The 68,309-nt window shown below is 42.0% G+C and overlaps 1 long non-coding RNA gene across 1 annotated transcript; it reads left to right on the top strand.

The window, feature by feature from the left end:
• Window positions 1-44,488: 44,488 nt before the first annotated feature.
• On the top strand, window positions 44,489-59,608 carry LOC115065527. Its single transcript, XR_003845312.1, has 3 exons — window positions 44,489-44,674; window positions 49,470-49,601; window positions 59,095-59,608. It is a non-coding gene; the product is annotated as an uncharacterized LOC115065527 (long non-coding RNA).
• Window positions 59,609-68,309: the final 8,701 nt, after the last annotated feature.

The following is a 68,309-nucleotide window of genomic DNA, read 5'->3' as shown; positions in this document are numbered from 1 at the left end:
GGAGAGGAGAGGAGAGGAGAGGAGAGGAGAGGAGAGGAGAGGAGAAGCAGCCAGGCCTCCCTTCAACTCATGAATTTGCAGAATCCACAGGATATGATAAAGTAGGCATTATCATATGTAAGAAAGTTTCAGATGGTTAACATACAGGGTACACAGACTGGAGTAAGTGCCAAAGGCCCTGTTGGGAGAAACCAGAAGAGAAGAGGGACAGAAACCCACAAGTTGATGTTGCTGAATTGGTCTTAACTAAGCACAGGAGAGGTAAAGAGGGTTTCGTGGTGTCTAAAATACAGGTAGTGTCAGCGTCCCTGCTTCCAAGTGATATAGCCTGGGATCACAGCAAAGATGGATTCAGGAATCCTGTTTTGGGTCCTGTTCTATGTTGTAGGCTCCAATACCCACCTCATGGGGCACTGACCCCTTGTAGACATCTGTGTCCACTTTTCTCCCACTAAACTAGCACTCTTCCTCAATGATTTTTATCATAACTTATCAGATCATAAACCTTATTTCCAAACACAGTCTCATTCTGAGGTTAGGGCATTGGGATTTCAACACGTAAAGAGACACGATTTAGCCTATAACATAAGCTGGATCACCTTTTTACTAGCATGAAAAATATAATTTCACTATTCCTTCAGTCACGCTGGGAGAGTTACATACCGTGCATACACTGGAGGGTCTGGACACTGAAGGTCAGGGACTAAATCTCCCTGCTTGCACCCTGAGCAACAGAACTTGCAAAATGTGAGTGTGTTGTCCCACCTTCCAGGTGCTTGGACGTGGGATCTGCATAAGGGTGTGCGCTGAAAAGGAGTTTCCTGGCATTTTTGAAAGGTTTTTTTTTTTTTTTTGGCTAGCATTTCTGTGCTGTGTGGGATGGGATGCAATTTTTTTGTTGTTTTCACTTCCTACATTAGCAGAGGCAGGTGCACAATTATGGAGAACTTCATCCTTCCTTCTGTGCCTCGGGTGTTTGTGTGTGGTCAAAGACGCACCAAAGGAAAGCAAGTCCCTGAACACAAGGGGGCACAAAGTGTCAAAGAATGCAGCCCAGGCCTCTCCCTCGCTGTGTGCAGCAAGCTGGGGTCTGCCGTGTCTTCCTTCGCCTTAGGCTGTCCAAACAAGGATCTCGTACACCTAGCAAGACTGACGACTGCTGAAATCCATCACCTGAAGCCCTCTCACACTCAACAGACATTCGATCCTTTGTTCCCAATGTCCCCAAAGCAGCCCCACACAGCAGCAATACCATCACTAGTGCCAGGAAAGGGTGCCTAGGGAAGCCCCTTGGAGGAGCCCGAGCTGACGGGGCGGGTCCTGTTTCCTAGGAAATGGAGACGGGCCATTACTTATTCATCGGTCAAGGCCAAGTGGATTCTGAATCACGGCCACTAATAGTCTAAACAGGGGTCAGGCCTGTGTCGAAAATCTGGGCATATTTTCCTTAGATCATTCAGATGTAAAGTGTCTAAGAGCTAAGTATGAGTCTAGAGATAAAAATCAGCCTATTGAGAGCCCTTGAGTGTCCTGTGGATGGGAGTATTATGGAACGTCCCACTGGCTTCTCCGCTACAAGCTAAAGCTGTGGTGTCTGGGACCGAAGCTCGGAGAGACTCGGACATTTTGAGAACCATCATGTCACTTAATGGACACTACCACAAAAAGGGGAATAGGAAAATGCCTGCTCAACCAGGTCATCAATCTCATCTGAAGTGCAGACCATGTGGGCGATCCACCTTCTGCCAATCAAACTGACAGAAGCCTTCCCACAGGTAACACACACACACACACACACACACACACACACACACCAAGGCCTCTTTTTCCTCCTCTTTACCCTATTTTCCTCTGATTATTTCCTTGATTCTATTTATGAGGGGGAAAAAAAAAAAAAAAACAACTCCAGCCATAAAAGCCAGGCTTCTCCAAGTGCTTTCTGAGGTCAGCTGAGATCAGAATTACCCTAAGATGGGAGGAAGAGACACCCACAGGAAGAGTTCTCAGCTCTGACTTGAAGATCTGAGAACAGAATTCCTGGAGGTGGGTTAGACTTGAGACTTTGGTAGTCAGGGTGAGACTTAAGAACAAGAAAGGAGTGACACGTGGCAGGTCATTCGAAAGACAGCTGATTTCCCTCCTATTCCCATTGAATCTTCAACTGCATTATAGCAAGAGCCCCCCCCCCCCAGGACAGAGCACATTAGCAGGAAAGATGAGCATGATGCTCCCGAGTCTTTTAATTGGTTAGATTCTCCAGACCCAGATATGATTTTACCAGATATGATTTTGGATCTTAATATGGTGGCAGACTAAAGAGGGTTCCTTGATCTCCATCATAGCTCATCGGTATTAAAAACCCAGACTACAAGAGAGTTCTCTAGACTCCGACTCCTCAGCAGTGAATATCCCCTACCCAGTCTGAGATTGACTTTAGACTTCATATTTCCTGATTTTCAAAGTGTAAACCACCATTGAGAAGAAAAAAAAAAAATAGAACCTTTGCCATGTTTGCCATGGAAGAGTCCCAGGCCCAGCCTCCAGTGTCCACTCATAGACAAGTTCCTCCTGTCGCAGGTGGCTTTCTTAGTGGCTCGGACTAACTTTTCATGAAATAAAGCACGTGTACACATGTAGAATATGTATGCGTCGACAAGGCAGGAAACTGTCGGACAGCTCCACAGACGGCGTGGGTGGCTTTGCCAATGGAGTTGGGTCAGAGGTTTTCCCTGCCTTCCATTTGTCAGCTTTCAGATGTGAGCCTTCACATAGAAAAAGTAACCTTAAAGTAAAAAAAAAAAAAATCCAATTAAAACAAACAAACAAACAAAATACCCCACCTCCCCATCACCCCCTGCCAGCTCCCATCTCTGCCTTGCAGCTTGGAGTACTATCGTCAAATAAACCATCCTTACTGTTAAGAAGTCATTCATTCCTAAAATGCAAGGCCAAATGTAAATTTTGTGTATCAGTTCACAGGTGCACTTTGGGAAGCAACAAGAGAGCGACTTTGAGGGTGACACCGAAGGAAGATGGAAAATAAAAAATAAAAACCCCTCTTCAGAGATTTAAGCTGGAAAACACTAGAAGCTTCTGGAAACCGGAACTTGTGTGGCATGCTCCTCTCCTTGCCTGCAGCCTGTGCTTACTTCCTGTCGAATAGCACTGTGTGACACTAATAGAAGCCAACTCCTTCTAGAGTCGTGAGTCTCAACCTATATGGATCATGACCCCTTCGGGGGTCAAAGGTCCTTTCTACAGGAATCACGTAAGATATCTTGCAAATCAGATATTAATGGTACAATTCAGAACAGTAGTAAAATTACAGTTATGACGTAGCAATAAAAGTAGCTTTATAATTAGGGGTTCACCACAACTCGAGGAGCTGTTAAAGGGTCACAGCATTAGGAAGGTTGGGACTCACCACTGGAGTCACTGAAACCCATGCTTTTCCTTACACCGTTTCCCTAGTTTGGCCCAGATCACGGTTCGGCATTCTGGAATTGACTAAACATGAGACCTAGTTATCATTTTAGAGACATTGAATGATACAGGAGATGTGACAAGAAAAGGGGTAAAAATAAAGTTCCTTTCTGGACCTTCTTGGAAGATGTCCCAAGCCCATGACTTCGTTTGGAAATGGCAGGAGAAACAAACCACGCTGAAGCCGGGCTTTGATGGCAGCCCCAACTTCAGCGATGTGTGGAGAACTGCTGAAGTCTTCAAAACGCTGCCAACTGGTGCTGCATATGCAAATGAGCTATAAATTCAGGGTCCAGATTCTAGGTTACGTGTGCCAGGACAAAGGGGACAAAGAGAGCATGTGTCTGTTTTTAGACTGTACGTTTTTAGCAGCTTATTTCTACATTGTCAGCTTCCCTGAAGCCATTATCTCAGAATTTGAATTAAAAATACACATCTATAATTCCACTGCCTGGGACCCATTCCAGAGAGACCATCCGTGTCTCCGGAGTTAGTGTATGCTATAAAGCACTCTAAGGTTGAACAACACCCTTCTCGTTGACAATGCTTTTTTTTTTTAAGACCACCAAAGTCTAATCTGCTAACAATATGCTGATGCTGAGAGATACGCTGTCAACACGACGCAGGGCTTACCGCAGACATCTAGGCAAGATGTGCTATAGAGTTATTCTCTCCAGGAAAATCTATCGCAGCGTTTCAAAAGGAAGATGTCATCCTGAAAATGTCTTTTTTCCTCTTGGCTTCACATGCAGGAACTAAGCCAGGGCTAACTCACAAGGCACTTCCTGGGGTTTTCATCCCATTTTGCTGCTACTCGGAGTTTTGATGGAATCACACACTTGGCCTGGTTTTGCCTGGCTGAGGACATGACTGACTTCTGTTTTTTTTCTTGAATAGGTGTTCACCTCTGTGATCAAGGTCCTCTCTAATTTCTCTCTCTCTCTCTCTCTGTGTGTGTGTGTGTGTGTGTGTGTGTGTGTCTGTGTGTCTGTGTGTGTATATGTGTGTGTGTGTGTGTAGTATGTCTGTAGTATGTCTGTGTGTCTGTGTATCTATGTGATTCTGTGTCTCTGCGTGTGTGTAAATGTCTGCATGTACATCTGTGTGTCTGTGTGTGCGACTATGTGTCTGTGTGTCTCTGTGTGTGTGTGTTTGACTGTGTGTGTATATGTTCAAAATAAATAATTTTTAGTGGATTTCCAACTTCTCCGGAGATATGAGAGGACTTGCCACTCTGGATCCTCATTCCTTTCTGGCCCTGTGTCGCTCTAGAGTTCTGAACATATTCTTTATGACTCTTCCCGTCTCTGCTTCCTCATCCCTGTCTTTAAATTATCTCCCATAAACATTTTAATTGTTGACATCAATCTAGAAACTGTGGTGATGAAGACCCTGGCTTATGTTTGCACTGAGTGGATATTAGTAATGTTTTGCAAAAAGGGCTGTGTGTGTCAAACCTGTGACATTGTGTTATTGCTTGACCAAAAACCCGATGACCCACTTCTTTTAACTGGCAGTAGGTGCTTTTCTAACATTAATCACTAAGTGAATAACTCTCTCTATTACATTTCATGTTACATTTCATAGGCAGGTCTCCAGTGCCAGAGTTGGACAGGAGTTGGTGCCATAAAAGAAAGGGAGTTTTACTAGCATTTCAAAGTTGGCAACAACAAGATTCTCACATGTGGCATCACGCATGGACAGTGCAGCCTGTCATCAACTTTTACTGAATCGTGATGTGACCTGGATCCTCAGATTGAATGAAAAAGAACAGGAAACATGAAAAATCTATTTCTAACACTCCCCTTCATGGAGCAGAAGAACCACAAGGTCCAGACAAGGAAGTGGCTAACAGTGACGCTATACCCAAGGAAGAACTGAAGCTGTCAGGTGTGATTGCTCCACGGAAGCCCCTGAGAGAGTGACAAGGCTCATGTGCAGCAAACACTCTCTCAGAAACCCATGGGGACATGAGACATTTCTTATCATGGATTTTGTTATTTGACAATTTCATATATGGGTGTGATGATTCTGTTCCCTGGTGCACTATCTCTCCCATTCATATCAAACTTTTATCTCACCCCCATCCTACCAGTCTCTTACCCAGAATCATGTCTTTGGGGTTGTTTTAATGACCTACTTAGTGTGTGTAATCAAGACTATTTGTGTGACCATTGGATTGAATCCTTCTACTGGGGCCTGGCATGGTTACTGGTAGAATCACAACTGAAGACATAATTGCTCCTGTCTCTCAATCCATCAATAACAATCGTCTGCCAAGGAAGGTGAGGTCCCCTGAGCCTCTTGACTCATGCCCATGCTTGACTACTGACAGGCCATTCTTCTGCAAACTCAGTACAGGCATTCACAGCTACTGTGAATACCGCGTTGCTTGGCTGTGCCTTGCCTAGATGACTTCTGTCAGACCTTCTCCCTACCTCCCAACACTTACATCCTTTCTGCTCCTATTCCCCAATAGTCCCTGAGTCTTAGAGGGTATGGTATAAATGCCTTATTTAGGGTTGAGCATACCCACATCCTAATGACCATTTTTTGTTCTAAATAATGATGTCCTCTGTGGCTCTGTAGTCTTGCTTCCTCTGCTTGTGTCCTCCCTAACTCCCAAGGGTAAGGTCACATCTTCTGTGTGTTTATTGGCCAGAAGGACATAAGATTCAGGTTAATAAAAGACAGGCTGCATTTCTGGGAAGAACCGTCTGTCACATTCTTTTCCACCTACTTTCAGTTGATGGTGGATGCCTGCTGGGAATAGATTTGGTAACTTCTAGTTTTTCTTAAACTCAAATTACTTCAGTCAAGTCAAGACTTCAGATAAGTCTTAATCCGGTTTCTCTAGAAGAAAAGAAGTGATTTATAGGTTCATTCTATCTATAATCTATCTCTATAAACATAGATAGATAGATAGATAGATAGATAGATAGATAGATAGATATAGTTACATATAAATTTTTATATAGATGATATAGATACATAGGGTACTTATTAGAATAGTTTGAGTGTGGTCCAGCTAGTTTAACAATGACTATCTTCCAACAAAAAGTCCAAGAATCTAGTAGTTGTTCAGTCCCCAAGGCTGGATGTCTCAGCTGGTTTTCAGTATAAGTTAGAATTCCAAAGACTTGCCATCAAGAGCAAGGGGGAGGGGGAGAGCAAGCTTCCTTCTTCCATGGCCTTTATATAGGTTGCCATCACAAAATGTGGCCCAAATTAAGGTATATCTTCCCACCTCCAAAATTCTGGATTAATGGTGGGTCTTCCCAGATCAAATGATTTAATTAAGAAAACACTCTCTCACAGGTGTACCCAGCCATTGGGTTTTTAGTTAGTTCCAGATGTAGTCAAGTTGACAACGAAGAATAGCCAGCACAGTAATGGTTTAAGCATGACGGCACACACTAATTATTAATTTTTTTTAATTAAATGCCTCTTTGGGTTTTTTGTGTCTAGTTAGTTCTCTCTGTGGTATTCTGGGCTTTGAGACAGACACTAGTAGAAATATACCAGTTTGGGTAAGTCTTCCTAATAACTCCAAGTTTAACTAAATCTCTTAGTATTGGGCCTGGTGAACATGGTGATAGGAATCATGTTGGTGTGAGAAACAGGCCCTGAAGAACTGGAAATGATCAGTGAGGTCCCAAGGGACCACTGGGTTAGAGGAGGTGGCTGTGAATTGTGACTCCCAAGTCCAGGAGATGATCAGAGGGGACAAACTAGACAAGGAACCAGGCCACAAAACCCAATTGCAAAAGCTGGATACAAGCCCCAGTGCTTTGTAAATAGGTATAGCCCCAGAGCTGTGGGTGGTACACGTGGGTGGGCTCAGCACAGGCTGAGTAGGGGACAATGGAGATGAGCTTCATATGAGCAGATACACAAGTATACCTGTATGTGTTGCTGTTTTCAAATGTGGGCAACTACATAAACTTTAAGCCAAATCAAAGTATGTCTGTAAGCCAAGAGGCACCTGCCTCCTCTGACTGTGTGAAGAGCTTCAGGTTTTAAACATTGAGTTTTGAAGAAAGATTTAATAAGTGGATCATACCGTACAAGGCAGAAGACTGTGGGTGTCACAAGTGGCCCTTCCTTGACCACAACCATGCCAAGTCAAGTAGTCATCTAAGACAGGGAGCTCCTGAGAACTACAGTAGGAAGCAAATTAAAGAGGGAGGAGGGGAAAACCAGCAAAGGTCCCTGATAGAAAGTTCTGGAACGTCAAGCCCAAAATGAGGAAGGAAGATTTCCAGGGAAGAAAGACTTCTAGAAACAGCTTGGCTGGTTTGCTTATTTATCTCCTTCACAGGCTCACTTTTATTTTTAGCATAACTGATACGCTTGTAATCCTAATGCATCTTCCCTTAGGGGATTAAAGTCAGCAGCTTCCTCTTCAAGTCTTTGATTACATTTAAAAGGAGCTGGTTGTCACGTCTTGTCTGGGTTGCGTGTGACCTGGTATCTTTGCCGTTGGATCTTTTCCCCCATCCCTCCTGTCCTTCTGGATTCCTCCAGAATGCAGCTAGAGGGGACATTTGACTAAATAAAATAGTTTAGGGCAGTTGGCCATGTCTGTGGAAGAGGTGGGAAATAAGCCAGTCATCCCAGGTCTCCACTTTAACCCCACTGTAGAGGATCTGCTCCCAAGATCTCCTTTCTAATCTGTCAGCCCTCTCTATGGCTCCACCCACTGTACATTTCCTATTAAATAGTGCAGCTTGCTATCTGAGTACTACCAAATCAACAGCTTCAACCACAGAAACTCATTCGTAACATAGTGCTCTGGTTGCTGAAATCTGGGCTCTGGTGTTGGCAGAGCTGAATTCTCTTGGAAACGCTGTAAGAGTCTGTCCCATGTGGTGTGGCCTCTAGCTTCCAGAGTTTGCTAGGCTTGGAGAACTGTCCCCATAAGCTACACCTGATCTCCCTGTGGCTTTCATTTTCCTTGAATGTAACATAGAAATCCCCCTATGTACAAGGGCATCAGTCAGACTGCATTCAGAACCCTCACTAATGAGACTCTCTTGACCAATCACATCTACATTGGTTCTATGTCCACATAAAGTCACCTTCTGAGGACAAGCACTTCAGAATATGAATCTGGGGGACATGCTCAACCCATAACAGAGAAAGATAGGCTTTTTCAGCTGCTGTAGAGACAGATTGAAATGCTAAGAAGAGTGGGAAAGATGGGGTCCTTTTCTGCTCCTTATTTTTCTGGAACCACATTGTGATCTGAGAGTTGGGACAGTTGGGAGCTCCCCAGTATCCAAGGCTGAGCACTATTCAATGGCAGAGTCATCTTTTGACAGACCCTGGTCTCCTTCACTCCATACCTACATCTCTCTAGGTGCTACCCAGTCAGTCCCTGACTCAAGAGAAAATTCATGAAGCGGAGGAGTATTCCACAGACAGGTGATAATACCACCAATCTGCTTCTACGGGGGCGTTAGCTGGAAGGAGAACATCCCAAAATCTGTTTCTCCACCCCCGCCCAAAAGACATTCATATCTCTAACCTCTAGCTGTTCGTCTTAGGAGAAAAAAATGGATAGATTCATCCATGCTAGGCTGTGCATGTTTCTTGTGAGTCATTTTCAAGTCATCTCTTTTCTCTATCTGGCATCCCCTAACCAGTCAGAACCTGTCTAAGGACACCTGCATCCTCTGAGTCCTTTCACTAAAGTTACTTTTGGTTGCTTCTAGACAGAAACAATGGAGTTGCCTGGACAGTAAGGCAAATGGCCCTGCATGGGCTCCAAGGACTCTGGCAGTGCTTCCTAGCCCAACCCTGCTTCCAAGCTGTCTAATACATTCCCCAGATGACCAGCACAAACCCAGCTGACAGTTCACTCTTCTGAGCACAGCATCAATGCCAGCTTCACCAAGTTCATGGTATCTCATGGAACCCACAAAGACCTAAAGGGGTCTGTATCTACATTTCCCTTGGACAATGGGCCCATGCCATGTACCTAAGATTGCCCTTGGTTCATGAACTTCTACATTCTTACAAGGTCTGTCCAGGCTCTAGAAATTGGACATTTCCAAAGCAGACTCTCTTAATTTTGAATTTGAGAATATTCAATTGGGAGAGGAGGCCAGACTTTACACTGGGTTAGCAGTGCAAACTCGTAAGGTTTTTCCCCATGTATACCCCTTCCTAAGGATGTTAAAACAAAGACCACAAATAGGGTGGCTTAACACAATTCCCTCTTAGCTGTGGAGGACGAGTCAGAACTCACTGTGATGACAAGAACATGCCTCCCCAAAGCTGCAGAGGAGACGCCCTCCAGGTCTCTTCCTATCGCCTACAGGTGGCAAGGAATTCCCGGTGTCCTTGGCTGCACTCTACTATCTTGTTCATGCTTTAATTTTAACTTTTTTGTGTTATTTTTTCCACCTACGTTTGTGTCTGCACTTCAATGTCCCTCTTTACAGGAGGACATCCCTCATACTAGATGAGGTCCCATCCTAACGATATCATCACAACCCGTCTCAACTTCGAAGACCCTGTTCTAAGATAGCTGCACTGGTTACTTTTCTGTTACTCTCACACTACCAAAGCACCTTGTGAAGTAAAAGATTTATGTCATCGCAGAGTTCAGGGGAGTGCTAGAAGTCAGAGTAGGAGCTCAAGGTAGAAAGCTGGAGGCAGAAAATGGAGCAGAGGGCATGGGGAAACACTACTTACAGGCTTGCTTGCCCCAGCTTCTCTGCTACCTTTCTTATATATCCCAGACCAGCCTTCCTGAAGATGCTGCTACCCACAGTGGCCTGGGTCCTTTTATATCAATTAGCAATAAAGAAAATGTCTCACAGATATACCCATAGGCCAATTTGATGAAAATAATTCTTGAAGTAAGATGTGTCAAGTTGACAATCGTGATTAGCCATCGCAGTCACATTCACAAACACTAGGTGCTAAGACACAACTTTGGGAGAGACACGGCCCAACTTACAGCCCTCCTTAGCAATAGAAAAATATTCATGTATGCATTTAAGTGCTGATGAAATCAGACTACAGAAACCTTGGCTCCAAGAACCTCAGTAGCAGTATTATTCAAGTCTACTGAAACATCAGAATCTATGGAATAGACCAACCCTGTTTCCAACCTCATCCCCTCACCTCCATAAGGTCTCGTCTAGTTTATGAGCTCCTTTGAGACTCAGCTGCCTCTGAGTCACATTTCTTAGTATGCCTTTCCTACACACAGATATCTCTCATTTTTATTTAAATATGCTTCTGTGAAATCTTATCTGATTGCTCCCTTGTTAGCTCATAAATATTTATTGAATTATACTATGCGCCAAGCAAATGGAAGTAAGCAAAAAGCGCACACCCTGCCTTCCAGGTGCTCCTAGTTAGTGACATGCACAGAAAACAATCCTGTTCTAAGAAGCTAGAGTATGGGGACAGAGCTGAGTCCCTGTGTATGTGAGGTCTTTCTGACATTCAAGAGATGCTGATGGGGATGTCATATTCAGTGGCTGGCCTCATGCTTATGAAAACATGGTGGATGACCCCATTAACCCCATTTTGCAGATGGAAAAATAAAACAAAAAGTCCCAAATTAAAGGTTAGTAATTTGGTCAAGGTCACGCAGCCAGAACTGGGATTCGATCTTACATATGTCTCACTTGAAAATCTTGGCTGTTGACTTTAAAAACTGTGAATCCCATTTATGGCTGCATGAGATTCCCTTAGACCCAAATTTCTAATAGTGTACATGCCTGAAATTTTCCAAACCAAAAATATCTTTAAATGGAGAATAGTAACTATTGACTGCTCCCTGCAGACATGGGCCAAACAAAGAGAGCTTAAGGTAAAGTCAAAAACTGTGTGCTGGGCTGCTGAGTTCTTATTATTCTTGTTGGGTGAACTGAGACCGCGCTTTATACACTTATGTGTGTCGATTTCCTTCCAACATTAACATCCAATGCACACATGTGCGCAGGTTCACACACAGGCAAATACAAAAAGAGGGGCTGACATATTTATTGTGAAAACCCCTATTCGCCATGGTGGTTTTGCATAAGTGATCTGGGAATTAATATTCATTAAACAAATAAAAGTTTTAAATGTCTAAGAACTGCTTGGAATGAATCGCCATGTACATCCTTGAAAGCATCAGAACCTCGTTTTTAAGGATTGTATGATTTCAACCATTACCACATTATCATCGGAGTGACCTCATTATGATCTTATATAGAAAACACTCATCACCACAAATAGATATCAAAAGCAAAATAAAGTTACAGTAAAATGCTCCTTAATTCCATTTGAATGAGTAAAATTAATAAATGCAGACGGCACAAAGTGATGTTAAGGAAGCAAAGCTTCAGGATGCTTCCATTGTGAGTGGGGATAGAGAATTGGAATGACGTCCAGGAAAACAGGCAGCTCCTCAAAACCCGATACAGAGAAAGAGATGGCAGATAATAGGTATGTAGGGAGATAGATAGATAGATAGATAGATAGATAGATAGATAGATAGATAGATGATAGATTGATGGATAGATGTTGTATATATGATAGATGGATAGATAGATAGATAGATAGATAGATAGATAGATAGATAGATAGATAGATGATAGACTGATGGATAGATTGATGGATAGATGTTGTATATATGATAGATGATGGATAGATAGATAGATAGATAGATAGATAGATAGATAGATAGATAGATAGATAGATAGATAGATGTATATATGATAAATTGATGGATAGATGTTGTATATATGATAGATGGATAGAAAGATAGATAGATAGATAGATAGATAGATAGATAGATAGATAGATAGACAGATAGATGGATGATAGATTGATAACTAGATATTGTATATATGATGGATGGATAGATAGATGATAGATGATAGGCAGACAGATGTAGATAGTTGATAGATGTATAAAAAGATGGTAAATAGATAGATAGATAGATAGATAGATGATAGACAAACAGATATATAATAGATAAGAGGGAGGGAGGGAGGGAGGGAGGGAGGGAGGGAGGGAGAGAGAGAGAGAGAGAGAGAGAGAGAGAGAGAGAGAGAGGATCATCCTGTGAGCCAATAATCTCACTCCTGGGTATTACCATAAGGAATTACTTAACATTAAAAACCCTTAACCAAATAGTTCACCTGTCTTTAATTTTCACCCTGTAGTTACTTTTCTCATTGCTACGGCAAAATAGCTGGCAGTTTGTGGGGCTGTGGTCTAGCACAGGAGAGCTATGGCATCAGGAGTAAGAGATGGCAGGATGCTATCACACTTGCAGTAAGGAAGCAAAGAGAGACAAATGCTCCTGTTCAGCTTTCTACATTCTTCCTTTATATTCATCCCAGGGCCCTGGGATGGTGCTGTCTACATTCAGGGTAGATCTTTCTGACAGAGTTAAACATCTCTGAAAATGGTCTCAAAGGCATTCTCAGTGGTGTGTCTCCTAGGGAATTATAAATTCAGCCAAATAGACAATGATGTTTAAGAATCACAGGCTTATGCTTGTAACTTTAATTTCTTCAAATCTTATTTTTAACCTCCCTTTTAGCCTAACACCTACCAGAAGTAGTAGAAAAGAAAGGATATGAGGGAGGTGAACCTGTTTAGAAATAGTTCTTTAGAACAACTCCCATCTATATTGTCTGAAAAAAAAAGTAGCAATTCAGTTTACAGGTTAACAGCTGGATCCACTCACATACACTTCACGTATATCGATGGTCCAGTTCAATAGAGTCAGGATAGTAAGCACAAATAGACAATGGTGACATGACCTAATAGGAACAGCTAGGCCTCAACCAATAGGTTCATAGCAAAAACATAGCAAGGCCAGAATTCTGCAGGACAAACACCAATTTCTGTAGCTCTGTATCTGACTTCTGGAGGTAAGGTTGGAATTATCTGGGATACTGGAATTATCCAATCTCCTTGCACGCCCCTGACCCTTTACCTCCACCACCTGTAGCACACGTGGATTTGCTCTTAGGCTGCCTTGATTCTGCCTTTCCTCAAAGGATGCCTGTAGTTCCTAACATCTCCACAACCCTGCAGAGAACTCGATGCTCCTTCACATTCAGTGGCTTTCTGCACCCTTGGTGCAAGCCCCCACCACTTTGCAACTCTTTCCTCTTTCATCCCCAATACCAAGTAAACCATGGCACCATGTTCTATAACCAGCTGCTAGTACACTCCAGCCCCCTTTACTACCTCTGAGCGGTATCTGTGTGACTTGCTTGGAAGTGACTGTTTTGATGGAGGAACTCCTCTGGTGAAATTCTGTCCCCAGAGAATCTCTCCTCAGATAAAGTTCATTTTCACGAGTTGAAATATTTGATACATGGAATCGTCTGGATTCTCTTCCTATTGCCCCAGTTAAAAATGGGGTTCTTCTTTAGTGACGCTAATCTCTTTAGTATCTATAGCAAACTTCTCTGCGCTGCCCTGGTCTGTGTATGTAACTTATGTGTGCTTCTTTCTCCACCACAAAGGACATTTTCCATGTCATCTGTGTACCTTCACTCAGAATGAAGGGCTGCAGTCTGTAACCATACCATAGTCTGGATGTTATGCAGTGATGAAAAGAACTTTACCGAACATCGTAGCCCATTGCTATTGGATTCGGCTTTACTCGGATTTTCAGGAGATGAGCAGAGTGTAATCAGAGAACAAGTTCTACCTAGTTCCTGAGAGCCCCTGTTCACTTCTGAAACCCACAAGCATAGTCTACTCTCCACAACTTTATCAGCATGCTAGTTTTTCATCCTCCCACCAGAATAACCAGAATCTCTGCTTACAGTACTGTAGGGCTTCCTTGGCCCACACCCAAATTTGTCTTCATTCTTCCCCTAGTCCAGTTCCAGTGACCTAAAGGCCACATAGTAAGAAGCCACACAAGAGCCCCACCGCCAGACCAGTCTTCTATATTAGCTACTTTTCTCCCTGGTGTGACAAAGGCTTTGCAAAGACAGGTTAATAAAAGCAGGATTTATTTGTTCCTCCGTTTGAGACTATACGTCCCGTCATGGCAGCAATGCCTGACAGCAAAAGTAGGCAGGAGACAGGAGGCAGGAGAGATAAGGACTGTTGCTCAACTCCCCTATTTCATTTTTGCTCAGTTCAGAGCCTCAGTCCATGGGATGATGGTCTTCACATTCCGGGTGGGTCCTCCCTTCCTGCAACTGCAAACGCCTTCAGAGATAGTCTCAGAACTCCATGTCTATAGTAATTCTAAATGAAGTTTATTTGACATGAAGGTTAAATGCTCATGCACCCGAAACTGGAAATTCAATGGAAAGAATTCAATCCCTTTGGTGGGAGAATGAATACATAAACTCGTGTATATTCCTGAAATGGGACACTCCACAGCAACTGAAATAAATGATCTCTTAATCTGTGCAGTGAATATTACAGGTCACAAGGGGATTGTTGTATGAGTCAATCTGAAAAGCTGACTACCATGTGATTCCACTGATCAGCTGTGAGGTTGGATTCTCAAAGGAATACAAAACTCTAGTGGTAAAGAACAAACGCATACCTGCCAGAGCTCAAAGGGAAAGGAGGGTGAATACAGAGGGATGGTCCAAGTGCTGCTTTTGTTTTGTTGCAGTAGTAGAACTGGTCAGAATCCTGATTGTTGGTGGATAAGCAAGCCTAAATACATATTAAAATGTATAGAATTATACTTCCAAAAGCCTACTTAATGTATGTTATTTTAAATGAAAATTTAGGGAAAGACACGGAGCAGCTACACATATTCTTTACTAGTGGCTGTTAATTGCTAGTAGGTTTAAGGGAGACGAGGAAAAGATACCTCAGTGGGGCTGGATGGAGTAACAAACAACTGAACATATCTCTACACATATGTAATCAGCCCTGTGCCCTGACATGACAAGCAACTGATGAACATGTTAATTCAATAGCAATAGAAACACATCATTCTCAGCATGGAAGTTTCATTTTCTCAAATATATTATATTCCTATGTGTGTACCCATGTGTATATTTGGGATGACACTGATTGATCTTTGGGCCTCTAAAGCTAGAATTCTAAGAGAAAATTCATAACAATGATCCTTTGATCAATAAGTACATCATGGTACCAAGTTAGTTGTGACCAGTGTCGCAGACCCAAGAGAGAAGAGGCTATGAGACAAGAGTTCCATTTCAGAGGCAGGGAACCTGAGTGACCCAAAGCATGAAGACATAGCACCAGGACACAGCAGTGAAATCTGCAAGAGCCTTTGAAGAAAGAGGGTTTCCCCCGGAGGAATCACATAGAGACTGGCGTACAAAGCCAAGACCAGGATCAGCTCCTGAGAATCCCTTTCCTCTGTTTCCGAGCCACCTACTCTAACCTCACCAGTCTGAAAATGAGATTTCTAAAGCAGCAATTTGCTGCCAGACTGGCTTGCAAGTGCACAGTGAGATGTTTTTATTAGCCAAATGATTAATATTAATATGATAATTCATAGTAGGATCCAATTCATTTCTCCACAATAGCACTGACAAAGCATTGCTCAGTTACTCAGCAACCCAGACAAATATGATGTTCTTATCTCTGTCCTGTGATTTCTGTAATAGCAGAATAACGAAGTATTATTTCACTTAACATAGCTGCTGAAGTTTCTCTCTGGTCTTGGAAGGAAGAGACACACAAGCTAGACTCCGTTTAAATGTATAATCAGTTTTTCATTCATGACATTATATAAATAAAAAGTGAATTAATTTAAAGGACAAGTTATCCAGTATATATCTTCATTATGTGCTAAGATTAGTGGTCCTATGGAAATCCATCAGCCAAGAATATTTTGTTATTATAGAGACGGTAAGAATCTAGCATAGATTTATACACAATAACCACTTAAATAAGATTAGAGCTAAAATGCATTATGAAATTTTATGTTTCATAAGACAGCAAAACTCAGTTAAGTGGGAGAAGAAAATAAAAATAAGTAATACTTAATGGGACACAAATACTAAGAGGAGACTTTTCATTGACTCAAATGAGGTCTCTGTTTCAAATCCACCATCTGGCATTTTGCATTTGTCTGTCTGCAACATAATTTCTAAAGGAGATGACTGATTTTTAACCAAATTCAATACCCGCTCTAACAATGGGTAATAAGATACAACTTAAGTCCCTTCTGCAGCTCTGTGCTTCTCATGCAACAGCTGAAGAGCCCTGTAAAACAATCTTATAAAGAAACCGTACCCATGTGTTTGGGAAGTAAGCTCTCGATATTAACAAAAGCATGTGTGTGAAAATGTACAGGACTGTGGCTTTTTATGCAAACCACTTTATGCTTGGACTTGTGTACCATGCTCACATTCGTGGTAAATACACTCTCCAAGTAGGCCTTTCCATGTGACTGGGGGTACAGTAAATCTATTGTGCTAAAAGACATGAAAGCTTGGTAATTTACAATAGGAATGGAGAAATGGAGATTTGGGCTATGAAAATTGAGTCCTGAATAATTAGAGATTATTGGGAAAATTAGGGTTTGGTTTTTTTTAAGCTGAAAAGATGAACTGTATGTATTGAAAAGTTCAAGACTCTGAAATATCAATGAATGAGAGTATGGTTGATTAATCTACACCAACTACAATGAAGCTATTGAAAAACAAAAACAAAAACAAAAACAAAAAACTTTGGACTCCTTAACCAAGCTACCAAATCATTACGTAGGAGTTCTGGGAAACAAGTGGATTTTGTAATCTTCCTGGAAAATATAAATGTTTTCATCTTCAAGGGTAGGGTGTATTAGCAAAAGAAATAGACATGCATTATATACATCTTCAAGATTGATATAACTTCAGGGTGTGTAAATTGTAAGTTGTAGTCTTTGATAGCAAGACAAAGAAAATATTAAAATGAGAGGAGAAAGAAATCCATTGTTGGACTACCCTTAAGTGTATTCTTGATAACCAAGGGTTCCCACTAAATATTCTGAGCTAGCTTGAAAGTTTGAAAATGTATCACAATGTAGCCTTTAGTCTTTTAAACTGAATTCTAGAGTTAAATATTGTTTATGCAGTCCACACAGCATAACACTCAAATGAACAGCTGGGTTTATTGAGTAGGTTGGAAGCCAAGTGCAGAGGAGGTGGAAAGTTGTTCAGTGGTGAAATGTGACCCACCATCAAGGAAGAAGTGGGAACAAGAAGAGGAGTGAGGACCGTTTACATCAAAATGTCCATTAGTAGCTTCAGAATGCTCTGTATGTATACATAAGCAAAGTAATTAGTCCTAGAATGCAATGCAGAAATGGAAGGCTGAGGTTTTTTTAGAGGTAGCAATAAATTCATACATTTATTTCTAAAATGGACTGTGGCAGAGAAGCAAAGTCTGTCTGTCCATCAGTTTAGCCCGTCCTTAGCCATTACAGCCTAGTTTTGCATTCTCAGGAGGCCTCTGTTCTCCTGTCTCATTCCAGTTTGAACCTTCCTGGGTTACATTAAATATTATAGCATCCTACGTGTTAACAGCTTTCAGGCCAAGATGGCACTGTGATGTAAGGATGATTATACTTAAATGGGCAGGAAAGAGACATCAAGGTATGGGTCGTCAAGGACACAGAGCAGGCTCCTCCCGATACTTAGCAGCCGGTCTTCAGAGCCCAAGATCCGCACCAGAAACTTCTCCGTATTTAGTGGTCTTTTCTACATATCATGCCTGCAATATTTTTCTACTTAGATCACAGTAAAACTTTAATTTACTTTTTCTTTGTTCTCTTTTGTGTTGGACAAACCACAGACATTCCAAAGGTACCCCTGCATGAACTAGCAGTCCCCCGGGGCCAAAAAGCAATGTATTCTCTTATGAGAATATAGGGGAACTTCCTGCTCCTAAGTACACTGCTGGAGGAGGAAGTGGGCTGGGGAAGACATAATGTTCTCCTAAGCACTGCTGGACTGTTTTCTGAGGAGCAAATACCTTCCAGGGATATTGAAAATCCTGTGGGGCTGAAGGGCCAGAAGAGCAGAGAAGGAGGGCAGAGCTTAAAAGAGCCTTTGGAACAAGCATCTACTCTTCCATAAAATCAACAGGACATAAATTGGGTCTTTGGATCAAACTTCAAAATGGAGCATTCAGCGACGTCTCTGATCTTTGTAACGTGTTTTAGCTTCCAGCTGTCACTCTAGGTTCAGCTGCTGAGGTCTCCAAATGCGATTGGTTCTTTGCCAGGAGATAATCATGAAGGTCCATTCTTAGATCCTTTCTAAGTGAGCTTTGTATTCGCAGAGGGGTGTGTTGCTTCTAAATAAAGCCGTTATCTTATTACATTATTAAGCCTGTGATCATTTTTTTGTTTGTTTCAAGAGTTCTTTTCCTAGAAAAAGCCCACCCCACCCCACCCCCAGCACCTGTTATGACTGAATATGGTTCTGCCCCGGGTGTTTTCTGGTTTAGACAAGGATGGGAAGATGGAAGCCCCCACACTAGTCTGTGATCTGTAACAACCTTCCCCCCACAGCCCTTGGTGCCCTCTGGAAGCAGCTCTAATCACCTCTGTGAGGATGGACTTGATGTAGCCCCAGAGTTAAGGAACATGTTATTTTACCCCATTTAAACATGACTCCCGTAAAGGCCAATACAGCATCGAGTTCTTCAAAGGGTTTGCTGACCTCAGTAACCTTGAGGTTGTCTACTTGCTCCGGGAGGTAATTACCTTCTGGGTAGAGTGTTCCAGTGACGTGATTAAAGGGATAATGGGGATGTCTTTATTTTACAAGCCAGATCCAAACTGTGGCAGCAGAAGCTTAGCTTCCTTTCCTAGGACAAGTTTTAAAAGGTGTAACCCCTCCTAAGAAGAATAAAGTCATTCTAGTCACTAATAACTTAAGATCTGAATTAGTGGAGGCCAATGAATGAAAGTGGGCATGGGAAAGAAAAAGAGAATAGAACATTCATGGATGGGGAGTAGGCTGGGATCTCTTGGGTTTAAGTGGTGTGCAGGATGGGAAGTAGTGGATGCCTCCATAGATGGAAAATACAGACATACCTCTGAAGAGGAAGGAAGCTGGAGAGATGGCTTAGTAGTTAGGAGCACTGGTGGCTCATCTAAAGGACCCAGGTTCAAATCCCAGCACCCACACAGCAGTTCATACCTGTCTGTAATTCTAGTTAGTTCCAAAGGATCTGACACCATTACACAAATGTACGTGGAGGCAGAACACCAATGTAAATAAGAGAAGGAGGGAGAGGGAGAGACACGATGTAGCCAACTCTTCAGGGTTACATAACTCCTGAACAATACCATTAGCTTCTATTTCTTAACCACCAAGACACCTATGTGAGGCCACAGTGGCAGTCATTGTAACTTCAGCCTTTGGAAGGGACTAAAGAACACAGACTATAATTTGTATTCTATTTTTAAATTTCTTGAACATCTAACACCACCACTAATTGTAAATGTAAGTCACCAAGGCCATCAAAAACCATTCCTTGCCTTTTGCCTATTCAGCACTAGGCAAGAATTTCTCCCTAAGCAGGGAGGCTGAACCGGAACAGAATACACCAATGTTAACCAAAACTGGATAGAACTTTATCACCCTGTTTGCCCCATGGGGGAAAAGTTAGAGAATTCATGGAGAGCATACAGAAGTGATATCTTTTCTTTTTCAGAAATCCGCCATTAGTCTCCAGTTCTACCTTCTTTGGTACGGAGTTCCTTGGTCAAGGGTAATTGAGTGAATTAAAGAAGGATTTCCAGGTGCATCTTGGGGATTCTAAAGAATCGTGTGTTGGTCATGCATTTTCTAGTTCATTCTTTCCCACATCTCTTCCTCCCAGTTCCCTCTGTCACTTTAGAGTGGTTATCAAAAGCAGAGTTTGTAGGATTCAAGCTTGGCCAAAGCAAACAGACCAAAAATTTGGGAAATGACTTATCTTAATCCAAGGGTAGTAATCCAATTTATTGGACTGGAATGCTTAGAATTTCATCAGCTCACCCAGCAGTGTTTGGGTTTGGCAAACGATGTCTAGAGAAAGCAAACCCTGCAGTGTCAGCCACTTATGAATGGAATGATTTTCATCTTAAAAATACACACGTTGATCTACTTTGTCATGTTTCTGCTAGAGAACACAGTTGGTGCTAAGAGGTTTGGGCCACCTGGGTGCGTTTTCTTTCTCTGTGATAGTCTGCAGACTGAGTCGGACCAGCCTTTAACATTTGCAGTCACCAATGGTAAGGGTATAAGGGGTGGAGATTAATTAGTGTACATCTACCTTGACAAGCGCTAAACTCCTAGGACAGCATCCAGTCCACATTTCATGAAGAGAGTATTGAATTGAAGCAATGAATTAATCTGTCCTATTCTCTTTACACAGTACAGAAGGAATGGAGATTATATCCCAGATCTTAAGGGGTCATTAACATTTGCTCTCATTTAAGGCTACTTTGATGGCTTTGAAAAGGAGCATCACAAATTAAGTAGTAACCTTGGGAACTGGAAAGGCAGTTTAGTTCACGGAATGCTCACATAGCATGCAGAAAGGTCTACGATACCAGCACCCTATAAAATTGGAAGCGGTAGTGCATGCCTGTAACCTCAGCACTCCAAGGCCAGAAGGAAGAGGATCAGAAACTGAAGGTCTGGGGATGGTGAGTTGGCTCAGAAGTTAAGAACATGTACCAGTCTTCCAGAAGACCCCAGTTTGGTTCCCAGTACCCACATCAGATAGCTTACAACTGCCTGTAACTCCAATTCCAGCAGATCCCAAATCTTCTAGCTTCTGCACTAATATGCACACAGCCACACACCGAGATACACGCATACACACAATTTAAAGTAATCAAAATAAATCAGTTTTAAAAGAGAAAGTTGGGGTTTCCGTGTAATCAGGAATCTGTCACAATCTCCTTTCTTAGAGGACTTCATAAGAGTTTTTTTTTCTACTTCTATAATGTTTAATGTTCCAAACAGATTTTTAAAACTGGTTTTAAAAAATCCTAAGTATAATAATTTCTTAAGAATTAAAAAATAATAATGTAGTATTTCACTTAGTAAATGTTCAATATTTCTTTGTTTACAAGTATTGGATTTCCTTTAAAAAATGAAGAAAACTTTTATGTCCAGAGAGAGAGAGAGAGAGAGAGAGAGAGAGAGAGAGAGAGAGAGAGAGAGAAAGTTGAAGGTCACCTTTGACTACATACTTAATTCTAGGCTAACCTGGGCTACATAGACTTTGTGTGTGTGTGTGTGTGTGTGTGTGTGTATACATGTGTGTGTCTCTGTGTATATATGCATATATAACTAATATGCTATAATTATATACAATTATATATTATAATATGTATGTATATAATAGCATCACCTGGGGCAAAAAATTCTAATTAGGGAATCTACTAATATGGATTCCATTCCTAATTGTATATGATTTCCATGATTAAAGCCCTTGCATCCTCAAGCTTGAGCTATGAAATAAAGATTCCTAACGTCTTTATAATAACAGGATTAAAGTAACTTCAGTGTCATATACCTGGATTTCTGTTACTACCATGCTCAGTCAGTCATTACCAATTTTGTTTAAACCAATACCTATGGAGGTCACAAGCAGATTCAGATGTGACCTGGCCTATGATGGCCTGCACGATGGTGCGAGGACAGTGGTGAAGTGATTTGATTGGGTTATTTGCTCTCTGTTCACCTACAGTTCATTTCCTCTGTTAGTCAATAAAGTTTTATTGGTACACAGCCATGCATATGCTTTATGGATTATCTGTGGCTACATTCCCACAACAGCAGAGTTATGTGACTACAACAGGAATGGTATGGGCCCCGCAAAGCCAAAAATATTTACCATCTGGTCCTTTGCAAAAAAACTTTGCTGGCCCTATTCTGTACTTTATGTTCAGAGTCTTTTCACTGCAGTGCCAGCTGCCTTCTCTTGTTTTGCCTTGGACTTTAGCCCCTTCATCAAGCCCAACTCTGACTTTGCTGCATCTCTAACTCTTCCTAACGTGTTCTCCTTGTCTTCTTCATTCTCAAGTCAGGCCTTATATGTTTATAAAATCCTTTTTTCCCCACCTAGACTAATTTGCTAACTTAATACCAGTGAAAACATCTCTTTTTCAAAACTTTTAAAGCCTTTTGGGGAACTGGTTCTGATAAATTATTTTATAACAATAACCAGCCTATGATGCACTGTTCTGAGTTCTCGGGGCTCTGAATGGGGTGGAGGGAACATTTGGAGTGGTAGATTGAAGCTTTTTCGGGATAATAGACCAAGTCTTATTTGCTACATGACACATAACGGACAGCCTAAAGTCACCCAGTATTTATAAGACTGTGTAAACTAGCTTCAGTTCATGTAGTGAACATTTAGCTTCATGTCACAAATTAGCTTACTGCCATCCAAATTCAGCTAGTATAAAAACATTTCTTTTATTGTTTTCTTTCAAACAAGGTCTCACTGGGTTTACTCTCTCCTCTCTCTGTCTTCTCAAACAGTCTTAACAAATGATTGTATTTCAGGTCTCAAAAATTTGCTCATTGTTTTTTGTTGTTGTTGTTGTTTTGTTTTGTTTTGTTTTTGTTTTCATTTTGCTTCCTTTCTGCAACCTAAAAAAATAATGGTTGTACTGCAGTATATTAAGAGTTTATTTCCAGTTGATGAAGTCAAATGATCAATCCTGTTTTGTTGGTGGTGATTTTGGTTGGTTGGTTTTTTGTAGTTGTTAGGTGTTTAACGGCAGGCTTTCTTCATGTAGCCCTAGCTGTCCTGGAACTAGCTTTGTAAACTAGGCTGGCCTTGAACTTGAGATCTGAGTGTCTCTGCATCCTGAGTGCTGGGGGAAAAAAAGAGGGGGCATGTGCCATCACCATATAGCCTTTATGTTGTAATTTAGTCATTTCTCCTTTTACATGCCATTTCATAATAAAGCAATACTCACCCCAGGCTAAAACTTGGGGGAAAGAAGATGAAGTTTGCTTAGGCCATAGTTCTCAATCTTCCTAATGCTGGCACCCTATAATACATTTCCTCATGGGGTGACCCCAAGCATAAAATTATTCCATTACTACTTCCTAACTGTCATTTTGCTAGTGTTATGAATTGTAATGTAAATATCTGATATGTAGGATATCAGATATGCTACCTCCATAGAGGTCACAACCCATAAGTTGAGCTTAAACCATTGTGGGACACAAACAGAGCAGGGAAAGTCACCTGAGCTCACAGTGCTCCGCCTTCCACAACACACTGTACAGAGGAAACAAGGCATCACTCATCCATCATTGTTGGTTTTCTTTTTCCTTCCACAATTAGCTTTAGATTTGGAGAGACACTTGAAACCTGACAGGTAACTGTAGCAATACTTAGACACACACTTGTCTTGCTGTGTTGGAACTGGATTCAGCCACAGACACTTCATTCAAAGCACCGTATCATAGAATGTCCTTCTGCCTTTCACTTCAGGTAACCATCATCTTTGGGAGCTGTTCTAGCTAGGGGTTGATCCTATAACTGTGGCAGCTATGAGCAGAGCTATGTGGATGCTGTCACTGATTAGAGCTCTGCCTTCAGTGGCCAAGAATAAGATATTCCCTGCTATATTCCCCTTCTTACTAAAGTTCTGAGGCATGCAGGAGGGTAGCAGCCACTGTGTAGAATATACGATCCATGTAAAGAATGCCAGTTGAGTTGGGGAGTAATTGGAGAGAGAGAAAGGAAGGGGGCCTTTGCTACAGCAGTAACGCCTGGGCTTCCCTAATCACGAGATGGTTTTGCTATACATTACCCATCAGAGAAATGCAGGCTTATGTCAGCGGCATTTTGGAAGGACCAATCCTAAGGTAGTTCTCTCCTCTCTGGTTAGCAAACAATCACTCAGTGTCCAGATAAACTATGGGAATTTTATTAGATTTGAAGCTTTCATTTATTTTTTTTTCCTTGATCCAAGTTCTGTCATTTATGAGACTCACAAAAGAAACGTCTCCATCTTTAGCTAACCCCTTTTTCATTGCTGGTAAACCCTTGGCTTTGCGATTGGGGTTCACATACAAGTCTTTCATTTCTTCCCTGTGCCAGGCACGGTGGGAAGTTCTGAGGCTGTGAGGAAGAGTAGAGTACAATGCTGACTTTTGAGACTTCACAGCTAGTCTTCCAGAAGGAGAACGGATGAGCAAGGTCAATAGGAATGTGTGCAAGGTGTTATGGGCACAGAGAGTAGAATCAGTTTCCATGGTCATGTAGCAGGGAGCTGTGTATGGAAAGGCAGTTGGGAGTTTGGTGGGTAGAGAACACAGAAGGGTTTCTGAGCACAGGGATGATCTGGGCAAAGGCTTCTGAATACAAGGAAACAGCCAAGGTACGGTCAGCAAGGGTGGCCTTGTGGCTTAAGATAGATTTGAATCAGAAGAAAAATGAAAATCCTTGTGCTTTTCCAAAGAAGTTTTTAAGGTATTCCACTAGACGATATAGGTCCTTAAACAGGATATGAGCAAGTTTAAACCTTAACAGTATTCTTCAGATAAATATGGATGATAAGAGGGTGGTAGGGAATCTGGAAACTGAATTTAGTGAGAAAAATAGATGAGGAAAGACAGACTGATAGACTCGAAACTAGGAAGTTCAAAGGAAGGGATAGACCTAAGAAGTATTTCCGTCATGAGATCAACTGGACTGGGTAGGCAGCAGAGGCTGGAAGGTGAAATAACGGGAAGGTGAAGATCAGCATAGAGAACCAAAAAGAGTAAGAAGCTTAGGGAATTTAAGACAAACAGCCTGGATGCCCCCAGGTGACATCCTGGAAACCGGTTCTGAATCAGGAATTCAAGGACCAAAAAACATTACTAAAAGGAAGAGCAGTAGGAACTGAGCAAAAAGGAAAGGAATACCTAATCTAGACTTGGTCTATAGAGTGAGAACACTGGGGTGGCTGCTCCTGTATTATTATGTGACTTTTGAAAAGCATCATGAATATGGGACCTATCATACCAGAACCCAAACTTGGTTACTATTTGGCTGTCAATCACCAACTTGAAAATATTAGAGTTTGGGGGTGTTTGTTTGTTGTTTTTGTTTGGTTTGGTTTGGTTTTATGAGGTAGGATCTTGAGTAGACCAAGCTGTCTTTTAACTGTCTGTGTAGCCAAGGATGAACTTGAATTTCTGACCCTTCTGCTTCCACCTCCTGAGTGATAGGGATTTTTATGTTTTGGGCGGATAAACCAAACAGCAGACCACACCAAGGTGATTCCATGTGCGAGAGGTTTATTAAGCAGGGATGGGGTAGGGCAGCAAAGCGAGTAGAAGAGCAGAGAAGAGGAGAGAGAGGAGAAAGAGAAAGAGAAGAGAAGAAAAGGGGGGAAGGGGGAAGAGAGGAAGAGAAGAAGAGAAGAGCTAGGAGGGGTGAAGAGAGGAGGAGAAGAGAGCGAGGAGGGAGTGATCCCCTAATTTATACGGAGAATGACATCACACCAATGAGGGTGGGGACTGAGCCAGGTGAGTTGTGGGATTGAGGGTCGTTGTCCTGGCAACGCAGGTCTNGTGTCACATGGTTGGGCCAGGCCTTGGAGTGTCCTGGTGCTAACAGGGATTGTAGTGCTGAGTGTATAGAGCCTGTGTGTGTGTGTGTGTGTGTGTGTGTGTGTGTGTGTGTGTGTGTGTGTGTATTTGGCCGCCACTCACTAATTGAGTTACACCTTTAGCCTGAAAATTTTTTAATAATTTCAACCAAGCATCCAAATTTCTGCTTTGCATGGAGGCCCACAGGATAGGTACTCAGTCCTGGACTTTTGCGCTCCCATTTGACATAATATAAAATTCACTGGTGTGTAACATATGTGGTTTGCTATTACTTGGTTGTGAGTGTATAGCCTCCCCCAGCCTTGAGCAGGCTGATTCAGACCTTGCTGCCACAGTGAATGAGACCACCTGGGGTGGAGCCTTCTGACCTAGATGGTTCTATTGTTCTGTCACCTGCCCTGCTCTTCTCCAAAACCCGACAAGAGGCTGAACCTGTCTTCCTGAGATATTCCTGAGATAGCTGACAACCTGTGAACTTGGCGACCTAATGCTAACAGCTCTGGCAGACTATTGCTAACAACTTAGCAACAAAGCATCAAGAAGCCTGGCATGGCAGGGGATGGGCATCACCCTTTATAAGCACAGACACTTAGTAAACATTAGGCCATGATCAGAAATCTGTCCTGGTCTCTTTACTTCTCTCACTGTTCCCTCCTTTACAGCTCCAGCCTCCCACTCAGGAACCCAGTTCATGTTGCTGCAGGCGGCTACATGAGTGTGTCAAAAAGTGAATTCATGCTGGGCAGTGGTGGCACACTCCTTTAATCCCAGCACTTGGGAGGCAGAGGCAGGCAGATTTCTGAGTTCAAGGCCAGCCTGGTCTACAGAGTGAGTTCCAGGACAGCCAGGGCTACACAGAGAAACCCTGTCTCGAAAAACCAAATAAATAAATAAATAAATAAATAAATAAATAAATAAATAAATAAATAAAGTTAATTCATTGGCTTTTTTGTGTTATCATAAAAGTAGACTACCTGAAATTTCCAATTAACTTTAATAGCAACATAATAATGGCTGTGTCTTAACCAATTTTTATGTACAAAGCATTATTCTAAGCCAAGCATAATGACACGTGCCTTTAATCCCAGCATCTGGAAAGCAGAGGCAGGTGGACCTTTTTGAGTTTAAGACCAGTTGGTCTACAAAGTAAGTTCAACCAGGACTATATAATAAACCATGTCTCAAGAGAGACAGAGACATAGAAAGGAGAAAAAGACTTTAAGGTAACTTTTTTAAAAGCCATTTTTCTATATTCTTTATACTTGTAAATTATTTTATTGTTTCCAACCATCACATGGGGGGCACTGATACCCACTATGATGCAGACATTAAGGTTATAGTGATTGTTATCATTATGCTTGTGGAACTTCCCCCTGGGCGAGGCAACGGGAGCAGATCACAGTTGAACACTTGGCACAAGGGCACCCACTTGGTAAGGCAGGAAGACAGGGTCAGACTCAGACATCCAGTTGCAGAATTTGCCCGTTCAACCAAACTCGCCTATTTTCTTCACGCCCTGGTTTCATGACGTCTTTCTCTGTAATGCAACGGAAGGGCTGCACAGTTTGCCAAGCCAGCCATCAGGGCATCCTGCATGTGGGTTAGGACCCATGAGCCCACACGTATCCCTTCCACTTGGGGACTATGAATACCACCTTGACTAAGTCATAGAAGGCGAGCTGTCCTCACCCCGTAGTCTGTTATGGCGCTCCCGTCTTCTTTCATACTCAACATCTCATTCAGAGTGTCCTCTGAACTTTTAGTTCTCTTCCAGAAGGGCCGATGTTTGGACTTAGCATATTCCCTGCATATCTGATGGAACTCCCAGTTCATTGAGAGAACTACAAATATCCCGTCTCTGATTCTGCATTCCCTTTGTGGGCTCAAGTAAGGGAAAGCCCAAATGAAGTCTGTGGGAGAGCTGCTAACAGTCTAACAAGACTTTTTGACAGAGACAAAAAGAATGAATCTCAATCTCTTCCCATTGTTGACTGCTCTAAGGAAAATAATTTGGCAAAACCCAAATAGTTAAGTTATAATATTTTAGCGATGCAAAGTCATTACAATGAAGCTATAATACCTGCTCATTAGGATGTCAGTCAAAGGGACAAGGGAGTTCCTAGGACCATCCATCGTTTGTTTTAGGCACTGAAAGTCACCAATGGCAAGATACCGGTCACACTGCATTGCCTTCTCATCTGTTGGATTCCAATGTGTTTCAGCGTTGGAAGCAACACCTCAACAGACTCCCGCGGTCATAAAAGAACTCACTGTGGGGAAGAGAGAGAGAGAGAGAGAGAGAGAGAGAGAGAGAGAGAGAGAGAGAGAGAGAGAGAGAGAGAGAGAGAGAGAGAGAGAGAGAGAGAGAGAGAGAGAGAGAGAGAGAGAGAATGGTTTCAAGCTTGCTATTGTCTTTGTGGCAAAGGTACGGAACCAAGATGTATTGGACTTGACAAAGTGTTAGGTAAACAAAGGCAGGCGTATTAAAGTTTAGGCTCCCGTGATTAGTGGGGAAGTACAGGCTAATAGGCACAGAGGGGTGTCGCTCAAGGTACTTTAGACTCCGACTGTGTTTATTATCCAGTATCAGTATGGAGATATATGCCTGACTACTTTTATGGTGCCATTTAGAACTTGAAAATAAGCTCTTATGCTCAGAAAGGGGTTACTAAATTACTCACCCTGTAAGGTTTTCCTCGATTAGCATAATTCTGCCCATTACACGCCTTATCAAGAGCGTATTTTCATTGTTGGGCCCCGCGTTCTGAAGAGACATTCAGGGATACATTGCCGAGGCATCATGTCAATCCTGAAATAGCACCTTTCGATGACTTTGAAGTTAAATACCCTTGTATCGCTTGCAAAAAAATCTTCTCCAGGTTCCCGCTCCCCATCCCACCCCCATGATGATGAGCCCAGTGAGTGATGTAACTGCTTCCCCTGGCTTGCCACCAAATCGTTTTATTTATTTATTTATTTATTTATTTATTTATTTATTTATTTATTTATTTACTTACTTACTTACTTACTTACTTACTTATTATTACTTTGAATTCAACTTTTCCCTTTTCCAAGAGAGGGTGTGGAAAGGCTCATGATAAGAGCCCTGGTAGAATTAAGGGGGGGGTCTTTTGTGCACGGTCAAAAGACTGCGTCTAAACCAATCGTGAGATTAACTTGAAGTGGAAGAGAGCCCGCAGTGGTCCCTCCACGTAGCCCTGAAGACGAAGCCTCCTCCGGACTTCCGGTGTCTGGATTCAATCTGCATCCCTCACCCGAGCCAGGAAGTTCATGAGCGTACACTAGATGGCAGCATGGTATACTGGCCACCTCAGAGGAGCCAGGCCCAGCAGTCAGAGCCCATAGGGCCAGCCACCAGGTGCCAGCCCTAAGGGTCCCAGTGTTAAGTGTCACGTCACGGGCAACTCGATTTTATGCAGCACTGTGGATCACAATGGAAAATTTCCCGAGGATGGAAATTATCCTTTCTGCAACTTGTTGGGTTTTTTGCTTGTTTTTGTTTTTGTTTTTGTTTTTGTTTGGAGGGGGTGCTTTTCACACACACAGAGAAAGAGGTTTTCTTTGTGCCCCACTGGCCCGCTCATCCTCTGGTTTTGCAAGGTGAGTGAGAACTGTGTGTTTACTCTGAGCACACAGTTCTCACAGAGAACCCGTTTAGTTGGGCTAGCACTCGAACGCCAGTTGCTCTTCTTGCAGAACTGTAATAGTTCATGTAAAAAAAAAAAAAAAAAAGTCCCTCCCAGCAGTACCCTGGTTCCACATCCCCCAAAGGAAGGCCAATTGAGTAGCATAGGCACCCGGAGAGCAAGCATACACACCAAGTTCAAGGGCCCAGCAAGGGAAATCTGTAGCCTTTTAGGTCTGAACAGTAGCTCATAGTTCACTCAAATCAGTCCATGTCATTTGGCAGATAAGGAAACTGAGACCCAGGCACCTAGCCTCTCCCTAAGGCCACACAGCTTGTTTAAAAGGAAAAAAAAAAAAAAAAAAAAAAAAAAAAAAAAAAAAAAAAAAAAAAAAAAAAAAAAAAAAAAAAAAAAGCAAAGAAAAGAAAAAGAAAAAGAAAAAAAGCCAAGACTGAGACATGAGTTACCCTACAGGGCCGGTTTCCGTTGCTCGGCGTGTGATTTATAGAAAGTCATAAATCCGCAGCACAAAAACCCTCTGAGGTCTGCGACTGAGCTGGATCCCCTTGCCCCGACCCCCTGCCCTCCACAGTGCTAGAGTGCAACCCAGCCAGACACCACTGCCACATGACCATGTGTCTCCTCCACCGAGAAGTCCTTCCTTTCCGTGAGTAGCTACGAGGAGGGGCAGTGAATAACTGGGATATTGGACCAAGGAGACAGATTGAAACCCTGTATCCCTTCCCTAGGCAGTTCCTCTGAATCAGAGGAAAAATAAATTCAAGAAATCTCCGAAGTGAACCTATTTGAGCAATTTGTTTTGTTTCTCTCAGTATTCATATGGTCCACTTTTTTCCCCCTTCAGACCTTTGAGTTCTAATTCAAACCCACCAACCCGCCAGCCCCCTCCCCGAGGGTTCACCTATCCCTCTGTATTGTCGATTTGCAAAACACAGATTCTTTCCCTAGCCCTGCACGGCTTTCACCCAGTTCTGCAGAGCCTGAGCCTTTTCCCAATTAAGCCATGGAGCGCTTCTCTTTGGTTAGGATTACAAACACCACCCATCTTAGGTCCCGCTCCAGCAGCCCCTCCCTTCCTCTGACACATGGTTCTTTTGATCTCAACCCCAGACCATCACACAGGCTCCTAATTATTCACGAGCCATAAATCATGGCAGTAATGTGGGCCTTGCTAGGGAAAGGAGTGCTGTTGGGCCCTAGAAGCCTGGAAAACCGGGTGTGTTTAGTGTTTGTGAAGGAGGGCGGTTGAGGGAAGGCAGGCAGGAAGAGGGAGATGTTTTAAATGTTTGTCGAAATAGTTGCTTTGATGTTGAGCCCTCCCCCAGAGGAAGTCGACAGTCTGAAAAGTCCGTCTGTACTTTTTCATATTTACGGAGGTAATGAAATCCACAAGTCCCTTCCAGAGGCAGGTGTAAGCGGGGTCTGCTCCAGTGCACACACAGCCCGCTTCCAAGCTTATGGGCCAGGACCTGTGAACAAGCTTGACGCTATCCATCTCGTCACTTTTGGTAATTTAATTTTAGCGACTCGTTTCCCCGGGCAACCTGAGCTCTTCCGTGACCTTATGGAAAGGCAGTTCGTCTGGTTAGGTTTGGCATTTTCACTAGGGAACACTGGGAACCCTAAATTATTTGTTTCATTCGGCCTGAGCCAAAACATGCTATTGAGTCTGTGAAAATGCAAGTCATTTCACCAAAACTGACCAAAGTTAATCTAATCTACAGACCCAGGGTCAACTTCTAAATGTGTGTTTGTGTGCCTAACTGGATGTGGAATAATTCCTTTGTATCCTGAGTGAGAAATATTGAATGAAGGGCACAAATACACAGACATTCTTATACTAGGAAAGTCTTTCTCAATTACAAACTATGGACAACTTTTTTTTTTCTGTATTTTTTTTTTAATGATAGTCACTCTTATTGGCTATAATTCACAGGGAAGACTAAAGTGGAGAAAAAATTGTAGCCTTCCCTTTTACTTAACAAATATTCACAAAGATCTATTCTGGGCTAACTCTTACAGTTGTGACAGTTGTGAATTCAGGGAAAATGTTTGATGCAATTATTGCTTCAATGATATCTAAGCACTGCAGGCTACAGTCTTTCTCATGATATGCTAACCCAACCCTGTCTCCATAACATGAGACAGCCATAAAAATACATATATAAAAATCAAGCCTCATCGTGATTCAGTAAAACTTTAAAAAAAAAAAAAAAAAAAAAAAAAAAAGGAAGAAAGACAAATTTGGACCTTGGGCTACTCCTTGCTAACTCTCTGTCTTGGGGGGAGGGGGAGGCTGAAGTTCACACTAGCAGAGGAAGAAAGATGATAAAGACTATAAGGTCAAGGAAGGACAATTTAATCATCTGAGAGTGCGTGTGAAGCTGTAACAGCAAGTGACACCTGAGCTAAGACCCATGGGGTTGACAAAAGTCAGTCTGATAGAGGACTTGAAAAAAGGGGGTCTTAAAGAAGGGGAAGGCAGGTGTCCATATTGGAGAACTGAAAGTGCCACATATCATGGGGTGGGTGGGGTCCTGACAGTAGATGTGGTAGAAGAAAACTTAGGACAGAATTTAAGCAAAACAACAAAACAAAAAATAAATAAATAAATAAAAAACTGTCCTAAGACCAGACCCATACGTTATTGGCTATAATTTGAATTATAGCCAATAAGAGTGACTACCATCAAAAAGTACAGAAAAAAAAGTTGTCAATAGTTTGGAATTGAGAGATAACTTTGTCACTGTACAGTAGAGCATTCTTCTGGGAACGCTGTGCCTCTTAAATGACCCACCACTTCCCAATCCCCATAGAGTCAGAGACTAGGGACTAAACCTTCAACACCCCAGCTTTACTGGGGCACTTCAGATCCAATCATATCCTCACATAGAGTCATTTTTTTCCAACAAAGCATGTCATAGTAGTTCTGAGTTTCTCTGTTCCTCATACAGGAAGTTTTCTGAGTAGCTTTTCACTATTGGTGACAGAAATAGATTTTACTTTAACTAAGTGATCAAGATGAATACGACCAATGGCCAATATAAAACACATGATAGCAAGATCTCCTAGACGATGCATCCTTCCTGTGATAGCCTTAAAATAATATGTCACCTCGTTCCAAGAACATGCTATAGGAACCCAAATTGAGGAACTGACTAAAATTAAACCAAATGCCCTGGAAAGTGTAAAAGGTGTCAAAGAACACAGGGATGTCATTAACTGGGGGAGGTGAAAAAGAAGTAATAAACATAATGTGGGATCCTATACTGGCCCTTCAGACAAAAAAAAAAAAGAATGAAAGAAAGAGAGAGAGAAAGAAGGAAGGAAGGAAGGAAGGAAGGCAGGCAGGCAGGCAGGCAGGCAGGCAGGCTGGGGGAGGAGGTAATGTTACAGAATCCAAATCAAATCTACAATCTTATTACTAGTGCTTTACCTGTGTTGACTTGGCTTTAATAGTTATAAAAGATGTTAACACTAGGGAAGCCCTGTGAGAAATATAGGGGAACTCTACTATATCTTTTCTATAAAAAAAAAAAATTAAATTTTGTATTAGAACAATCCTAACATATGATGCAAGTCCAGAAAGTAAATATTAATAAATGTTTCTCTGTTGCCTTGTTAATTTGCCTACTAATAGCTCATGGTGATTGCCAAGTAACTTTTAGATTGTACCATGGCTTAGAGTATTAATAGTCATCCTATAAATAAAACAGAATCATACTTCCCAATCGCCCATTCATCTGGAGTCTGCTCTCGAAGTTGGTGCTGATGACACGTGGTAGACGCTCCTGCATCCACCTCTGAGCTCTGGGCCTGACTCATTTGAAAGTAAGATATACTTTGCTATCTTACAGCATTTGTGGGGCGAGGTATTAAAGAGTACTTTGCATGCTCAGAGGACAACTTAGGGAAGTAAGAGAACCCTAGACAGGGCGTCATACTTCAATTCTAGTTTTCATGGGTTCTGGGTCTTTTGTAAGCCACAGAACATGATTCGTTTTCTGTAAAACTCAAGTGCTTTTGTCCAACACTCAAGCCAGTGAGTCTTATCCTTGAATGGGAAATAGAACATCTTAGAACATGGGTACTTAGTCTCCCCCAGAAATCCTGGTTTTAATTCTTCAGTTCAGATATACAAATATTTTTAATGTTCCTTGGAGCCACGTTGCCAGTCATATTGAGAATCGCTGGTCCAGGTGAATTTTATATTCTACCTTAGTATGAAGTGTTAGTCTCAATAATTTTAACACAGGAAATCAACAAACCCACATCTTAGAAAGTGTTCTCTTAGTTGAAAGGCATTCTGGCTCCAGTATGAAATGCTTTCTTTATTTGTTCAAGACTCTGCTGTCTATGTGTGTCTGATTTATTCTCATCATGACTAATGACTTATATAATGAACCACAGAATTTAGCCTGTGAAATATACTGTAACAATTCCCTCTAATGGTGACTACACCTTACAAGAGAGGTAAGATCTCACCTCCCTGCCCATTCAGATTCTGCCCTTTTTCTATACTAGTCCTTCTTCATTCAGTTCTTTCGCTGTCTGTCAATGCAGATCTAGACCACAAGGAGATTATATTCACAGCAAAGTACCAATAACTAACCTTAGTGTCATCCATCTATTTGGATAGACCAAAGGAAAAATAAGAAGACCATTATACTGTCTCAAAGGTAGCAAGAACTTAAATGACAGCAAATCCACGAGGCTGTGAGAAGACCAATGAGAAGGGCAAATGACAGAGATGTGTGGGCACGGGGGACCTCACAAGCCAATCACTGCCCCCTGTTTTTCTCTAATCCCCAAGTGTTCCAGACATTAGTTTAGCAGAGTCAGAATTTTTTATCTTCAGGAAAATCAAGAAATCTAACATTATCTTGTAAATGCTGGAAGCAAGTTTTTAAAATAAATATAATATACCATGAAGGACAAAGGGAACTCTTCCGTAGGGCAGGTCCTGGCAGTTCGGGATGTCTTCTTTAAAGATTAAAAACCCATGAGTGTAAAACTTACGGATGAATGTGGGTGGGAGTTGGGGTGATAAAAATGGGAATCTGGTGGTTGTATACATTAAGACAGACTGGATTTTTTTCAATAAAGAGTTATAGAGGGAAGATCGTTAATTAGTGCTTGGTGGGGGGCGGGGGAGAGCTCTGCACCAGCCTGGGTTCAGAGGCTCCCCTGGTGGTTGTAAGTGGGAAGTGCAGGCAATGGTGTCCAAGTTCTAGGGTGGCTCACAAATGCTGCCCAGTGACAATTGAGAGCTTGAGAGACAAAAAAACCTAGAGATCGTGAGACAGACATCTAGGAGTTGGGTGACTCAGGGACCATGCCATGTAAAAACTTCTAGCAACTCAGGAAAGGGGAGTGAGAGGGGACAAGAAGAGAAAGGTGTCCTGGTGAGAGTTAAGGAAAGGTACCTGTCCTAGAAGGGAAGATAGACAGTGTCCTACAGATGGAGCGACTCATCAGTCATAACACTCGACAATGCCCAGCAGAACTTCATAGGTTTTTTTCTTCTTGCTTTTATTTGTTTGTTTGTTTGATTGATTGTTTACATCAAAGGCAGCAAGAAAGCTCTGGCCAGCAGAAATCAAATCTGCTTAGGGTCAGTTCTTCATTATAAACCCACCCAGCGGGGAAGGCTCAAACTGCATGTTAACTTTTTATGGTTAAGACCGAGGCCAGATGGAAGTGGCATTTGTATGCATAGCTGTGCAGAACTCAGGCAATGAATCCTAGAACCTAAGAAGACATCTCAGATGGCGAGTGCCTCTTTGGCTTGTGTTTGAAATACTGAGAAAACCTCAGTAGAACATTTTCATTTCAACTGGACCATAGTGTACCTCTGGATCTTAACTGAGGGTGAGCTCAGCTGGATAATACACTAAATCAAGGAGTGGATATCTTTATCTACTTAATCTGCATAGATGACTCAGATAGATATAGGATCTCAACCTTCCTAATGCTGCGAAACTAATAGGGTTCCTCATGTTGTGGCCACCCCAACCGCAAAATTGTGTCTTGGCTACTTTGTAGCTGTGATTTTGCTACTGTTGTGAATTATAATGTAAGTATCTGATGTGCAGGAGATCTAATAGGTGACCCCCACAAAGGGCTAACATCCCCTGGGTTGAGAACCTATGCTCTGGATATACTATTCCAGAAGTACAACATGGAAGTATATAGTTATCTTCGTGGGATACCTGTTACACTATCTAAGTGTGAGAGGAAACACACAAGGGGGTTTTGCTCTTTGAAAGGACCCAACTTACCAGCATTTGAAGAACTTTCCCCGATATCTGAGTAGGAGTCTCATTCTTCAAACACCAGCCCCACGTGTACTCCTGCTGTGGCTGGCTGTACAATATGCCACCATGGTCAGACTGAAGAGGGAAAGAACTCAGACTGCAAAGGAGTTCTGGTTACACTGCTGACTTCCTGGACCATAGGGAAGGGGGAGAAGGGAGGCAAGCTATTCTTGATGAACCTCATTCTTCTTTGCGATCAAATGCATTTACCAGCCTCTTTTCTGCTCTCCAACTTCACAGGGCGAATCTCTCAGACTCTCCAAGTGGGCTAAAGAGCAATTTTGCAGTCAGCAATTATCAGTGCGGAGGAGCTAACTCTCCTGGAAGGAGTATATACAAATTTAGGGGTAGTTGGGGAAAAGAAGGATTGGAGGTACATTTTTATTTGAAAATATTCATTACACCTTCCAGTGTTGACTTCTGGCAACCCTACTATGTAGGAGCTGTGAAAAATAAAATACTTAGTGGTTTTTTGGTTTTTTTTTCCCCCCAAAAGGCACAGTGTTCTTAAAATTTGCACATTTATTTATTTATTTATTTATTTATTTATTTATTTTACTTTCATATGTGCCTGTTCTAACAAAGATGGAGTCCATAAACAGGAAGCAAAGCTGCATACTGTTGCTTTAATCCTGGGATTTATCATTTGTTTGGCTGTGCAGGTTAGTGGTGGTTTAAAGTAACATCCACACTTAAACTTTTGAACTGAACTGGATGGTCTCCTTCAGTGTGCCGGTCTTTCCAGAGATTTCGAAAGAAATGCACGCTCTTGGAGCAGGTAAGCTAAAGAAGAAAGATCAAACAAGAAGTTGTTCTGTTTTGTTTCTGAGGAGGGAGAATTTTTACAAATTCCATCCTCGGTGGTAGAAACAGTTTCCTTGGCTTGACTACAGCTGTGATAAACAGAGCACCCCTTTCTATTTTACATGGAGATGTTTATGCATGGGCAGGGAAGTGCTGAAGCATTCGTCGTTAACTTGAACACCTCCAGCTTTCATAAAATCCAAGGGAAAAACAAGCCCTGCAAAAGGTTCAGGTTCTGAGTCACGCTTCCGCACCTCAAACCGTCGCAGTAGCGAAAATACCTTTTCTCCGGGAACCAAATGTTTTTACTAGGTAAAAAAATAAAAGAAAAAAAAAAACTGCCTTTCTTTCCGTATTAATTTGTTTCTGCACTTAAGGAAGGATGAACTCTGGTAGGAAGCATACTTTTAAAATACTAAATTTGATGTGCTTCTATTGTTTATCGTCTGTAAGGCTGGGCACAGAGTGCCTTTTGCTATTGACTGGAGATAACCTGCGTGTAGCTTTGTGAGGCCAGAGGAAGTGTGCTTGTATGGAGTAGTGAAGCAACATACTGAGAACCCATTTATTTCCCTCTGATGTTCTTCTTCTCTTGTCTCCTAACTCATCCCTGGTGCGGTCTCCATCATTTTGCTTCTTCTCGGTTCTATTTCTCAGGTTTGGGATTAAGAATCATTGTAAAGTAGAAGCAGTCTGTTGCAAACTGGCTTTAAAACCTAAACAGACACTGGCAGCAACCTATAAGAATGGGTTTTCCAAGGACATCCGTGGGTCTCAGAATCCACATGGACTGACTCCTTCATCATTAGCCAACACTTAATAATTAGAAATCATTTTGATCTGAATTATTTTTAAATCGGTGAGTTAAAATAGTTATATAAATATTTGATTTGTGTGTGTGTGTGTGTGTGTGTGTGTGAGAGAGAGAGAGAGAGAGAGAGAGAGAGAGAGAGAGACTGATGAACTGATTTATCCATTCTGGGGATTGAACCTAGCTCTCATGTATACAAAGCAAGTGTTGTACCAAGCAAACCCTGTCCCCAGCCCATCAATATTTGATTTGTTATTACCAATAAAGTATCCTTGACATTAACAGGGGCCTCATTGTGCTAGTTTTAGAGTATATGCCAATGACACTTGTCATAGGTCATTAATAATAGATGCTTTTGCTGCTTGCTAATAAACTGGTTTAGAATATATGGCATGGGTCATCAACCCTTACGAGTACTTCTGGGCTTAGATAGCAGGGGCAGACAAGGGCATCTTGGGGGGGGGGGGCGGTTCTGTATACATGCCTCGCACGTGGAGTAATCCTCTTACTGACTGGACCAGAGAGTGGACGCTTCATGAAAGCCAAGCACAAGCAAGGATCTCGTGAGGAATCCTGAAATCAAAACTTCCCCAGAAGGATGGCAATTACAAAGGCTATTAGAGCGATGGAGAGATGACTCCGTGGTTAAGAGTACTAACTGCTCTTCCAGAGGTTCTGAGTTCAATTTCCAGCAACCCCATTGTCGTCCACAGAATTAGACATATGGATGAGGAGAAATGGACTACTCATTATTAGGTACTAACATACTTCTTAGACTTGGATTTAGGTAACTTCAAGTTTGTCCTAAATCCAAGAGAATTCTATGATAAAAGAGAAAAGTCAACTGTGTTTGATAATACTGATACAAGTAGTCACAGAACATGAAGAATATATTGCTTTGCAATATATTGCCTTTAGATTTAGACTGATGTAGTTCAACAATGTAAGAGAGAGCAGCATCAGAAATATTCAAAAAATATGAACCGTATGAGCCAGGAGCTTTCAAAATAGCTTAGTGGGTATAGGTATCAGCCACCAAGTCTGATGACCTGGTTTTCAAGTCTGAATTTGACTCCCAGGACCCACACGGATGGCCTACCATTGATCTCTTCCATGCATACACACTAAATAAAATGTAATTAAAATGTTAAATGAAATTGTGGACCAGAAGATACTCTTTAACCTTCAAATTTCTAATTTACAAGTGTTATTTATGTGGTGCTCTACGTCATGATTTTTATCAAAGATACCTTTTCTGGAGCCAGAGGTTAGCTCAGAGGTCAAGAACACTCGTTGCTGCTCTTCCAGAGAACCTGAATTCAGTTCCCAGCAAATACATTGTCCGGCCCAAACTTCCAGTAACTCCATCTCTGTCTCCAGGGGATTAGATGTTCTCTTCTATCTTCCACTTGTACTTGGGTATCTTTTCTTTCTAGGAGAAGAAGACTACATCAAAATTACCCCCAAAAGTCTGTAGTATGGTCAGTGACATTATCAGAGTAATTAGGGGACTTGTGACAATATTTTATAATAATGTTCTGGATAGCCTATTTATGAGATGTGGAGAAGTGAAATTCCATAGATAACATGGTTAAGAATGGCAAACAGTTCAGGGTCCAAGGTCAGCAGTGGGTCAATGGCTGACCACAGAAAACCTTTGTCTTCACAGGGATAGGAAAGTTGGAAATTTTCATGATCGTGGCTCAATTTTCCTTTGTAAGTGGCTGGAGAATACCACTTACAATTTGGCAGATGTTTTGAAAGTCATGATTCTTTTAAGCTACTATGCCAAGCAATGCCATTTGTAAATCAATTTGTAATTAAAACTAGAAGCACATGGAAAGATGTCCATCCCAAGATTCCAGATTGTCTCCACATTGGGACGACTTGAACCTTGATGTTTTTGCATGGTCTGTTGACCATTTTGGCTAAAGAAGCGCCTCCCCCAAACCTAGTTGTTCTTGTCCAGAAATGGGATGCCTACAGAAATAAATCTTAATGTACTGGAGAGAAAAACTTTAATATAAGTGGTGGAGAATAGTAATGTTCTAACATTGTATCCCTTAATTGCTTTGTCCTCCAGTTTCTCCATGTGGTATTGTATAGAGATGATCTCAATGCAAAACTTTCAGAGATGACAATAAAACTTCCTGGTGCCGTTAGGTTCAACACCAGGAGGCCTGGAATCAGTGCCATCATTTCTTCTCACATCTTTGTGAAGCTCCAGTCCACATCCCATCTCCTTCGCCTGTATCACCTAACAACTTCCAGCTGGGCTCCAGTCCAGGGTCATCCGAGAAGCATAGCTTAAGTGATGCCATTTGAATCGAGTCCCTTCAGTCAGTCCTAATCACAACCCTTTAGTCATTTTTTTTTTTGTATGTCATATTAAGAATAAAACTGAAAATTTGCATTCTGACTTCCAGGGCCATATGTGATGTGAACACTAACACTGTCTTCTTCCTCTCATGCCCAGGGAAAACCCCTGCAGATCCTCTGAGCTGCTCCTGTTCTATCCCTGAAACACACCAGAACTTTCCTTCTTTGATGACATGCACATGTGTTTTGATTTCCATGCCATATTACCTCCCTCCCTTACCTTAAATTGCCTTTTTCTCACCTCTGTAGACCGACCTTGTCCAGTCAGCTAAGGAATTCTTTCCCTCAGCTAATTCCTTTGATTTGTTACCTTCACACACCATATTCACCATGACTTGAAATAGTTCTGTTATCTCATTGTGCACAACCCCGAGGGCTGACAAACGGCCAGCTTACTGACCCTTGTCTTCCCAGCTTTTTAGCAGAGTTTCTAATCTACCGTCATGTGACTCGATGAACGAATATGTGATCAACGAGTGATATTTTCCCACCTCAACTCTCTGCCATCAACTTCACCTGAGAGCTAGGTGTCTACTGACTACATTTTCTAAAGATAGCCTGTGCATTCTGAAGTTTCTTACCACGCTAGGAAACAGCCAAGTCGTAGTTCTGCAGTTGTATAACAAAACCTGTTTCCCTCTGGAAACGTGTGGGAGACCACCTGTATCAGCTACTTTTTCTATAGTTATGACTAAATGCAAAAAAGAAAAAAAAAAAAAAAACTTCAGCAAGGAAAAGAAAACTTATTTTGGCTTTCAATCCAAGGGACACAGTCCGCCAAGGTGAGGAAGGTGAGCAATGGAGTGTGAGACTGACTCTTGACCTTATGTTCACTCAAGAGGACAGTGACCAGTGATTATGCTCAACTCCCATTCTATTTTTTATTCATTCTAGAATGCCACACCCATGGAACAGAGCTGTCCCTCTCAGGGTGGGTTTACTTGTTTCTCAGTTAAACGTTTCTGAGAACACCCTCCCTGGCATGTTCAGAGGTGCTTTTCAATGGTGGTGAGGGTGATCTGGCTGACAGTGAAGAGCACCCATGCCAAGATCAAGTGGACAGTTTTGAGCCTGCCTACCTGTGTGTGTGCATCTTATGATGGCGTGATAGCCTCAGCCACCTGTTGTCCCTGTCATACTGTAGTTCCAAAGAGATGGTAAAATGTAAGGACAGGCAAGAATAGACAGAGGGTTGTTTCCCAGATTAGACAACATTATAAATCCAAGCAGTGAGGTCAAAGGGAGGTGGGTAAGACCTGAACCTCACATAGGTTATTTGAAGCCTCAGACTGTGTGAGTTCCTGTGCTGCCCTGAAAGAATGGTGGGCACTTTCTTTATTCTGAGGGAATGTTTGTGAACTGTTCCATATGTTTAGCGACATATGACCCTTAGGAATATAAGCTCCCTTTGCGCTGGTAGATAAAGACCAAGATTTTTCTGTACATAATCCATTTTTTTTAAAAGGGACATGTCATTCCTCTGTCTATTTTTAGATTTGTCCCATGTGATGCTATCAATGGTCCCTTAGATTCTAAAAAAGAATAAAATCTGGGCTTCTTTTGTGATTCCCACAAGCAGCAACACATCAGAGAATGGATGGGGAAGGAAACTTCAGGCAGCTTCAGGCATATTCTGGGTTTCAACTCCATCCCCTAGACATACTGAAGAGTTTTCCTCATGCGGGTACCACCAGAGGAGAAGGACAAGTACATCAGGAATGCTCCCCTGGGGGAGATGACTCAGTAAGACTGGAGAACCAGAGGGTCAGAATGGGCTGAAAGCCACAAGTCTGGTGCTCTGATATATAACACAGGTGCCCAGGAATTTAAGATAAAACCTACACAAAAATCCCTCAATGTTTGTGCAGCTTTTTTTGAATCCCGTTTTCAACAATCACTGCGTCCGCTTCATTACTACCGTGTCTCTTTGTTTGTTCAACCCTTCATCATTACTTGAAATTAAAAATAAACTGGGGGGGGGGGAAGTAGCACAATAGGTATTCAGACGCTAAGCGATCACACAGCACTCGCCACAAAGAATGAAACAATGAAAATCCATCACCCAGTAACACCAAGTACCATGGTCCTAGACTTCCTGTTGCTTTGACCCCCCTCCTTCCGGCATCCTGTCCTGGGACAAAAATGACACCACAAAGGTTTCCTGTGCCTCTTTACTCCTGACCCCTTGCTCCATCCCCTCCTCTATTTGGAGAGCAATGATTGTGTTCCTGTGGAATTCCACCCAGAGAGCATACTTGATGATACTGCTTATTGCTAATTCGGGAGTCCAGGATTGCTGGCCAAGTCCCATGCTGTGCTCATGCCCCTCACTAGACACCCACTCAACTGGCTTTATCGAAAGGTGGGGAATGCTAATTCTCCACTATCGCTGGTGGGGCCCCCTTCCTATATGTACTGATTGTCTGGAACAAATGAACACCTTAAACTCCTTCACACAGTTTTCCAAAGTCCATTCGTTTTAAAATATTTAGTTCTGGTGTCTGGAATCACTGAGGCAACTGTGTGGCAGGTCCTCTGGATGGACTCTGAGGTCAAGGATAACACACCAGGGTCAGCAGCTCTCTTGTCTCTGTCTTTGGCTGTTTATCATGAGCCTTCTCTTTGGTCCTTTGGCGATCCACGCCTACAATTAAGATTTGAGCCCATTGTTCAACACTCATTGTGCTGACTAGTATTATGTCAGCTTGACACAGCTGAAGTCATCTGAGGGGAAGGAACCCCAAGAGAAAACACCTCCATAAGATCAGGCTGTACGCAAGCCTGCAAAGTATTTTTCTTGATTATTGATTGCAAGGGGAGGGCCCAGACCATTGTGGGCGGGGCTATCCTTGGGCTAAAGGTCCTGAGTTCTATTTAAAAAACAAAACAAAACAAAACAACAAAAACAAACAAACAAACAAACAAACAAGTAGGCTGCGCAAATCAGTTTGAGTAACCCAGTGAGTAGCATACACACACACACACACACCCATGGCTTCTGCATCAGCTCCTGCTCTCAGGTTCCTGCCCCATTTGAGTTCCTGTCTTGACTCCTTTGATGAACTGTGAAGTGGAAGTGGAAGTCCTGTAAACCCTTCCCTCCCCAACTTGCTTTTTGGTCATGGTATCACAGCAATAGACACCCATAGCATACTTCAGTCTAGACAATACAACACTCAGCACGTTGGTGCCAATCACAATATATTAAATACAAATTGTGGTCATGCTCCCACAGACAAATGATTAGAAGAAAATGGCTCTGTTGCCTTCCTGGTTCTCTTCCCCTTAGTTAGGTATCATGGAAGGTGGGGAGAGGGCAGGCCGGGTAGAGACCGGGCAAGGACATCAAGGTGTCACTTACTGCTGAGTGTCCACTTTGCATCAGTCAGTGTTCCAAATAGCTGCTGAGAGATACCCACAGCTGCTCCGTGTAGTTCCAGATGTGCAAGTCAGGCACATAATTTCATCTTCTTCCTATTTCTCTCTCTGTTTTTCTCTCTTTCCCTCTGAGAGAATACACACCTGTACACCATTATTTTACCTCTCAGAAGTCAGCAATTTATTCTTGGCTTTGTTCAAGTTCACATATCCAAAACTTTAAAATTCTAGAAAAGCATCCTGGAGAGACTGCGCAGAGAAGGCACTGAAAATGGGCCTCACTGGTGGGAGGTATATAGATCTACTTTATGATGCCATAACAAAACATCTGAGTCTGGTTCCTTTATGAAGATTAAAAAAATAATAAGTCTACTTAGCTCACAGTTTGGGGAGGTAAAAGTCTAATATGTGGGGACCCCATTTGTTTTGCCTCTGTGGGATCCCTCCCAGGCTGGGTCACAATATGACAGAGACGCAGAAAAGGAAACTGCAGAATACAGAAGAGACCAAATTGATTAGTCTCGATTTATAAAGAGATACTCTCATCAATTTCTACCGAGGGTGATGCTCCCAGCGACCTAATCTCCTTCCATCAGGTCCTGCATCCCAATTGTTTGACCTTCTTTCAACCCTCCTGCAAAGGAACCTTTTTTGGGGGGGGCGGGGGCACAGATAAATCCAAGTTGTAGCAAGAAGGAAGAAGGAAGGAGAAAGAAAGGATAGTTCATTCTAAAGCCGGAGAGTGTTCAGGTCCTTCCAGGCTTTCCAAGTGGCCTCTATGTAAGAGACCCACCTGCCATTGTGTTGTGTGGCAAAGATGGAGAAAGGCTGGGACAAAGCGAGCGACCAGCAAGTACTACAGCGTTCGATGGTGCCTCCACAATGGTGGACTCCCTGCTCTCAGGAGCCGCTTAATAGTGTGGTCCCTGATAAATAAAACTTAGAGACAATAGAGCATTATGGGATTGCCGCCTTGGAGTCTCTAAAAGAAACTTTTCAGCGTCTAGTCCCTCTCTGGCTCTGAGCCAGGAAAAGACAGGAAGAGGAGGAGTTCAGTGTCTCCCCTTTGCCCTTGATGCTTTGATATGTTAATCTTCCTTGCAGGTCTACCTAGGTGCCCTCCTCCCCAGCCCCGGGTGCCAGGATCCTGGTCTCTCCCACCCCTGCTGGCTCCTGAAATTGCCACCGTGCTTCTTGTACTGATTGCCTCCCCTTCCGGTGGGGGTAGGGTACCGTCTCTTTCAGCTGGATGCCGGCGGTGCTTTCCTGCGTCGCTGCTATGGAGACAAAGCACAGGTAGCATTTCTATTTTCCACATTTACTATTAAAAGCCAGGCACGGAATGTGAGCCCAAGATGTTCAGCGAAGCAACCTGGAACTTACCCCTTTTAAAAAATTCTAATAGAGGGTAATTCATGCAAGCTTGTTGGCAAGCCATCTGCCTAAGGGACTGAGCACGGGTTAGATAATTAAACTCAACCTGTTCTTGCATGGCTGTCTGACTTACCATTTACCTTGCCTCAGACTCCTCGCCTCCAAATTCCTGCTCTCCATGCCTGTTAACTCATTGTTCCCCCCAACACCTGTCCTACCTTCTTATTTTGACTCATGCCTTCCTATTCACTTGGAAGGCCCTTGCCTTCCTCTCCAAATCCTCCTCATTTGCTTCACAATATGCTCCCCAGCCTAGAGGATCAGTCTCCTGAATTCCAACAGTGGTAAGGTCGGTGGAGACCACAGCTCTCAGCCAGTAATTAATCATGGGCTGCCTTGCAGTATTTCTTCGGTTGTTACCTTCAACCGTTATTTCGATCTTGAATTTTAATGTGACTGTTTCCATGTGTTTTTCTTATTTCCTTAATTGGAATGTAAGATCTTCAAGGGCAAGAGATATGTTTTATAATTGTAACTAGTGTGTACTGATTTGTTTCTCGCTCTCCCCCTCTCTCCTGTGAAACTTCATCCAATTACTGAATACTGAGTGATAAGGATGTGTGGGGACTTGAGACTTTTAACCCAGAAAGAAAGAGAGGCCACAAATATGGTTCTGCAAAGGTCAGAAAGAGTTTCTATAGAGAATCTAATGATCCTTCTTGTACCAGGAAGCTTTACCCCACTTCCCTCCTCCCAAACGAAGGTATGTAATTTCACAAAGATGCCCAAGAGCTCTTCCCTGCCATCCCATCCCATCCCATCCCACCCTACCATGGGACAGCACACATGCTGATTTCTTTTTCTTTTTTTAAGTTTATATATATATATATATATATATGACAAGCACACTATATATACATATATACATAATATACTATATATATATATATATATATATATATATATATATATATATATATNTATATATATATATATATATATATATATATATATATATATATATATGGCAAGCACACTATAGCTGTCTTCCGATGCACCAGAAGAGGGCATCAGATCCCATTACAGATGGTTGTGAGCCACCATGCGGTTGCTGGGAATTGAACTCGGGACCTCCAGGAGGAGCAGTCAGTGCTCATAACCGCTGAGCCATCTCTCCAGCCCGCACATGCTGATTTCTACTCTTTTGGAGAGCTCACCCAAGACTTGAGGAAAGCTTTCATTCTGGCTGTGGTCACTTCTGCCACTTAAAGTAAGCACTATGACTCTCATTACACAAAGAGATGTCAAAACACAACAGAGAACTTAGTACTCACAGAAAGACAGCCTCTAGTGTAACCCTATGTTTACCTTCTCATTGAGCTCCCTGTCTTGAGTGTGGGTTGGAGCTGGTGACAAGTTCTTTGCAGATAGAGTATATCAGAACTGTTATGTCACGTGCAAAGTTGTTATACAAGAACTACTTCTGTCTTGTACAACACCCTCCCGACAGTCTTTAGACTTTCCTTTTGGCTACTCAGAACAGTCCTTCAAAGAGCCTGTCATGACCAAAAAATAAAAATAGATACTCTCAGGGGCTTGTAAATGACCTTGAAGCAGGGTCCTCCCAAGTGAGACTCATAGCCTAACAAGGTTGTCCTGGCTGATCCTGAGCCAGAGAGCAAGCTCAGCCACCCAGATTTTGACAGGGATGAGAGGCTAGTCCAAAGGTAGTGAGTTATCTCAATTGCTTGTTCACAGTCAATTACAGATTGAACTCCTGTTCTATGTTCCCCCCCACACACACACACACACACTACTACACTTGACTAGAGACAGAGTAACACGAAGCCCACCTTCCCCAGAATTCCTCAGCAAGTTTCCACCCAGCCTCCGTGCCCTAGTAATGGTTCCAGTATGGCTAGAGATAGAGTAAGACAAAGCCCACCTAACCCAGAACTCCCCTCGTGTACTTTAAATTGAGCCTGCAAGCTCACTTCAGGGTCTATCTTGGTAATGGGAGACCCTCTGGAATGCTGGACTTCTGCAGAATAAAATATTCTTTTTGTTTACATGTTATTTGAGTCTGGGGTATCATTCTTCAGCAAATCATAGACCCTTACAATTTCTAACCACATTAAACATAGACTGCTTTAAGCTACAAGGTTTGTAGATCCATTTGTTATGCAGCAATAGGTAACTAATACAATATTTAATTATGGTAAGTCATTTGGAAAATGGGGGGAACATCTGAGTGCTTTGATTATGTTTATACCACTTTCCTTCTGGGAGTTTGAAAACTAGATTATTCATTTCATATAAAAGAGTTGAGCTGACCCAGAGTGGCTGTGTCAGAATGTCCCTTATTTGTTGTCCACCTTTTATCACAGAGACTCTGGCTAGTGGTTACCAATAGACCATGAGATAGGCAGACGGTTCAGGTTACAGCTAGATATCTGATGAAAAGCAGCATCATGGAGTGAGTCACTTAGCTTGCTCCACTTCTCGAGATGATTACGGGATGACTGTTTGTAGCAGTGGCTTCATCTCCAAACTCCAGCCAATTCCAGTAATTACTCAGGAAGCTGCTAAGCTACTATTTCTCTGTGTGAGATTATACCTTCCCTTCTCAGAACAAATCTTATTTGCTTAATGGAGGATCAAGGGCCAGCCAACCACAGACCATAGGCCAAGTCTACACCACAGCCCATTTCTACCCCGTCTTACTTGAACATGGCCAATTGTGTTTGCTCAGATGCAACTATAGCTGCTTTTGCCCCAAAGGACAGATTTGAATGGTTAAGAGAGAGTTGTTGAAGTCCACAAATACTAAATGTCCTCATCTGGTTCTTTACAGAAAAGGGTTGTTGATGTTATCCCTACTTCAAGGCAACAATTTCCTAACTATTTGAAGAAACATTGCTTCTTTGGGGTGTTAGTAGTACATAGAAAAACAGTTGGTTCTGATTTCAACTATTTGAGAAGAACTGAGCTCAGTAGTATTAAACTAGTTCATGAATCTCTAGGGTGAACTTGAGAGTTTTGACCTTGAAGCTCTTTTGGGCATAGGTTATCTCAAGGGACCAGTCTCTAGGTCACTGAGAGACACAATTGACTTATGAGAACATTAACTTTCCAAGTGTTGACTTTACAAACCAAAAAGTAGACACAAGTCATTTTTTGGACTTTCAAAGGACCCCTAACAGTTTTTAAATGCACAAAGAGATGGCAACACCATTTGACCAAGAGTCAAACAGAAAGTTGACACTTGGAGAAATAGATATAAATGGACATAAACAGACTTGCTAGATATAGACTCAGTTTCTGCAGAAGTAACCATGTGAAAGCAATCCAAAACTTGAAGGTGGAAGAACAATCTATTGGGATTAAGTCTTAAGTTTCAGAGCACTGAATTCCCATATTTTGCTGGGAGTTGAAATAGTTACCCCAAGGCCTATTGGTAGGAGTGAACAAAGATCTAAACAATCAATTTGAAAAGAAAAAACACACAGAGAGAGAGAGAGAGAGAAAGAGAGAGAGAGAGAGAGAGAGAGAGAGAGAGAGAGAGAGAGAGAGCAGTGTACCTGTTTTATATAGATATAAAGGTGACCACCAGATAAAAATATTCTTCCATTCCTTAAGTAACATGTGAAATCTACCAAGTTAAGATGCTGCTTCTTAAAATAGTCTAAGTTAGGGCATTCTTTGTATCTTAAAAATGGTTACTTTTTTTTCTAATTGCAATAGCAGCTTAATAAAAACAGCACAAATATGTGGTAAATCATTATGAAGAATTTGTTTAACTTTTAAACATGGTATATACTTTTCTAATGTTAAGGATAGTTTTTGAGAATTTCATAATGAGTAAATACTTATATCAATTTCATACCACTCTCTTTATCTCCCAGTTCTTCCAGTGTGGCTCATCCCCCATCTCAAATCCATACCTCTTCTTCTTTTATTGTTATGACATATATGTGTGCATAAGCACAGCCCACTAAGCCCATTTAGTGTTACTCACATCTATGTGTTTAGGCCTGACTACTTGGGACTAGATAGCCTATCAGGGGGCTTCTGCCAAGGAAGAACTAATTTTCCTTCTTTTAAAGACTGATTATCTGTAGCAATTTATTTGGGGGCTTCATGAGATTTCTCCCAGTCATATTGGGATGGCAACTGAGTTTGGGTTGTCATATTGATCTTGACATATTGATCTTAATCTAGTCTATAAACCTTTCTTCTAAAACGAAGAGGTAAAGCTCTAGAATAGTATATAACCCATTGCAGGAAGTCAGCCACAGGCTCACAGCTCAGAACCCCCTTATGGCTAACTCTCCAATCACACCATACTCTCCTGCTTGCTGCCTGAACGACACATATTCTGGGTGACTGGCTGGGGTTAGCAACTGAGTCTAAAGCCTGGGGGCACAAGCTTTCAGTCTGACTCAGCATAAAGCTGGGAGAACACCAGAATGGATCTGATGGGTTGAAGTGAACAGAATGAATTTCGAAGATGACGCCAATATAATAGAATTTATGGTAAGATGTTTTCTGTTGTTCCAGAAGCAAGACTTCACAGTGGTTGCCAATGGCTTCATCTCTCAACAATCACCATCAATGGACATAGAAAGTTGCTGAGGGTGATCTGGTGGTAACTAGCAGTGGCTGGAGTCCCTGTTAGTGAGAACAGTCTTTCCTCCATTTCTGTCTCTAAAACCAGGAGAGGTGGTCTCCAAGCAAACCCTGAAAGTGACTCCGTGGAAATGGATTCTGGAAATATGTTCAACTGTATGCTTCAAGATCATGCCTGACCCAGCCTTGGGAGTGGGGACTTGAGAGATCACACCGGGAAGTAAGTAGTTTGTCATGTGCCCCTTCGATTTCCTGGTGCCTGCAAAGGTTTGAAGAGATAGGGAATACCGTGGGTACATGCTACCAGTCTTTGGGGAGGTACATATTTGGTTTTAAAGAATAATGTTCCTAAAGAGTTAAGGGACAACTGAAGACTAATCTGCTTAGGAACTAATCAGATCTTAGTTGGCCACCAGGGCACATTCAGTATACCTAGAGAGTCAATATGGGCAGCCCATCTCAGGACTCATTGGCTCTGGAAAATACCTAAGACCTCCAGTAGTCTCTATAGCTTTGTGTGATGCAACGTGGAAGCTGATAGAAAGATAAGAGATGATGGAACCTTTCAGGATTTCCACTGGGCAAAGCAGGGAAAAGCAAACCCAGAGAAAGTAAAGATGTTCATCATGCTCAAGGCTCAAGATACATCTGATCTCTGGGCAAAGGTGGGAGGGTCTAGTGAAAAGCTGAAGACTCTCTTACAACACACACACACACACACACACACACACACACACACACGTACATGTACATGTGCGTACACCCAATCATCATCTACTTCGAGGCTGGCACATGACATGAGAACACTCCTATTAGGAAGGGCCAGTCCAAAGAAAATTTCAACCAACACAACACCCAACGTTCTAGTCCTGCTCCTCTGCTGACCAAGATAATGACAGGCTGGAGCAGTGGCCAGGGAACATATGAAGTTAATGAACGATGCTCACAGAGCAAGGTAGACACAAAATAGGTTGCCACTGTTCAAGTTACCACAGGCAAAGAGTGGAAGTACCAGATCCAGAAGAGGAGATGGAATGTCTGCATGGGATTAGAAACCAAAGCATCAAGAGAAAGAGAACAGAGCTTTGTTTTCAAATTTATGTTTTATTTTTGTGTCTATGTGTATGCCCGTGAGAGTTTATGTACAATATGTAAACATAGGCAAGACACTGTAGAAGCCAGAAAAGGGTGTCAGGTCCTCTGAAACTGGAAATACAAATTGTTGTGAGCCACCATGTGGGTGCTGGGAACCAAACCTGGGTTCTGTGCAAGAGCTGTAAGTATGGTTTCTTAACTACCAAACCATATCTAGCCCCTGAAACGAGTTTGAACTGACAAAATGAACTCTTCTAACCACTGAATGCTACAGGAAAGGTGAAGAAGGAGCTGGTCAGGTTGATGTTGGTGCACTATTCCATCAGGAAGCCAAATCCACAGGAGCCTGATAGAAGATGCTACTATATATAAGATATATATATGTATATATATATATATCCGTGGGATGTTAAGACTCCCTAATAAGGTACACACTTTGAACAGAGTTTGTTTGTAGTGTTTGTGTTTCTGAGGTCATTGTTCCAAGGGATGTGAAGTCGACACACAAACGTTGTTTTTCTCCATTCTGCAAATGAACACATAGGAAGCTGGGTGCTGGGTATCGAGGGGCTAGCCTGCCATTGTAGCCTTCTGTCTCCTGTTTACATCACAAGGCGTCACACTCCCCCTCAGACCCAAATGTGATCTCTTTTTAATTGGGAACAGAACTTTGCAATCCTTGAGACTAAAACAAATTAAAAAGTAGGAGGAGGAGGCAAGGAAGGAAAACAGAAAACTTTGGTTTTTTTTTTTTCCTCTCTAATTTGAGAATCTGATTCCTCACTAGTTTTATTATGGGTATGAAGATTTTTGTTGTTGTTGTTTTTTTTTTTTAATGATCCTTTTCTCTTTACTTGACTTTTTTTTCCCCTCACAGTTCACTACTCAAGCCTAAATTTATCTGTTTTAAAAAAATCCATCTGGCTTTTGTGTTATGGAAGCCCACAAAAGCCTGTGCCAACCGTTCCAGAAGCAAGTGAGCTATCAAATGAAGGGACAGCAAGCTAATTAGGGCCTGAGTTTCTCAATCAGGAACAAAGCAGGGTGGAGAGTTGAAAGATGCCAAGGCTCAGGAAAGTTTCAGAGACCGAAACAGTTTGTAGAAGAGAGGAAAGTGGAATAGATAACTTGGCTGGTGTTTCAAATCCAACCCCCGTCCCAAATAAACATATGTATTCCCATATGTATCAACATACAAATGTAAATACCATTCAAATAATCTCAATCTAAGATTAACACAAAAGGGAAATATAAATAATTTTGAATGTAAAGACCATGTGTAAAATGTACCACTATACAAATGGAGCAAAAGTAGAAATCAAGTCATATTACACTGCACTCACTGTGAGTGACTATTTCCTAGGAAACATATTTCTCTGCCTCAGGCACACTTAGATTTGTATACTGGTCTGAACAAAGCTTCACCTCCCTCTTATCAATATTCAAATCATGTTTAATAAAGTGGACCTTTTTTTGGGGGGGGAGTAAAACGTGATCCAATAGTTATACTGGTATAAATGAAATGTGTTCTCATTTGACTGTGTAGTAGCTTATAGAAATTCTGATGTTGAAAGAAATCAGAAACTATCAGGTGGGGGAAATGAGTCTGTTTCTAATCAACTGGAAAAAGCATGCATTTAAAGTGTCGGTAACATATCTCCACCATATTGGCTTGACTTACATAGACACCTACCAACCAAGCAGTGGCAGGTTCGAGTCTGGAAGTTCTCTGTTTTGCCTCAGATGTGTGTAGGGGGATGTTTCTACCTACTGAACCTCCATTGTCTCCTCAGTACAAGAAAGCCACTAACCACACTCAGGCCAGCAGCATGTAGGAAACAAATTAAAATCCATTTGTTAAATGTTCCTTTGAGTCTTGTACGGAAATGAGATGTTCTAATTGCGAGTTGTGGCAGATGAGTTCATGGCGTGGTTGTGTAGGAACAGTTTTTTGGTTAAACTAAAGGGCAAGAAGCATCCCCTTCCTTTAAGACGTGTCGCTTTCAACAAGCAGATTCTCTTGGGTAGAAAAGAAAAGTGTTGAGAATCACCAAAATGGAAAGAAAGTAGAGAGGCGGGTGGGGAATTTTCAGGGGAACACAAACCAGATGGGCTTACAAAGCCCGGTCATTGTCCTGTTAAAATGTAACCCACAAAATGTGGCCACATGATCATCTTCACAGCCATCTGCTCTGCCGTCATTCTTGATGCTCACAAACAGATTTTAGAATTGAATCTGGTCCTCAGTGGGTTGAAGAACAGGCAAGATCTTCTAGGTGCGATCAGAAAGTTTGCCAATTAACCCAACCACTCATTCTGTCACCAGAAGCAATCTGCTTCCTCTTCTGCAAAGGATGGTGAAGCGGGATTATAGATTTTAGTGTCTCACATTGTTCAGAGGACCCAGTTGAGAGTTTAGAGATAGCCTGACCCCAATACCTCCCCTTCCTCTCTACCTCTTTGACCTTCTGACCACCATGCTACCTTCCCTTTGATGATTGTAATCCTTCACAACTGGATTCCTCCACTTCAGCTTCTTCTCCATTCTGTGCTCCATGACAGAATGATCCTTGTTAAATGAAAAGCAGCCTGTATTCCAGCGATTTTACATTGTGCTATGAAAAACTATCCCAGCTCTCTAATGCTAACACTTTATATGATTAACCAGCTCCTGCAGCTTAACAAACTGCCCTAAAACTCAGGAGCACAGAACTCCAGTCATTGATTTCTCCTGGGGCTGTGGTATTCTGTTCATACTGGGTAGATGTGGCTGGCCTAATACATGCATTTAGGTTCTGTTCTACGTATCTTGGTATCTTGTGGGAAGACCAGGCACTGACAAGCCAGCCTGAGGCTCTTGTTCCTTATTTCCTCTTTAATTTTTCAGGCAGATAGGAGCAAGCTGTGTTAGCAGGCTTAGTAGGCACAATGTCTAGGTTCCACAGTGGATTCAAGGGTCTACATTATTATGTTCATTTTAAAATCAGAAGAAGAACTTCAATATAGCAACAATGAGTCTATAATAAATCCACTAATGTATTTGTTTATTACAGCAATGATTATAAAATACCATTTAAGTATTTTTTTTTTGATGAAGGAGGTAGCCTTGTATGTAAAAATGCATATGGCCACAAAGCTTTTAGTGTATCCTTGTAGAGTACTAATTAATCACACTGAGAGCCCAGAGAAATGATTTGAGTTCTCAGGTTTTTTGTCTCAAGTAAGCCATGGAACTCTGTGAAACTCACTGTTGCACCTAGAGGAGCAGAGGTTTAACTCTCTGGAAAGATCCCCAAGGCCTGGGACATGTTTTTGTTTAAACTCTATGTCGTTAGTTGGCTTTGCTTCATCTTTCTGTCTGAGGACTGTCCCTTCATCCATAAGACGTGCCATCTTAAAGAATGTCCCATCCTTGACTGATTATTGCCACAATGGATTATTACAAAAAGTAACAACATGGCCACTTAGGTCTTCTTCTTCTGTAAGGGACAGAGGGTGACTCTCCTACGAAGGTCTGGGCTGCTTTCTAGGGTGAACTGATTCATTTGTTATCCACAGAGACGTCTCCTTCACAGTTTCTTTACCTGTAAGTCCAATTTACACAATCAACTCCATAACCTCAAGGGACTCAGATGTGACACAGAACAGAAGTCACTCAAGAAGATGCAGAAATATCTTCCACCTATGACAAAGATTAATTTCTACCAGAGATAACTGTTCCTTTACTTGCTTTGCTGCTGCTGTCCCCATAGAAAGTGGTATCCCTGGAAGCTTTGCATGAACACACATTTCCTTGGTTTTCAAAGAGACCATGAAGTTATGGTACATCACTGCACACTACCTTTGTCTTGCAAAACTCCGAATTAACTTTGTGATTTTAAAATTATTTTGGCATCATTCTCTGGGTTTTACCAGGTAACTCATTTCCTGTTTCTGTGTAACTCTTAATGACTCTGAAAACTCGGGTGACCTTTTCTCTTTGGTACCCAAACCACGAAGGACAAAACCTCCAGGCCTGGAGTGGTCAGGGTGGCCTCGTAAATGTTGTCACAGATTCTGTGCTTCCTTCTCTTGCTGAACTGGGAGAGAAATCTCCAAGGCGTTTCCATCCAACTGGAATGTGGACTCAATCTATTTACACATGGGTCTTAGTACCCACAGCCTTGCCTTCCTAGGCTTCATAACAACAAAGATTCTGATGGAGACTTTTATTTGTTGTATAGTGTGGCCCGTGCATGAGAGAAAGCATCCCTCCCCTGCCCCTCTCCCAATTTCCATGTCTAAATTTCATACACTTCAGCAAGTTACTTGTTCATCCTTATCCGACCTTGAATGTGACACTGAGGCACGTCTTCTAATGATCTGGATGGGTGTTGTGGGATGCTTGGTGTGTCCTCTGTGGCGGCAGTTCCTGAGTGGGGAGGAGGGGTTAGGGGAAGAACATGGTGCTGGCCAGCCCCCTGAGGTGTCACCTGGCAGAGGCCTGGTCTCAGAGGATAAAGAGATGTCACTTCCACGTGAGCAAGACTATGGAATGTGGGCTGCTGCTGACGCAAGTCCTGATGCTGGATATGGAGTCTGTGACCTGACACTAAGTAGCTCCTCCGTCTTCTGTACAGAAGTGACATGACACACTTTTGTGCTATTGACCACACAACTAGTGTAAAATGCCTGATTTATATGGGGCCCTGAACTTTAGCTCCCAGGAGAAATGACTATTATTAACAAGTCCTGCAATTTTCTATCATCTAAGAAGCCAGGAATTTTGGAATTTTGGACTCCATATCCCCAGTGGATCATGAGAAGTGTGGTGTGTGTGTGTGTGTGTGTGTGTGTGTGTGTGTGTGTGTGTGTGTAAAAGAGAGGAGGGAGGAGAGAGGAGGGAGGAGAGAGGAGCGTGGGGAGAGGGGGAGAGAAAGTTGAGTATGCCCTAGAAATGCCTCTGGGGAAGCTGCTTTCCACTTTCTCTCAAGTCTCAAGGATGGTGCTTAGAGGAGGGAGGATACTGGGCTGATTGACAGCCACCTACTGAGCCAGTTTGTTCTCTGAATTGTCACATCAACCTAATGCCATAGAGAAAGGAACTAACTATATACAAAGAAACCAAAGGCTAAAGCAATGTAGTAACTCTTCTGCAATGACAGAGGATATGGTGGCTGGGAGACACTCTTGTGGGTTCCCCTCCAAACAAGGTCTGTCCTCAGGAAAACAGGGTTGAAGGCAAAACACTTGGAGCATGGACTCCATTGATCTCCACGCCTCTGCTGCAGAGCCATGTTTGGGACCAGTTTTAATCAGACAATTCTTCTTCAAATGTAAGTAGGGGAAATGGCACTGTAGTGGTGACTCAGTCCACATTGGGAAGTGGTAAAATGTTCTCTCTGTAAGCACTTGAAACCAATGATAGCACAAAACTCTATGGATATATGATATTCTATTAAACATATATTCTCTGTCATATATACATATACATTTATATCCTAGGCAATGTTTACTTTGTAGACTAAGCACAGTAAGCTTTATAATAATAGCTAGTAATAAAATAGAGCATTTACAACAGTGTTGCGTAATGAAATTGGACTCTGGGTAAGTGAATCATGTAAAGAAAATCCACAGAGACGAGGGGCCTACAGCATTCTTACTAGAGAATACAAGCAGAGAGCTAGAGAGATGTTCAGAAGTTAAGAGCAATTACTGCTCTTGAAGAGTACCCAGTTTGGATTCCCAGTACTCAAATAGTGGCTTACTGATTTCCACAATCATTTAACACATGTGGAATACACATACATCCATGCAGGCAAAACTCACATACATATAAAATAAAAATAAATCCCCTAAAAATAATACAGATAAATTCATTTAAATCCAATGTCTGCCTAGATTAGTGAAAAATTAATTACTTACCCTATAAATGGCATTATCCCAGTAAAGATACCTCAGAACTCTATGTGTGAGAACCATTTTGTTAATATCATTAGTTTAGTGAAAGTAAACTTCTCCAAGTATAATTCAGTTTCTGAATAGGCTAGCTCAGCGGTTCTCAACCTTCCTCATGCTGTGACCCTTTAATGGAGTTCCACATGTTGTGGTGACCTCCAACCATAAAATTACTTCTGTGAATACTTTACAACTACAATTTTGCTGCTGTTATAAATTGTGATACAAATTTTTTTTTGGAGATAGATGTTTGCCAAAGGGGTTGCAACCCACAGGTTGAGAAGTACTGATCTAGAGAGATGTTCAATGATTAACATCACATTCTGCCCTTATACAGAACCCAAGTTTGGTTCTCAACACCCACAACCATCTGTCACTCCAGCTGTAGGGGACCCCATGACTTCCTCTGAACATGTCCCTACAAGATCACATACACACATGAAAGAAAATCTTATAAAACTTTCTAAAACTTGGAAGACAAAACACCAACAACACATATTACAAGATTTCATTGGTGAAACCTTAAATGTGGAGTTGTGAATGAAGATGGAATTCAGAAAGCATCTTGCAAAAAGAGGTTAACAAGCAGATACCTGGTCAACACTTGATGCAAGAATGCTGACTTCAGTGACAAATAGCACCAGGGCCTTTGTGCAAACACATCATGAAGCACTGCCACTGGGATGCTGAGCTCATCAGCTCCATCAGCAGGGTACCAGCTGATTCAAGCATCCATGAACTAATGGGCAGGAACTCTGCCCCCAGCCATGCCCAAAGCAGTTCAGAACACAAACAACAAATATCCAAGAAGCACATCAACTCTTAAAGAGTGACTCAGAAGACATGGCACAAGGAGAGTCAAATATGGTTCAGTTGTTCTAACACCCCCATGTTGTCACCAGTGTGAGATGTAATTTCTCCCATATCTCTTGGCTCTTATTATGAAACCCATTAGAGACATACTTGGCAAAGCAGAGATCTTAGTAAGGAGAAAAGACACATAGATATAGCCTGGTGGCATCAGATTTCTTCCAATTCCCAGGAAAGACTTGGGTTAAAATAAAATGTTTGGAAAAAAAAAAAAAACCTCATGTGTAAATTGTGGAGTGAGCATAAATTACTCTCTAAGCCCACTCGCCTAGAATATATTCACTCTGTACACATTCTATAGCAATGATAAATCCAGACTGACTCTAATTACTATGGTATCTATCCGTGATCTCAAAAACAGGCATGCATAAATCCTTAAAACCCAACAAATTATAAAACAAAAACAGCTGAAGGTGCACGTGATGTGGGGGAATACCCTGAACTTGCTGATGGTCCTATCATTAGCTTGTTAAAAGCTACCGGCTCAATCTGTAATTTTCCCTTTCCTGAGCTTTAAGCTTCCCCTTCTTCCCAATGATGCTACGGAACAAGTTCATATATCACATACAGTACATTTCTCCATGTTTTCCAGATGGCATTTGATAAAATGGAAACAAAGGAAAGACATAAGAAAGAAAAATGGATGCTTTGCTACTTTCACTGTTGAAATAGCTTTTCCTTTTGAAAAAAAAAAAAAAAAAAGCTTGAAGAAATGTGCTTCATTTGAAAGATGCTTTTTTGGAGTCACAGGTTCAGGCCACTCTGTCCTCAGTCAAGCTGTGCAAACTAAAGATGAGGAGTTCTTTATCTGGGGTGTAAATTATTCTGAGCTTATACTACCTGGAAATCAGCAATGGTTTAGACATAATTTGACTTATCTCAGTAAATGTCCCACCCTGACCATCAACTTCAAAGGAAAAATTCCACAGAGTGATTATTCAATTTATCTAAAGTCAGCATTTATAGACTCCATGACTACTAAGGTATAAAATTTTCTAGTTCATATATCTGAAAAGTATCTGAGTAGGTTAGTTAATAAATGAAAATATTGTGTTAGACTATGACCTTCACTAACCAAACTGCAAGTAGATGTCCTGGGATGCTATTTTTCTTTCAAAACAAACAAACATCCAGCAACATAAATATATTTTATTAATCATTTGTGAAGCAAAGAGACACACAAAGTATGATAGAATTTAATCAAGCAAGCAAGATTGTTTTCAGCCAGGGGGGTAGAACAAATTAGTACCATATATGTTAGTACCATAGTCCTTTAGGTCAGTCTGCAATGAACCCAAGGACTGCTACTGCACACTATCTCTTAAAGATTATGATGCCTCTCCAAACTGCCTCCCTGAGAACCAAGCTTTCGATCACAATGAAGGCTTGAGGGACGTTCAAACCACACCCACCCACATCAGAAAATCAACAGCCAAGGAGCTCTTATGAAGGAAGTAATGACTGAAAGTCTTCCCTCAATAATTTGATTAAAGTCTTTTGCGGGAGATGCACCTATATCTCATGTGGCCCATTTACTGTAGGCTCAGCTTTTCTCACAGAACCTCACGACAGTGAGACCTCATTGATCTGAGGCAGAAATGAGCTATATGTTTTGCATCAACTGCTCTAAGATGTGAAGTTATAGTTTCATCATCTGAAAAGAAAAAAAAATGGTTTAACTTCTGCCTGGTAGGGCTGGAGACTAAATGGGTAGGGATCATGAAAGGGGCAGGAGGTGGCTGGCATGTAATTGATGCTTAAGAATGAAGAGCTGACCAAAGATCCTTTCTTCTTTACATTTTTTTTTTCAGGCTCTACTGAGAAGTGTTCAGTCTCGGGTCCTCTTACCATCAGATAGCATGGAGATGTAAGATCCCTCAGCATCATGCTACTGCTTCTCTAGTCCACGTATTTGTTTCCACCCAAGACCCTCATACAGGGACTGTAGATGCTATTAGCCTGAATGCTGGGCCAACAGCCTTCTCCTCTCTTTTATATGAGTAACCTCCAACATTCGTAAGTTCAGGGAGCATTGCCTATGGACAGAAGATTTACCTACAGTTTTCTATAAAGGAGAAAGTATGTATTGATTACCCATGTCCTGGGTAATAAATTCTTGTCATTGATTGCAACACCTTATTTTACCAGACGTCAAACAGCTTTGTTTTACTTTGTGCCATGAGAGTACAGCGTTCTCGCCAACCGTGACCGAGCTAGGTTAAAATAAACTTACACATGATCCGGAGCCTCTTTTCTTCTCATTTATGTTGTGAAAGCAGTGGCAGTGTGTCGTCCACCGGAGGTGAATAGGCAAGCATAGAAACAAGCCAGAGAGTAGAGGTCCTGAAGTAATACAAGCAGGTGCTGCCTGTTATAAGTGCTGGGAAAGCCGCCCACTGAGTATACTGCTTTATGGATCCTGAAAGAACATTCAGAAAGAATTTGGATATCTTATCAGAAACCACTTAGTGAGAAATGAATTCTGAACTTTGCTATCCCCTCGCCCTCCATCCCCACACAGAATACAAAGGGACAGGGAATAAATATAAGCACATAAGCATGGAGAGACAATGTTGGCAGAATTAAATCCAGGTAGGTTTGGAAGGATATATGTTGCAGCCTGGGTGACTCTTGGTGGAGTCAAATCAATTCCCTTATTACTATGTTGTTGGCAGGGAAAGATAGAATGTATTTGAAAGTACTTTGGAAAAGCTCTATAAAATGTACCAATTCGTAGTTTATTGAAGACAGCCCTGGACTGGGGGGGGGGGGGTCAGGAGACCTAAATGCTTGTATTAGCTTCACCTTCTCTTGATGCATGACCTTGGGGAGTGCACTTTATATCACACAGAGAAGTCCTTCACACAGAGAAGACTAGCGAATTTGAACCAATTTGTCCAATCAAGCCCTAAGATTCTGGCCCAGTTACTCCTGCCATTTGCTGACACGCCTCTGCTTTCCAAGATGCGCACATCCGTCAGATCCTTGTGCTCCTGAGCTCCTGGGTGATGGAGAGCCACAGCTCAGGTTCGTTCCCTCAGTACTGTTCCAGGAAGTTCTAAATTTGCACATTGCACAGAATCATGAAGAACACACACACACACACACAGGAGAAAGACAGATGGCAACAAACTTGCTAACCTTTAAAAAGAGCCCAGTCTGGCTACCCCAGCAGTCTAGTTGCAGGGATCTGTGCCCAGAGGAGAAGAGACAGGTGAAAATGTCCCGGGCTGGGCTGCCAGCTCAGATGTTGAAGATTCAGCAAGCTTTGCACCCCTGCCTGGGAAAGAGCAACGATGCTCTTGCTTAGCAACTGCCCCAGCTCCCTGGGGTCTGCGTGGACCAAGAGCCTGGGAAAATCCCTGTTTTCTCTTGTTTCAGCTCCACTGGGGGCAAAGCAGCTTTGCTGAGCATTTTAGAAGGAAAGGCATCTCAAATAAGAACTTAAGGATGAACATATTTTCTTTTGTTTAGCAGAGCCCCATACTTTGGTCAAGACCTTTCTGTAGCTCAGTTAATTCAACTCATGTTCGTAGGTGCTTCTTGTTAGGACAGCAATAGACTTTTATCCATAGCACAAACCTCTAGTTATACAGGTATTTTTTAAAAAAAAAAAAAATTCAAATCTTTCCTTGACACAGACACACACAGAAATGCCAGGTGAAGGCACAGACATATAGTCACAAAGGAGAAGCCACAGGAACGGGGAAGACACAGGTAAAGATGAGAGATTCTGATGGAAGTTGAGGGGTGTCTTGGCTGCTGAGTGTCAGAGTCAAGGAAGGGTCATTTCCTAAAGGGTTCAGACCTGCAAAGACCGCAAACACCTTGGTCTCAGACTTCCAGCGTCCAGAACTGCAAAGTAATGCCTCATCATTTTTCAGCCACCCAGGTTTTGGGTCCTTCATTATGTCAGGCCTAAGAAGTTATCATAATTACTTTTTTTTTTTTAATTTACCAGCAAATAGGTCTGTGACTCCCAGCCTTCTGGATAGCTTCATTGGTAAGATGGAAATAATGATAGATTCTGCCTCAGAAAGTTATCCTGGAGAATAAGATGTTGCATTCACTTATTTAACAAATGCCTTTTAAAATAGTGATAGAACTGTAACAGCGGTATATGTGTTTGTGGTGGTGGTGGTGGTAACTGCTGTATAATATATCCTCCCAAAAGCCCCAATAATGAGAGGGACTTACAAGGTTCCATCCATAACTAGGAGCTACTGTCAGCTGACAGCTCTGGAAGAGGAAAGAGTGAGGGGGTTTCCTTGGTGGTGATGTTTTGTTTTGCTCCAGTTTGTTTGTTTGTTTGTTTGTTGGGCTTGGCTCTAGGTATGTTAATCAAGCTTCAGTACAAAGGGAACTCAGTGGATTATGGGGGAAGGTGGGGGGGGGGAACAGAAAAAGATGCAAAATTGAGAAGGAATAGACCTGGGAGGGAATGGGGATTGAGGTGGGAAGTAAATAGGATCAAAATACAATTTGTGAAGTTCTTGAAGAATCAATGTAATAAAATGAAAAGTTAAATAAATGGTAATGATAAGTATCTCTCTCTCTCTCTCTCTCTCTCTCTCTCTCTCTCTCTCTCTCTCTCTCTCTCTCTTTCTCTCTCTTGCCAAGAAGGCAACAGAATCTGCTGGTTATTGTTTTAAAACAAAAACAGGGTCTGATTTTAAAATAATCATAGTGGGCATACGAGTGTGAAGGTATTTAAAAAGCTCAAGGTGCCAAGAAAAAATAGATCTAAACGGTCTATACCCAAATTTATGATTCCAGAAGAAGCAGGGAAGTGTGTTCCTATAGTGATGACCCACATGTGATCGCTCCTCCATCCACAGAAGGCCAAGCCTGCATCTTTCTGGTTGGTATGTACAGGGTGCAGTGGCTGAGTGGAGGATGCTTCTGTTCATTGCATACATCCCACACAGCCGCTGCTCACCCTGTGCAGCCACTGTCCCTGGCATATTTGTGAAATGTACAGGTCCAGCAGGTTTGGATATGGGTGTCAGCAAGAACCAGAAATAGTGTCCTATAAGCACTATTGCACCTTTCACGGGCATTTAAAAAATTGCTTTCAAATCTGCCGAGTTCTTTCCCAACAGTGTCAATAAATGGAAACCCTAGCTATATTTATAATCATGGCTGAGTTTGTATGGATGCCTTGCAAAGAAGAAAAGAGTTTAACAGCAACAACAACAACAACAACAAAACAAAGAACAAACAAAACAGTACTGGGATGTGGTAGGGAATATGTCCTTTCAGGATTATGCGTCAGGGAGAGTGGCTAAACCACTAACCAGACATCTTTCTGAAACTGGCCTCTTGTGAGTGGGAGAGGGTCACAGAGTAAAGCATAATGTCATCCCATTCAGAGTTCATGGCTGCCATTCAACACGAGGTCAAATGCTGCTGGCCCTTTGCAATACTTATCTATATACTTTCTGTAATATTGTAAATAGTAACTGTTAAGTTACATCTCCGTTCCTACTTTGTGTGCGCGCGTGCATGTCTGTGTGTCTGTGTGTGCATTCAGGTCTCTCCAAATAGCCCAGACTGATCAGTGGCTGGCAATCCTTCTGTCTTGAATATCAACATTCTAAGTCTATGTCAATACAATGGGCTACAGTAGTCTTGGAGTAGTTTCCAGGTTTTAGATATACTACAATGGACTTTGACTAAGGACACCAAATAAGAAATTTTAAGAGCTTTCAAGCTCAACAAAGAAATTATGACCAAACAATCAATCCGTAGTTATTATTTATTCTATGCCTGGACACAAACAGTAAATGATATGATTCATAGCCTTTATGTTTTAACGAGAAAAATAAGTACATCCTAAGCACCTGTTATATCATTGTGATAAACCTTTGCACAAATAGCATCTTGTGAATTCTCTCAAAATGTCATGAAGTATTATTATGCCAACTTTATCCATTAAAATATAAGGAAATATATGGTGGTGCAGGGAAAGTCATCAGCTTGGATAAGCCACCCTTTTATTATGTAATAAGTTATTTGATGTAACTTGCTTACAAGAGAAATAGTTTTTCATCTCATAGTTATGGAGCCTCCTGTCCAAGATTGAGTGGACATGCATTCCCTGCTTCGGGCATCTGGTGTGTGAGAAGGGTTGGTCTGTTGTTATGGATTGTAATATTAAATATTGGCCTTCAAGATCTGGTGGCTGCTAGGGATGTTGAAACCCTCATGTATATCAAGCGATGCCATGGAACTTTGCTCCTTAATTGAAAGCTATTGGTTGAATCAAGATGCCTATAGTCTATTGCTCAGCAGAAGAGAGGTAGGTGGGCTTTGGATCCCAGGCTTGGGGTCTGAGCCAGAGATCATGAGAGAAGAGAAATAAGGCATACATATGAAGGTTTTGTGTCTTTTATCTGGGAACTAACTGATCCAAGGTGGGGTAGAAACCCCTAATTAATGTTTAATCTTTGCCACAGCAGGCGTGGGTGCAGACAGGGGTAGCAAAACAGTGATACCAGTCATCTCCTTAATGGCCAGGAAATGGAAAGAGATGCCAAGAGATTGGAACTCTACAATCGCCGTCAAAGACATGCTGCTAATGACCCAAGAGGTGTTGACTAGGCTCAATCTCCCGAAGGTTCCAGCGCTCCCTAATAGCACCACCACACCCGTCTAGCATGGACAAACCACAACACAGACTGAGATACACAGGCTAGCTGATTCACGCTCCACTTCTTGGTCTTCAAGCTTGAAAACCCTTGATCTTCCAGAACTGCTCAGCCTGCTCGGCAGCCAATGCTATGTTTTTAAGAAAGAGATTATAAGCTGAGACTCAAATGTCAAGATGCATTTGAAAGAAGGGAACAGACTGGGTTTGGGGGAAGGAGAAGGCAGCTGATGTGTCAACTGTCTTCCACGTCAGCAGCAGGAAGAAAACGGAAGATTTCCTTTGAAATATTTGAAATCTTAACATCAATCACAGAACGATTCAGAGGGGTGTCTATATGACAGCATCTTTGTCTCCATACATCGTTACTATCTCATCCAAAAGAGTGTGCCCTAAAGGCTTTCCACAAAAGACAATACCCATGTCAAAAGTTATGACAAAGGCTGGGCACAATTTATGCAGGGAGTCACATGTGATGGGCTTACTCAGACAGCCTTGAGGGCCACTGTTGAGGTATTTTATTCATGAACGCGTTTACTTAATCATTCATTCCTTCAACCAGTCAAATGCTGTTGGCTTAAATATTTCAGATGTTTCTAATGTAAACATTGTCATTGTTTCTTTAGGACTGCCTCAAAATCTGCTGTTTTCTTTAAAGTCCTATTATTATGTTCATCAACATATGTTGTCAGCAATCCTCAACATGACCCTGATCTGTCAAAAGTGGGGACCAGGCTCACAAAGGTGACTTCTTGAAAAAGGATAACATTAGAGGAAGACTAAGTTTCTCTTCTTATTCTGGTCAGTTCTCCTTAAAATTCACTTAAGAGTCCTAGTAGGGGCTGCAGCGATGACTCTGTAATAATACTTGCTCTGCAAGCATGAGGACCTGGGTTTGAATCCCTAGGATTCACATAATAATCCAAGCATGGCCTCCAGTGTCTTTAACCCCTCCATTGTGGAACTAAGGCAGACAGAGGTCCACAGCTCATGAGCCAGCCAGGTCAGCATAACCAGGTTTCCAGTTCAATGAGGGACTCTGTTTCAAGGCAATAATGTAAAAAAATGACAGTAGAATCCATAAGTCATTCTGCTCTGGATCCTGCATGCACATACTTGTACATTCAAGCACAGGGAACACACAACAAAAACAAACAAACAAACAAACACATTCCCTAGAATGACATCATTCAAGTTAGAAAAACTCCCTACTTGGTCAAGTTAATAAAACAGTTTTCTACACTTAAGAAAGGAATTAGAAGGTATCAAGGCAGGTTTCTTAAGGGTTGTTACTTCGTATTTATTGTTGGTTTAATCACAAAGGTTGCAGGAAATTGTCAGTTCTCCCTAACTGGGTCTAGCAGCTGAGCTGGGTCTAGCTACAGTACTGAAGAGCACAGGCACTAAACAGAAGAGGGGCAGCTGCTGCACAAAAGATCTGCTGATCCCCAATCTTACATAATCATTAATAGATTCCTATACAGCACAAGGCAGGAACTGCTCCTATTTTTAGAAGAGCTTATTAAAGTAGTGTTTGTGTAATCTTCCTTTCAATACAGAAATGAAGGCAGCCATGCACTTCTTAGGTCTGGCAAGACAAAGGTATGTTCTGTTTTCTGGGTCCAGAAATTCTCTTCTTTGGGTGTGTGTGTGTGTGTGGTTAATGTTGATTATCAACATGATGAGTTTTAGAATCAGCTAGGAGAAAGACCTCGGGCATGGTTTTGAGGGTATTTCCAGATAGGACTAAGTGAGTTTGGAAGACCCACTCTGATTGCAGATGGCGCCATTTCATAGACTTGGAGTCCTGNGTTGCATAACGAAGGAAATCAGGTAGGGCAGCAGCTTTTGTCTCTCTTCCACATCTTGACTACAGACAATGTGATGGTTTGTATATGCTCCACCCAGGGAGTAGCGCTATTAGGAGGTGTGGCCTTGTTGGAATAGGTGTNTCACTGCGGGTATGGGCTTAAGACCCTCATCTTAGCTGCTGGGAAGTCAGTCTTCTACTAGCAGCCTTCAGATAAAGATGTAGAACTCTCAACTCCTCCTGCACCATGCCTGCCTGGATGCTGCCATGGTCCCACCCAGATGATAATGGACTNAACCTCTGAANTTGTAAGCCAGTCCCAATTAAATGTTGTCCTTTATAAGACTTGCCTTGGTCATGGTGTCTATTCACAGCAGTAAAACACCAGCAACTTCATGTTCTTGCTTCTATGACTTCTCCAGCATGACGGGCTATGCCCTCCAACCACAAGCAAAGTAAACCCTTCCTTCTTTGAGGAAGTTTTGTCATAGCAAGGAGAACAGAAAGTTAAGGAGGACACCACTAACTAGAGACACATGGTTTAGTTACAAGGCTGCAAGACCATACGGAAGTGTCCACCAGTGCAACTATCCATANNACCCAACAGATGACTTAAATATGGTACTGGAGCACTCCATAACTGCCACACATATCCAGAACAGNCTCACCTTCCTGTGGATGGGTGCAATAGCCCAGACATCTATCCTTACTTCTTTCCTTGATCTGCCATTCTGTGGTTGTAACAGCAGCTACGGTGAGCTTTTCTTCCAGCAGAGCTAGGAGGGAGTCAAGCTGCTTCCATGAGAGTGGCAGCAGGGAGCATAAGAGATACCTAGTTGAATTGAGATTTCAAATAATCTACTCGTTTTAACATAAATAAANTTTCAATGTTTGCATCGGAAAAAAAAAATCACTTTCGTTGCTTAATTTTGCTCCGGTGATGAAACCTTCTGAAACAGCAAAGCCCAATTCAATGCTTTCTTTTATATGTTTCCTTGGTCATGGTGGTTTGTGCCAGAGAATAAAATGTTACTAAAACAGTGGTTTCCAGGGTTGATGGAGATAGGGTATTCTTGGAAAGCTTTATAGGAAATATACTTATTCTAGTATCCAATGGCATTGGAGTGGCAGGCAGGAAGATACTGTGCAGGGTGGAGGAATGGGAGAAATGCCAAGCAAAAGACTTTGGAAAGGAGCATGCCTGACATGGTTCAAGGCCAGAAAGATGACCATGGCTAGAATGGAGGGAAGAAGTCACATCATGGGATTGTCTAGACCCGTGAGCAGGAGAAGACAACTGAAACCATAAGCCATCAATAGCAATATCAGATAACTAGTAGTAAATAGAAAAATGGTTACCAAAGATATCTCCATCTTAACCACACACACACACACACACACACACACACCCTCGTAATCTATAAAATACCTCATATGACAAAAGAAATATTTTGGATGTAGTGACCTGTGTGCATTATCTAAGGAGCAGAGCATAGCCAACCTTCAGCCCCTGGGGATGCATGTAGCCCAAAATAGCTACATATGCACCCTAACGCAATGTCATAAACAAATTTAAAACATTGTGATAATTTTTAAAACTCAATTGTAGTTGTAGGCATGAACATTATAGATGACAATGTTGTGTCACACCGTCAAAGGTTGGGTATGTCTGGACACTATTACTCTCCACCTTCCATCTGAACCCAGTGTCACAACAGATATCCTGAGAAGAGGGAAGAGAGGCAGAAGAGTCAGAGAAGGAGACACGTTGGCCCAAGCAGAGGTCAGCATAACTTAGTCACAGCCCTTGAAAACAGAAGAAACTGTCACAAGTCAAGGGGTTCAAGATGACCCAGAAGCCAAAAGTAGCAACAGATCCTCTCCAAGAGCTTCTAGATTGAAATACAATATTGCCAGAATTTTGATTTTAACCCCATAAGACCCATGTGGAATTTCTGAACTTCAGGAGTGTAAGTAAGATATGTGGTGTGTGTGTGTGTGTGTGTGTGTGTGTATGTGTGTGATATGTGTGTGTTATGTGCATGGCACGCATGCATGTATATTTATGCATATTCTCATGTATGTGTACAGAATCACAAGCAACCTAGTAAGAGATTGACGCCTGATTTTTTTTCTTGATCATTGTCCACCTTATCCACTGACACAGAGTCTAACACTTGAACTCGGAGTTTGCTAATCTGGCAAGTCTAGCTAGCCAACTTGCACAAGGGATCCTGTCTCTGCCTTCTGAGCACTGCGGTTTCAGGAGCAACTCAGTGCCCCCTCATCACTCACAATCAGTGTCCGGGAGACAAAGCTCTGACCTTCATGTTTGTGCAGCAAATGCTTGACCACTAAGAAAGGTCCCCAGTGTCTTCATCCATTTTTGACACTAAATTTTCAGAAATTCTCTCACCGGAGCAAAATTAAGCAACAAAAGTGATTTTTTTTTTCCGATGCAAACATTGAAATTTTATTTATGTTAAAACGAGTAGATTATTTGAAATCTCAATTCAACTAGGTATCTCTTATGCTCCCTGCTGCCACTCTCATGGAAGCAGCTTGAC

The sequence above is a fragment of the Mus pahari genome, chromosome 15 (assembly GCF_900095145.1).
Source record: "Mus pahari chromosome 15, PAHARI_EIJ_v1.1, whole genome shotgun sequence".
Lineage (NCBI taxonomy): Eukaryota > Metazoa > Chordata > Mammalia > Rodentia > Muridae > Mus > Mus pahari.
The sequence above is the reverse complement of the archived record's forward strand: the minus strand, read 5'-3'. Positions and strand labels throughout refer to the sequence as shown.